General features: G+C 34.8%; 2 protein-coding genes across 2 annotated transcripts; one reads left to right on the forward strand and one right to left on the reverse strand.

Moving 5' to 3' along the window:
* Positions 1–5,325: 5,325 nt before the first annotated feature.
* LOC133297681 (uncharacterized) lies at positions 5,326–33,034 on the forward strand. The gene is made up of 16 exons (XM_061496849.1): positions 5,326–5,607; positions 5,712–5,852; positions 5,954–6,045; positions 8,918–9,014; positions 11,282–11,325; positions 12,434–12,522; positions 13,404–13,495; positions 13,584–13,730; positions 14,046–14,193; positions 14,350–14,426; positions 19,390–19,461; positions 31,662–31,709; positions 31,788–31,915; positions 32,004–32,163; positions 32,240–32,450; positions 32,723–33,034. Exons 1-16 carry the CDS (start codon positions 5,497–5,499, stop codon positions 32,770–32,772), a joined length of 1,707 nt encoding a protein of 568 aa, XP_061352833.1. The 5' UTR covers positions 5,326–5,496; the 3' UTR covers positions 32,773–33,034.
* A 5,286-nt stretch (positions 33,035–38,320) lies between these two features.
* On the reverse strand, positions 38,321–46,957 carry LOC133297676 (homeobox-leucine zipper protein PROTODERMAL FACTOR 2-like). Its single transcript, XM_061496844.1, has 6 exons — positions 46,481–46,957; positions 46,218–46,319; positions 43,917–44,117; positions 43,050–43,160; positions 38,736–38,831; positions 38,321–38,653 (listed from the first exon to the last, which is right to left on the reverse strand). The coding sequence occupies exons 1-6, from the start codon at positions 46,955–46,957 to the stop codon at positions 38,321–38,323; spliced, it is 1,320 nt and encodes a 439-aa protein (XP_061352828.1).
* Between the last annotated feature and the right edge of the window lie 25,132 nt (positions 46,958–72,089).

The raw sequence follows: 72,089 nt of genomic DNA on the forward strand, positions 1-72,089 counted from the left end.
TGAATATACGAAAATGTGCTGCGTGCAAACTGTATAATTAAAGTAAGATGAATTATACACTCCTGAAGTCACATATTCAAATGGGTATAATTTTGAATCTCCCTAGTGCAGATATATAATAATATTGTCATCGTATTTAGATTTTTGGAAAGAAAAATGTTTTTTGGTAGGAGATTATATTTATCTCTCTTTTTAATTATTTTTTACAATTAATTTTATTATCATTGGATCAAATTCAAATCAGTGACTCTCACTTGGTAATATTTGCAATTGTTAATAATTTGATTTTGATCCATGAATAAATATAATTTATCCCTCATTTTTTTCCACATCTTTTCTTAGATCAATACCTGTTCGAATAGAAAATATGTTTTGAAAAGTGCGTTTTCTTTTCTTTTTTTTCATTTAAAACAAAAGTAATATAAAAATAATATGAGTTCGCTTTTTCTACCGTCGATGTAGATAACTTATCTACATTGAGTCTAAAACGACGTCGTTTTGAAGCGAAAGTCAAGGTATTTTTGTAATTATAATTTATTTCAGGGTTATAATAGTCTTTTTCATTATAATTTTTTAATTTTTAACCTAAAACGACGTCGTTTTGGGAGCAAATGTAAATAACTTATCTACGATCACTTTTAGAAACATTAAAGCCAAATAATATATATATATAAGGGAAAACATCTATCATTTTAAAGGATATAAGTTTATATTCTTTTAGATCCTAACCGTTGATTTTCGTCCATCAACGGTTATAATCTATTGGGCTAAACTTAATGGGCCAAATTTATTATTAATTAATTAATAATTTTAATCCATAAATTATAAACGTTGATGGACGAAAATCAACGGTTAAGATCTAAAAGAATATAAGTTTATATCCTTTAAAAGGATAGATGTTATTCCCTATATATAAATAGTTGTTTTAAAATTTAAACTCAACATTTCCACACCAAACTACAAGTGAAGTCACATCTCCTTCGTTTGGCTTCTTTGAAAAATGAAATTAAATATGCTGGCATGCTAACTTAATATGCCATTTAACTAGTCGCATCTCCTTCGTTTGGCTTCTTTGAAAAATGAAATTAAATATGCTGGCATGCTAACTTAATATGCCATTTAACTAAATTTTAATTGTAGCTTGCATCATAAGTGTGAGCACCATTTTTATTTTTATTTGAGATATTTAATTTTATTACTGATTCATTCACTGAAAAATAAAAAAAATAAAAAAAGTTATAAAAAGAAGAAACCGTTCATTTTCTCTCCTACATGAATTTTAGAACATTATTGATGAAGGTATAGGCTACCATGTTGGGGCGGGAGAAATCATACATGTAGCATTAGCAGATTTGTCTTGGTTTTGTCCATGTCAAATATCTTCAGAATTTTGTCTTGAGTTTGTCCATGCTTCCTTATCTCGGCATATGCATTGGCAATCACAACAGTGGTATTCTTGTCTTCTTTTTTTTCGGAATGATCTAATACGGCTTCACAGTGTTGTTCTTCTCATCTTTCTGCAGAGTCATGCAGTCCGACTTCTTGTAACTGGGCTTCCCACAATAGATACACTTCAATTTGTATTCGATCTAGACCGGCCTCTAGACTTATCATGTTCATCACGACCCGGGCTTTTGCTACGATCTCGGGCGTCAGACCTTCCTCTGTTCTCAGCAACGTTGGCCTCGGACGTGCTAGTTACACCTCGTTCCCTTCTCCTGGATTCCTCGTTCAGGAGGCTGTCTGTCACGGCATCCATCTTCAATTTTTCATCAGGAGCCAAGTTACTTAAAGTAACTAGCAGCAAAGCCTACATCTTGTAACACCCCGTATATATCCGGCAATGTTATCATAATATCGTATTAAGCTGCGCTTAATTAAAAATGCGGAATTACTTTTTCTTTTCAATTATGATGCCATTAACATTACCAACTTACTTAATAATCAATTAATAAAACATCGCCTGTATGTAATTGCAATAAAATAGCTAACTGAAATACCTCATAACATATATAATATGAATGTGGCTCTAGTCACGGAACTACAACAACGTAGACCGGACCATCTAACATTTTATACAACTCCAATCTAAAAAGTACTAACGGAAAGTGTCATGGACAATCCCCATGCTCACTCAAATAAGGCAACATGCCCAACATCAGTCTCAACAACAACATATCATAAATAGCGGAAAAACATAAACAACATCCAATTCCAGTCATGCTAACATAAAGCAGTAAAACATAATCAGCTAAGCTCCGGCCTCCTGAGGCATCAGTACCCATACTACCTGATCCTGAAATAAGCATTCCCCAAACGTGGGGTAAGATCTCTAATCTAGAAATCTCAGTAAGTCAGTGAGTCCTCAAGGATCTTTCACCCTAAGCTCACTTACATGTGCAATATAAGTTCAAAAGCAGTTTATCATTTATCATTTCTAAAACAATGCAATGCAGCAGATAATCATGTCATGTGTGTCAATACTAATCTACTGGCCAGAGACAGTGCAGGTATACGTCTATCACCTACACACCGTGCAAGTACCACTTGCATTCACCCCGGTACACCGTCTTGTATGGCGCTACATACTCAGGCTTCCCGTCAAGATGAAACAACACATGCATATTAAAAGCCATTACATGTAAAGTTCAACCAACATATCAAATATCCAAAAGCATGTACACAGCATGCATAAACCATACCCCCATGGGACATGGTGGAACCACAACATGGCTAAACCGAGGACACGAAAGCTTACCTTGCAAGCTAACTCCAAAAGCCAAGAGTCCACAGCTCAAAGTCCAAACACAGTAGATTCACAATCTGTTATGGACCAATACTACATCAATAAAAATGCAACACAAGCATATAACTTAAAGACAACGCCTTTCCTTACGTTTTACGTCTTAAGGCTCCATACCAAGCCATAAGTCCTTAATCACTTGATTCTGACTTAGTTAATTAAAACAGAAGTTCAACTTCATCATTCTAGGGTCCACAAACCCCCAATAGCCTATTGTCCTCACAGCACAGCTACTGTTCTTCGGCCACCCCAAAACTACGTCGTTTTGTTTATTTATTTTCTTATATTAATTGATTCACCTTTGAATAGTTATGATTTCTTTTTTATCTCTCATCCTTTATCACCATTGATCTATCTTTGTACGATTATGATTTAGTAGCCGAAGATAAAATTATCTCAAGCAACTTAAGAAACGATAAGCATTATAATATATTACAAAATATTTTTTTTAAATATATCTTCAATATATATTACTTTTTATATTAGCCACGGTTTTTCAAAAAACTAGCAACAGTTTTAACGTGGCTAAAAACATTTTTTTAATGGTTTGGTCAAGTTTTGGTCAAACAAGTCCATATTAGTATATAATTTGAGAAAGTGGACAAAATGATAAGTTAATTTTAAAAAAGGAATAAAATGGTCAATCAGCCGAGAAAATTCACCACATGTCTCTTGAAGATTGAGTGTGGGCAAGGTTTTTCTATTCTTATTGCCTTTAATCTTCGTCTCGCTAGACTTCTTTCTAGTTAGGGATTAATAAAAACCAATTTGGGTTTCTTATTTGATCAAATCTTTTTGACATTTTTTTATGTTATATGTTAATTTTGTTTTTTCTTAGTGCTTTCTCTGGATTACAATTTTGGGGATTAAGTTGAGACTATGTACAACATTAGGGATTTAGTGTATAACTTATACCTAGATAATTAATCATGATTTAACTCAATCTAGGGATAGACAAGAAGAATCGTGTGACCTTAGAATTGTACAAACGTTAGAGCTCAAGACTAAGCTCCTTAGGAGGGGTTAAAGAATTAAAGTATTAAGGCATTGGTCTTGATTAATTTAGAATAATTGGTAAATAATAAGCATATCTTAACCTAATGTATTATTATTATTATTATTATTATTATTATTATTATTATTGGGATGCTTTATTTTAATATTTTTTTTTTCAAAACGACCTTTATTTATTATTCATTTTAACTTCTTATTGCATAGTTATGATTTATTTTACGGACTTTTTACCAATATTATTATGATTTAAATGAAATGTATAATTTATGTTATCCATCTCATATACTTTTATTATGTCATTCGATTTGTTTTCCGATAAATTAATTAAACCAATTAAATTATAAAATAAAAACCACAATTTTCTCAATAATTTTTTTATTAAAGTAAATTTTAATAAATTCAATGGTTGGAAGCCCTTAACCTTATAATATATCAAATAGTACATTCGAGATGATACTCGCATAGAGTTCACCATGACCATTAAAAATAACATAATTATTGTGAGATTCCAATATTACTCATAAGAGATTGTAAGGATTTTATTTGTTAAAATATCATTTCTTATTAGTAATTTTCATTCTCAATATAAAAATGGAAATTTTTATAAAAAGTATATTTAAGACATCACTAAAGAAACAAAAATAGAAAAAGTTAAATAAAAATGAAAAATAAAATGTTTATTATAAGGGGAGGTTATAGTTATTACCTATTTTTCTTATTACCTCTTACTATTAACTCTTAACCGTTGATTTTCATCAATTTAATAGTTGTAATTTATTGGGTTATACTTATTAATTAATTATCAATTTCCAATAAATTATAACCGTTAGATTGACGGAAATAAACGATTAAGATTGGGTAGTAAAATGTAGTAAGAAAAAAAGTAGTAAGTATAACCTTTTTCCTTTGTTATATTAAGATAAAAAAATTAAATACTTATTTGCTTAAGTAATAAAAAATATTTCTTTAACTTACAAAAAAAAATATTTCTTTAAAATGTTAAAATCTCATTAACCAATGCTGGTAAAGAATTCCCACAAAAATATAGGTCGAAGCCAAAAGGAAAAAAATAGGGGATTATTACTATCAAGTAACAGGGAAACCAATATCTTTTCCTGCACACTCATTGAAAAGCGGAACCCATTAGGAGAGAGACAAAAAAAAAAGAAAAAAAAAGAGTACAACTCACTTATCTATGCGAGGGTAGGAGACAGTTTAATTTTTATGTTACTTGACATAAATAAAACCCAAAAAAATAAATAAAAAATACGAGAAATACTACTTTCATTTTACATGAGATGAGATAGTTATCTCCTTTTTTTCACTTCGAAAATCGTGCCTTTTCTTTTTTTTTTTTCTTTTTTGCTTTTAATAGCAGGCTCTACTTGGATTCTCTCTGTAACGTAAGAGAACTACTCTCATGTTACATGAGAGTAATATTACCCAAAAAATATAGGTCGACACTTTCAACAATGACTGGGTGAGCTAAATGTCGTTGAAACAGAACGTATAAAAACGTCTCGTCGTTTGGTTCTAACATTTGCCTTGCTCCCACTAGCATATTCTTCCGTCAATGGATGATAGTTGAGAGTACGAGGAACTGAAGCTCGTAGTGTTACTGCTCCTTCGATCGCTATATTTCAATTCGATCGCGTTTCTAGCATTTTTTCGTTCTAAGAATGTCAGAACGAGACAGAGGTTGGGATTTTCACCTCCGAACGCTTTCTAATAGTGCCAGAGACTCCAACACCGCCAACGATCCCGCTTCTGATCCCTCTCTTCTTCAATCCGTAAGACTCTTTCTTTTCCCTCTATAAATTTTTATATTTTAGTCTCAATATATTTTCAATTTTTTTGAATATCTTATTTTATTATTATTTTTATTTTTGTTTAGGTGAAGAAGCTTCATGAATTATGCAAGGCTGAGAATTCCGAAGACTTGGTAGCTAGGGTTTATCCTCTGATTAACAAGATTTTCCAGCGCGCCGTGGCTTCCCTTTCTCAATCTCGAACCTCCAATGGCCTTCTTTTACTCGTATACTTTTTTTTTTTTTTTTTTTTTTTTTTAAATTTTTTTATGCTAATATTTGCTTTGTCTTCAATTCGATTCAATGTTTTCTTAAATTTGCTTCTCAGGCAATTCTTCAGTTTTACCTAGACTTTGGGGAGGTTGTTCTTCATGATGCTGATCCTAGTCTTAGGACATTTTTCCGTTCGTGCTTGAGCAGGTAATTATACATGGATGGTTAAGATTGTTTCTCACATGAGTGATTAAGATTGGTTTTGAGTAAAATATATCTTGAACATCCATGTAAGATTGATTGAATAATTAAGATTAGCTATTCTCACCTCTGATTTAGCATTGCTTGTTCTCTTTTTCCTCAATCCTTTGTAAAAAAAATGCTCCAAAGAATGGGGAGGAATGAGAGGAATATCGTGGGAAGGGGCCACCCTAAGGGTTTTAGGGAAACTAATGTTTGGTTTACACTCATGTTAACGGTCAAAATTTAAAGGAATAAATTTTCATGGAAAAAATGTTAATGCCTAATTTTTTTTTCACCCTATTTGGTAATGTCACATTCTAATCAGACCAAAAATCAGATTTTTATCCACTTTTGTCATTTTCTCTGCCTAAAACAAAATTACTAGCTTACATTTTCTCTCTCTCACCTTGTCTCTCTAAAATCACTATTTTTCAAGCTTGTATATTTTTCTGAATATGTGAAACACATGTTGATCTTGCTTGCAAAAACTCAACCCAAATGCTGATTAAATTTTAATTTTGATCGGAATTGCAGAACATGTCACAGAAATCCAAAACTTGAAAATACCTACAAAAAATAAAAATTGTCATACCAATTCTAGTGGATCGGAATTACTAGTCTCGATCAAACCTCGAGTGGTTGATAATAGAGAGCAGAGCAGAATGTCAATATTTTCATGGAAGAAATATGACACTTTACATAGGCGGAAGGCTAGGAAAGCCAAAGAAATAAATTTGAAACAACAAACATTTCTTCATCATTGTTGTTCCTCTGGTACCACCATAACTGAGAGGGGTGAGAAGAGCAGGAGAGACGTGAGACCTATGAAGCACCGATTCCGACATGGCGTTTTCAATACGTTCCCGATACGGGATGTCAATACGGCAATACGATACAATACGTTTCCGAGACGTTTATCCGATACACGTATCCGATACGTTGGGAATTTTTTTTTCCCTGAGTATCAATGCTTCATAGCGTGAGACTAAGGTCAGAGAGTCATGATGATATGTATGGATTTGTTGAGCTTGAGAAACTGGAAAATTTACCCTGCTCTCAGTCAGGGTGCTGTTTACCCCGAATATCGGGTGAAAGTTTATTCCAATAAAACTTATGTCATCTCTTTTCTGACCAATTAAACAGTAATTTAAAGTGGAAATTTTTAATTTTATCTCTGAAAACCTTACCTCGAATTTTACTCCCGTATGAAATTGAGAAAGCATACGATAGAGTTCTAAGGAAAGTTTTATGGTGGGTTCTGGAGAAGAAAAAGGTACCATCAAAGTATGTAAAGGCAATGAAGGATATGCATGATGGGGCTACTACATGTGTGAAAGGTTGTAACGGAACATCAAGTTATTTTCCTATCACGGTAGGTGTACACAAAGTATTGAGAAAGCATACGATAGGGTTCCAAGGAAAGTTTTATGGTGGGTTCTGGAGAAGAAAAAGGTACCATCAAAGTATGTAAAGGTAATCAAGGATATGTATGATGGGGCTATTACATGTGTGAAAGCTTGTAACGGAACATCAAGTTATTTTTCTATCATGGTAGGTCTACACCAAGGGTCGGCTCTAAGTCCTTATCTCTTTGCCTTAGTTATGGATGAACTAACAAAAGATATTCAAGAGGAAGTGCCATGGTGTATGCTTTTTGCAGACGATATTGTGCTTATTGATGAGAGCAAGGATAGTGTTAATAGAAAACTTGAATTGTGGAGAAGCACATTGGAATCTAAAGGATTCACATTAAGTCGAAGCAAGACTGAGTATCTGAAGTGTGAGTTTTCTCTGGTAAGAGATGTAGACCAAGATCCCGTGCATCTAAGTTGTCAAGAGGTACCCAAGAAAGACACTTTTAAATACTTGGGCTCCATTTTGCAAAAAGTTGGAGAGATTGATGAGGATGTAAATCATAGAATCAGAGCAGGGTGGATGAAATGGCGCAGTGCATCTGGGTTTTTGTGTGATCGGAAAATCTCCCTTAAGTTAAAAGGAAAATTCTATAAAACAGCAGTAAGACCTGCAATGCTATATGGAGCTAAATGCTGGCTAACACGTTGGCAACATGAGCATAAAATGGGAGTAGCAGAAATGAGGATGTTAAGGTGGATGTGTGGTTATACGAGGATGGATAAGATAAGAAATGAAGATATTCGACGAAAGATAGGAGTATTACCGGTGGCTGAGAAGATGAGAGAACATAGATTGAGGTGGTTTGGGCACGTAATGAGAAGGCCCCTGGATGCTCCCGTAAGAACATAAGTTTGTTACCAAGAGCTCAACACAATAAAAGGTAGAGGTAGACCGAAACTTACTTGGGGGAAGGTAGTAAAACAAGATTTAATAGAGTGAGATATAGATTGGCGGACGGTATGCCTTAGAACAGAATGGAGAAAAGCCATAAGCATGGTGGAGGGTTAGACCCGTGTTATTCCTATGTTTCAGATGGTCTCTTTTTAGTCCTTTTCCCCTTCATTTCTCCCTCTTCTTCTTTTCCCTTTCTTTCTTACTTTTATATATATATATATATATATATATATATATATATTATTACTATTCTATTTATTTATTTTTATTTTTACTTTTATGTTTTTTTTTTCCAACTTTTTTGTATCTTTCATTTGGGTTCATCAACCACCGACCCCAATTAATTTGGGATAAAGGTGTTGTTGATGTTGATGTTGATGAAATAGACCCTAAGAAAGGATATTTTTTGTTCCCTCCACCTACCCTTTATTTTAGATGGTTATCACTTTGTTCTGTTACCTCCAAAAATGAAATGTTACGAACATGGGGCTTACCGTTGTACAAATTTTTTTGTATCCTGTTGCAGGGAGTTTGCTGATCCTCTTGTTGCAGAAGCAATGCTTGAATTTCTCATTTCCAACAAGAAGAAGCTTCTAACATCCTTCCCTAACTTATTGCCTCAGGTATAACCTAAGCTCTGCTCTACCTTCCATTATTAAAAATGTAGCATGCAATAAAATTAAGAAGCTTGATAATCAGTATGAGAAAACATTCGCTTAATGAGTTTTTTATGTTCAGTCAGGTATTTTTAGGCATTAAAGTCTTCAAATAGATAGAAAAACAAAAAATGTCATTAATTAATAGAATTGTCTAGGCTCTGGGTTGGTTTCCCAGGATGTGTTTTTGTCCCTTTCTTGGGGTGGGTTTTTATAGATCTTAAGGACATCAACATAGCACTCCGAAGTTGTAGCTTGATCGCTCCTAATTGCTATCTCCTTGTTATCCTCTCCAACAAACTTTAGGGCTTGGTGGCAGATGGATACAATAACTCCGAGGGCGTTGATGGATGGGCATCATAGGATGGCATTGTTAGCTAAAGTAATGCCCACCACTAGGAGCTTGATTTTTATGGAAAGAGGGGTCCCTCTTTCCTTCTGGAGAACTCCACTAGCTCCCCATGGGAGATTACCTCATCCTAGGACAGATTTTATTGTTTGATTAGGTCCTAGAAAATAATGTTTGTTGTGCTACCTTGGGCCATGAGAATCCTTCCAACCTTGAGGTTTGCAAGGGTTACGGAGATGGCTAGGGGGTCACATGGTCTGGAGATGAACCTTTGAAGTCTTAATCTGATATAGATATTTTTGGGGTGGGGGGAGGGTAAGGCCCCCTGCTTGTTGTTTTGAAGTCTGGCTGCATAGAGGCGACCATTGCAACATTAAGATGCTCTTCCCCCAGTGCGGGGGAAAATCCACCAGATGTTATGAATAACAAAGTGACAGTTTCGAGAGAAAGAGCAATGGAGGATGTTAATATGGTCTCATTACTTCGGTGCTTAGTAGGGCGGGGTGACAGTTTCGAGAGAAAGAGCAATGGAGGATGTTAATATGGTCTCATTACTTCGGTGCTTAGTAGGGCGGGGTTAGGAGTTTGCTAGTTCGCACAAACGGTGCTAATTTTCTATCCAGTGGTTGGATAGGACCAAGTGTATCTCGTTCGAAAGTCAAATGGGTTATGGGAATCTTTTTGGTCTTTTGATTCGTGTGTTCAACACTCGTCATTTGTGTCTCCGCTTCGTGCCCCACCAGGCTATGAGTGGTGTGCACTTGCAAGAACTTCGATGCTCAAGTCGGCGAATGATATATTTTGAGTATGATAGAATGAAGCACATTGTGTACCTGGCTCAAGGTTGTCAAACTTGAGATCTTACCTAAGATCATAAAGGGGTGATAAGATCGTAAATTGTGGGATCGACACAAATAGTAAGATCTTACATTTCTAATTTTAATTATAAAAAATAATATTTATGGATATAAAATAACATTTAAATCACAACTTTGATAGTAATAGAACACAAATATAAAAGGCTACAAAATAGTTCAGATATAAAAGGCAACTCCAAATTATTTTCAAATTCAAATAATTCAAGATTTCAGTAATAATTCATTTATAACAAATGAATAAAACCATCTATCAAAGTGCGAGAGCCCTAGGCATGATTGAATGATATATTCATGCATGCTAACAACAATTTGGGTGATGATCTAGTGATTCTAAGCCTTAAAATCATGTTATGTGAAGTTTTTATAGAGAATCCTTAGGGGTAATATTTAACAGCCTAGAGCAACATGCTGCAATGAATGCGACAAGTTAACCATGATCATAATAATATAATATTCGATTTCATAGAAGAATGATGTTAGCAACTCTAGATTAACACATAGGGTATATTTAATAAATCTTTTGTAAAATTTTTTAAAGAAATTATTTTGCTGGCTTTTATTTATTTAAAAACTTTTTTTTTATCACCTCATCCTTATATTCAACTGACCCAAATGATTGGTCCAGGCCCCTCAAAGATTAACCCATCTATCTCACCAACTTTCCTTTCTTTCGTTGCCACACTAATGCAGCACCGCCTCCCCTTCCCTTTCTTTTCTTGCTTTCTGCACCATAAATGGCATGTCAATGACTCTCTTCCCTTGGGGCATGAAAGAAGAACCTGCTCCAAGATTCGATTTTTAAGTTGTTACAATGTCACCACCCCAATTTTCCACTTCTACGCGGCTTATGATTTTATATGAAAGGCCAAAAACTAAAAATGTAGTTATATAATAATAAAAATTGCCATGGGGAAATAGTAGTGAAAGAAATTATATATTATAAATATATAGATATATAGATGACAGTACATTTCTATCTGATGTTGCCTGTAATTTTCTTTTGGCAGTTTTTTCCTTTGTTGTTAAAGCTGATCGCTTGGAATGGTGAAAGGTATGTACCTTTTTTATTTCTGGGTCAGTTCGGGTTGTTTTGTTTGTGTGTGTGTGAGTGTGTGTTTTGAGGAGGGGTGGGGGTGGGGGTGGGGGTGGGGGGGGGGTGGGTTCTTCCATGTTCTGAATCAGTTAATACATTCTATAGCTGATTCTGTGCTTCCAAATCTTAAAATGCATAAGGCTTAGTAATCTTTCTTTTCTTTTTCAAACATTTTATTCTTTAAAGGGGCACAGAAATGATTTCAAGAGGGATAAGAAAACTTTAGACTACCCTCTTGTTACAAGGTTGGTAAATATTGAAAAGGAAATCTGTTTTGTTGCCTGCTGCAGGAAATTAAAAGATTGAATTATGTCCTTGATTTTTAAGTAGGAATATATTATCACTGCTGTGTGGAATCAAACATAATTGGTTCTTGATGTTAGAAAATTTTCCTCTTCTAGTTCACATTTTCTGTGGCTGTTTCTTAATGGAATTCTTTGTTTGGCATTTTTGGAATGTTAGATGTGTCCTAGGTCCTTGAACCAGTTTTTGATCACTAGTTTGTTGGTTTTGGTTGAAGTAAATAATCCAAATTTTGTGGCAATGTGCTTTTTATGTTTTACTCTGGTGCATATGGTTGGAACATAATTCTGTCTCCCTCCCTCCCTCCCTCCTTCCCTCTCTCTCTCTCTCTCTTGTGTGGCATCAATTTCTCATGTCTTTAAGGAGTGTTCTTTGGGATAATATAAGGCATCTGGCTTCTACTTGTCATGCTAACAGTCTTTTTAGAGGGGTTTCCTTACATATATGTTAAGCAACTGGGTAGCTTTGCTTCATTGTTGCTTTTTTTTTCCTCTTTTGTTTGTATTTTCATTTTCTTTTGGAGGATCTCTTGTCATCCTATCTCTCTGTGTTCATCTTCTTTTTATCTTAATGAAATTCTTTTTTTATCCAAAATAAATGGAAAAAAGTTTTGCTTGAAAGTCTTAAAGGAAAAAAGGGGCTTGAAAATGAAACGTTACATAGATATTCACATAACATGTATTTTGTTGAATTGTGGTGTTAGAGTGTGCCTGATATACAAGGTATATTGATTAACTATTTTGTTTTTTGTTTAATCTTGTAGATTAGAGAAACTATTTTTGAAAGTCCTTCCAGGATTGATGTCACCTGGGTCATTTATTCCATTATTTCCATCGTTAGTAGACTTGCCGAGTAAGTTCTAGTTATATGATAATTTATGTCTTGTTTTGCTTTTCATTTTTATAGAAAAGATTAATATATAGAATTACAACTGTTTATCTATTGCTTTTTTCACTCTTCTGGTTTTTCTTGTATATGAATTGAAACCCATGCTGGCCCCACTAAATAACTTGGGTCTACTCTCGATCAGTGGGACCAACATATAATTTTACCTCGTAATAGAGAGTGTTGAAAAGAAAGTGTCAAAGAATGTGTTGGTAGCATTCTTTAACATATAATCAAGATAGGGTAAAAAATCACACTAAACTTGTTTAGCTTTTCCAACTTTTTCCCCTTTTGGATACATTTGCCTTTGCAATATACATAATGAGCCTATCTAGTATTCTAGACCTTTCCCCATTGTCAAAAAGTGTAAAGAGCCAATTCAACCAAAAAGTTTAAGCTGATGAGTGAGGTTATACCAATGGTTTTTATATAACTCTAACACGCCCCTCACACTAAAGCCCACTGGGTTTGAAAGATGGACAATGCATAGACCCACCTCCCTGTACTAAGAAACTTTACAATACTTAATTAATTATTAATTAAATGGGGGCGGTGAGGATCGAACCCGTGACACCGAAGCTCTTATACCATGTAAAGAACCAATTCAACTTAAAAGTTTAAGCTGATAGATGAGGCTACATTAATGGTTTTTATGTAACTCTAACAAAAAGTAAAATGGAATAAGGAGTTCAGAAATGAATAAAACTCACTTGGGAAAAATAGATAGCTATTTTTTATGCTACTTGTAATAAGGTTGAGGATTTTAGGATATGCTGATAATCTGTTTCTTTGTATCTCCCTTAACAACAACTTTATAAATTCAACATTTTCCGGCCCATCTTTGCTAGTTTTGGTAGTGGCATTGGAAAAGGTGGAAAAAAGCTCAGGACCATTAATTGGAAGCAGCATAGCTTCCATTCAGAAAAATACTGCCCCTAAGGTTATCTTTGATGCTTTATATTTCAATAAATTCTAGCCACAGTTGCATAAGTGTACACTGTAAGTGAATTTGGTTATTTTCGATGTAGATGCTACTTGCCCTTATGGATGAAGCATACACTGGTTCAACTATAGAAGATGGTGGAGGAGATTCTGAATCTGAGGATAGCGGTGCGATTGATGTAGCTGATCCTTTGTTCCTTGAGCTTTTAAAGGATGAAAATGATGGTATCGCTGTATGGTTACCTCTCATTTGTTAGTTCAATTTGTTTTGTTTCTTGTTACTTTAAATGTCAAAATTCAAGTTGTTGAGCCATGTATTCTCGGCCATCATGTTTACCAAGTTATGTCATTAGTTACTTAGAACAAATGACTGATAAAAAGTTTGCTATCACTAGTAATGCTTTCTACTCTTTGAAAGGTTAATATTCAAGGTAAATTTATGCGTTCTTCTAAATCTGTTTGATCTTATAACTCCATTACAAATATAGGGTCTTTGTTTGATGTTGAGCTTCATTTTGGTTCTTAAAATAAATTTTATTGTATGTCAGGAACGTCCCTGGTCTTCTCCAGTGATGACCACAATATTGCAGGTTGCAGTCAATAGCCCTTACTCTGATAGGCTGAAAGCAGTACTAAGCATGGCACCTCGTCTACTTGATGTGTACTTCTCCATAGCATTGCACAATGTCAATGATTGTAAGTTTTGTCCTTACACTCCAATTTTTGTTTGACTTGGCATTAGTGGATAACATTGAGAACTTTGTTCTCAAAATCTGTGCTTGCAAGGAGATATATTCACGACCTGCCTACATTTACAGTTTTTTTTTCCTATTCTCTTAAATTCATTTTCAGCGTTGATCTGTGCATTGATTCCCCTGCTTCTGTCAAGATTTTCTACAATATTTCCAGACAAACTATTTTCTTATGAGGTATTGATTATATCTTCTCATATCATTATGCATTAGAATTGCTTTGAGAACTGGCATTTGAAAATGCATGAGGCTGTTATTAGTTTCTGCAAAGTTTGCTATTTCAAGCTTTCCATTTTTTGAAACACCATCTTTAGTAATCTAGCCCAAAGGAATGAAATTCAGTGGCATTTTTTTGTCTTCCGTCTGAGGTTTCAGCAAGTTCATTAAGTTTGGGCAGACTAAATCTTATGTATCTTAGATTCTTACAAATTTCTTCAAAAGCTGTGAAATGGCCTTTGCCCAATCATAAAAGAAAGTTGAAAGAAACCTTGTAAATATAATGCTTTTGTTGTTCAGTTAGCATTCGATGTAAACTTTGTTAATGAAGATTATTGCTGATTTTGGTGAAATCAACAAAAACTTCAACAACACCTTTATCCCAAACTAATTGGGGTTGGTAGTAGATGAATCCAAATAAAAGATACGAAGGGATAAAGATAAAAATAAAAATAAATAAATTATAATAATATATATATAAATATAAAAGAAAATAAAAGGGGTGTAAAAAAAATAAAAAAAATAAAAAAAATAAGGAAAAGAAGAAGGGGGGAGATGAAGAGGAAAAATACTAAAAAGAGATCATCTAGAACATAGGAATAACAATGGGTCTAACCTTCTACCATGCTAATAGCTTTTCTCCATTCATTTCTAAGGCACACCGTCCGTCAATCTATATCTCACTTCATTAAGTCTTGTTTTACTACTTTTTTCCAAGTAAGTTTCGATTTACCTGTACTTTTTTTTGTGTCGAGCTCTTGGTAATAAACTTTTGTTCTTAAGGGAGCATCCAGGGGCCTTCTCATTAAGTGCTCAAACCACCTCAATCTATGTTCTTTCATCTTTTTAGCCATCGGTAATACTCCTACTTTTCGTTGTGTTAGAATAGGAAATATTAGATATATCTGTAAATATTCTTTTCCTATTTAGTTTTTTGGATTAGGTCTGGGCTTTTCACTTAAGCCCATTAGGGTCTCTATATATTGTAACTCTTTGTATTAACTTAATACACAACATATTATTTTTATATTCAAGTCGTTGAATATCTTCATTTCTTATCTTATCCATCCTCGTATAACCACACATCCACCTTAATATCCTCATTTCTGTTACTCCCATTTTATGTTCATGTTACCTATGTGCTGGTCAACATTCAGCTCCATATAATATTGCAGGTCTTACTGCTGTTCTATATAATTTTCCTTTTAGCTGAAGCGGAATTTTGCAGTCACACAAAAACCCAGATGCACTACGCCATTTCATCCACCCTGCTCCGATTCTATGATTTACATCCTCATCAATCTTTCCACCTTTTTGCAAAATGGATTCCAGGTTTCTAAAAGCATCTTTCTTGGTACACGGGATCTTGGTCTACATCTCTTACCAGAGAAAACTCACACTTCATGTACTCAATCTTGCTCCGGTTTAACGTGAATCCTTTAGATTCCAATGTACTTCTCCACAATTCAAGTTTTCTATTAGCACCGTCTGTGGTCTCATCAATAAACATAATATCATCTGCAAAAAGCATACACTATGACACTTCCTCTTGGATATTTTTTGTTAGTTCATCCATAATTAAGGCAAAGAGATAAGGACTTAGATCCGAATCTTGGTGTGCACCTACTGTAATAGGAAAATAACTTGATGTTCCATTACAAGCTTTCACACATGATAGTTAAAAGTGCCACTTTTGTGGCACTATCCGCGCCGTTCGTAGGTTGCGATCGACCAACGCGAGTCACCGCACTGCTTCGCACCAGAAAGAGATTGCATTTGAAGTGGCCGAAAAAGCAGACAAAAACACGGTTGTATCGTTGGAAATCGCGGCTGGGAAGTGAAAGTGAAATACAATTGAAAGTGAAATGCTGTTTTCCAATTTTGCCAACATAAAACAAAAAAAGGCGAAGACATTTTAGTCCTTTTTCATATTTATTAGTAAAAGGCATTGGGTCTCTGTTTTAATATTTTAGTCTTCTCTTCTAAGTCCACCGACACTTCACCGAAGGAAGATTGGAGGATATTGGTCGCTCTATTTTAATATTATCTCAGTCGCGCCTCTGTTTCCTGGCTTGTTGACTCATCATTTCTGGTAAAGTTTTTTACTTTTTTGTTTTTTCTCTTACTTTTTTTTTCTGGATTTTTTTTGGGGTGGTTTTTTCCTGGGTTATTTTTTTTTCTGACTTTTTTTTTTCTCTTACTTTTTTTTCTTGATTTTTCTTGAATTCTTCCCTTGCTTTTTCTGGGTTATTTTTTTTTTCTGGATTTTTTTATAAAATGCACTTAAGGTTCATCTTTTTGGGAGTTGCTCAATTTTTAAAAGTATCCAATTTTTACTGCTTGCTTTTGTGTGAGCGTTATGTGTGAGCATAATTTTTAATGACTTATCATATTTTTTAACTTGAAAATTTCAGTACATTTGTCCGTATATTAATAAAAAATGAAAAGAAAATCCTAAAGTATAGACTCAACTGTGATTCACACACTGCTGGCTTTTGTGCCTGAGGTCGGGCGTTTAACAATTTTTAAGTGTTTTTGGATTAAATTTTTAATGGCTTTGTTTTTATTTTTAGCATACTTGAGTTCGGATGTTTAACAATTTTTAAGTGTTTTTGGATTAAACTTTTAATGGCTTTGTTTTTATTTTTAGCATATATATCTCTGTGTGTGAAGGGCCGACTTGGCTCAGCGGTAAGCTTGCTTGCCGTGGTGTGTCAGGTCGCGGGTTCGAATCAGCCTCTCTGCAAAAAGCAGGGGAAAGACTGCCTAGAGTATTCCCTTCCCCAGACACTCACGAAGTGGGTATTTGAACTGGGTCGGCCCTTTATATATATCTCTGTGTGTGTGGTTTCTATTAATCCATTCCGCTATTTCTGCAACCGGTGTGTGTGTGTGGGGGGGGATTAAATTTTTAATGGCTTTGTTTTTATTTTTAGCATATATACCTTTGTGTGTGTGTGGTTTCTATTAATCCATTCCGCTATTTCTGCAACCGGTGTGTGTGCATGCGTGCGTGCGTGCGTGTGGTTTCTATTAATCCATTCCGCTATTTTCTATTAATCCATTCCGCTATTTCTGCAACCGTGTGTGTGTGTGTGTGGTTTCTATTAATCCATTCCGCTATTTCTGCAATTGGTGTGTGTGTGTGTGTGGTTTCTATTAATCCATTCTGCTATTTTTGCAACCGCAACCCGCTATAGCATTTTTCAGGGCTGGCCACAATCCGCTTTTAACTACTACGCTTTCACACGTGTGTGTGTTTCTATTAATCCATTCCGCTATTTCTGCAACCGTGTGTGTGTGTGTTTCTATTAATCCATTCCGCTATTTCTGCAACCGCAACCCGCTATAGCGTTTTTCAGGGCTGACCACAATCCGCTTTTAACTACTACACTTTAACACATGTAGTAGCTCCATCATACATATCCTTAATTGCCTTTATATACTTTGATGGTATTTTTTTCTTCTCAAGAACTCACCATAAAACTTTTCTTGAGACCCTATCGTATGCTTTTTCAATATCTATGAACACCATATGTAATTGTGATTTATGAGGATTATTGCGGAGTTATTGTGATTTATGATACTGAAGATTATTGCCATTCTAGTCAAATGATCAGAACTAATCAGTATTTATTGTGATTTATTTTGATTTAAGAATTATTGTAATAGATAGTTTTAGGGTCCCATTCTTTCCTTTTTTAGCTTTGTAATTTGACATATCTTGGTCAGATTCTGTTCTGTTTGTTTAGGTACCAAATTTGGGTCTTAAAATAATGGGTATAGATCCCCAACTCTTGTGTATGTTGTAACTCCCTATGCATTGTAAATTAGAGAATCCCATCATTTGATTCTTTAGTTTAAGCCCCTTTGAATATCTGTGTTCTATATCAAGTTTTTGGATATCTTGTTTAAAAGATCGATGATCCATATGAACATATAATTTACATAATTCCTTAAATGTCTGCATTTATTTACTATTATTATTTTGTGTTTATTTAATTTTTTCCTCAATCTTTTATTTTATTTATTTATAATTTTTGGGTTCATCGCCGACCCCAATTGATTTGGGATAAAGGTATGGTTGATGTTGATTTGCTTAAATGTCAGCATTCTGCATAGAAGAATATTATGGTGTTCTCGTAACTAACAAATCGTTTATTATTATTATCATCGTACACAATAGCAAAACATTTTTTTTTATTTATGCTAAACATTTTTTGTATTTTGCTGTATACATACAACTCTGCAGTCTTAAACATTTTAACCTGTTTAGGGAAACATGAATAACAGATAAATTTCCTAACCAGAACATCCAAAAGAATGAAAAAAAGGGTAGCAGTTGTTTTTTAGTATAGTTAATGGCACCAAAAGGCCTGCCTAAGGCTTTGGAGCGAAACGCCAAAAAGGTTAAATGCCTCTTGGCACCATCGGAGTGCCTTTATGGTTCAGGCGAGGCAAAACTTTAGCATCTTATTAATAAGCATAAAAATATCTGAAAACCCGCCTCTAACTTGCTACTTTGGTGCTAAAGGGGATAATAGTCAGAATGTTAAAAGAACAGCTTTCTTAGGTCTTTGGGACTCTTAGCAGCAAGCAGCAAGCAGCTTAAGGTTTTGTAAATTGAACATCTTAATCTTGTAGTTTTACTATGGATTTTATGCTTGCATAGTTAATTTATATAAAAAATCAATGCAAAATAGTCATACATTTACCTTTTTGATTTCCCCCCCAATCTTCATGTCTTCCTTCAGTAAGGTGTGCACTTTTTAGCGCTACTTGCCTCAAGGCCTTAACCTTCAAAGACCTTTGGCTTTGACTAACTTGACATTATTATAAATTCCACCGTTGAATGTTTTTTGCTTTTGTTAAGTTATTGTTCCATACTAATTACTTTGTATTCTATGTTCTGTTATGCTTTTAGGTTCGGAAGCGGCTTTTAGAGTTTATGCTCTCTACATTTCAGCGCTCCCCAAACTTCATTGCCCTTTTAAAGGTATGTTTCTGACTTCATACATGCAGCTCACCTTCTAGTTAGCAATTAATGAACCCGAAAATTGGATCAACACAAATTGGGGAAACAGGACATGACATCCGAAAAAGAAAAATTACAGCCAAGGACTACCTAGCTCCTCATTCCCTCCCAGTACTCACAATGCAATGTACGCATACCCCTCTACCCATGTTTCTTTCTTACTTATACCCCAGAATGTTATTCCCATTCTGTTATGTTTGTTTCCATTCCCCACTATTGTTTTGCAACGTGTTCTTCTTGACTTCGACAGTTGAAGTCTCCTTCTTCTCTTCCCATACATCTAAAATTTTTAGTATTTTTTGCATCATTTCCTTGACCTATGACATGCTGGTTTTCTCCAACGCTCCAAAATGTACTTCCATGGTTTTCATTCTCTTAAGGATTTGAACCAGAAGCATCCTTTGATCGGAAGTGCTCTGTTACCAAATTGATGGTACCAGAAAATTAGATTAACACATTGGGGGAAACAACCCCTTATAGACAACAATTCACAAAGCAATAAAACTGATTGGGCTGAGCACATCCTTGTAACAACACATGACACCAGAAAAAAAAAAAAAAGATTACACCGGAGGACTACCCAATAGTTCCACCTTCACTCCTAATACTCAATGCAATTCACGCATACCCCCTTACCCATGATTCTTTCTTTCTTATACCCCTTAAATGTTATTCCCAGTATGTTGTCCCTTTTTCCGCCTCCCCACTCTTGTTTTGCCACATGTCCTCTTTGTTAACTGACTCCCTCCTTTTTCGTTTTGTTGTTCAATTTCCAGGTCTATTAACATGGTATTAGAGTCTTTATACAAAAATTGTTAAAAAATTTATTCTTGTACTCATTCTTGCAACAGAAATTGAATTTCAGCACAACTGGTTCTATGCATCATTAATGCTTCAAAGGCCAAATGACTCTTGTGTGAGGGATTATGTTAAATTTTAATCATTCATGAAACTTCGGCTGGCAGTTTAAGTTTTGGGAGCCATAGCTATCTAAAACAGAAAATGATCAAATACAATAAAATCAAAGCACACAAGACAAATGTGACAGAATTTCAAAAATAAAAAATTAATGCAACTTTATCAATTGACAGTATAATCCATAGCAGGGGGCACAAGCCCTGCCCTTCACCAAAAAAATTATGTTGTCACATAGCACAGTCTTCCAGTTTACAATCTTAATGATCTTACAATGTTGTGAGGAACGGTATATCAAGTAGATCCATCTAGATCACTGATGGTACCAGAATTTTCTATTGAACACACAAGATTGGAGACTAGCTCATACAAGATAGTTACATCCAAGAAACAACAAAGGATGAACAAAACGCAGAGTCACTGCAACAACAAAAAAAAAAATCACTCCCTGTTAAACCTGATTAGCGAACTACAAGAAAATTAATAGAACACTAATTAAATAATGACCTCCTCAAATAACCCTCCCAAACTCACTCTCAAGAACCTCACAACCTTGGTCCCAGAGTGATCCCCAAATCCCCAATTTTGAAGCTGAATTCATGCGTGAGAAAACCATACCCCAAACCAGCTAGTTCTTTTGGGCTCATTTGCATTGCTGGACTTGTGCCCACCTATTCTTCTTGTGCTTCTGCCATATACAAATTTTGGAGGCTCATCAATACTTCTCTAAGATTCACCTTGTCCTCAAGGTGAACGATCCTGCCACAGACTTTCACTAGTATCCCATTGATTGAAACATATTAACCTAATTATGCTTGAAATCGAAGAATAGCCATTGGATCATGTTGCACCAGTGAAAATTTGTGCCTTCGTTGTCCTCAAGTGCACTTTTATTGGGGCATTTATGGCCACAAAACAGTCTTTATTTTCAGCTTCATTAACCTTAACTTGATTGTGTCGTGGAAGGAGATGCTACACATGTTGTCTATCATTTTCTTGGTCTACTAATTCTTCCTCTTGCAGCTTGCCTTTCTCGTGGCCCATGTTTATTTTCAGCACCCATTTCATAGATTAGTCACTATAAATTTTGGGTCCTGGTTCAACATGATTGTTGAAGTGATTTGAATGGGTTGGGTAGAGCCCCTTCTTTTTCCTTCTCGTCACCATTTCTTTAGTGCCTGGCCCCAGGTCAAAATCCAAACCCATTTTAGAGAGTTCTATCAGAAATCAAGTGAGAGAGAGAGAGAGTCATTGATTTACTGAATGTTTAATATTCTTAATGAATTCTCGAATACAAAGAGGGAGCTCTATTTATAGAGCTAAGGAATGGTGAGTCAGCAGATAACAAACCCAAACAAACTAACTGAGCTTATAACAATAAGCCTAACAGTCTTACAGTAACAATAATGCAGCTAAATACAACTGCACAAACAGAAAGCTAAGCTATACTCTAATACCCGCCAGCAAACTCAAGGAGGCTTGGAAAGAGAGCTATCCAAGACCTTGAGTTTGGACCTCAATTCAGCAAAACGCGCAGAAGACAGAGGCTTGGTAAGAGTGTCAACAATCTGATCAGAAGAAGGAATGTGAGAGACCACTAATTCCTTATTGAGAACTCGTTCACGAACAAAGAAAATATCCAACTCCATATGCTTGGTGCGAGCATGAAGAACAGGGTTGCGAGTGAGAGCCACAATGCTCATATTATCACAAAGAACATGAGGGACTGAGAAAGTAATATGCAACTCTCGAAGAAGAGATTGGATCCATAGGATCTCAGCACATGTGAGAGCCAAGCTACGGTATTCAGCTTCAGTACTAGAACGAGCAACAAGTGTCTGTTTCTTGGACCACCAAGAGACAAGATTTGGACCAAGAAATATGTTGGAACCAGAAGTGGAACGCCTGTCATCAGGATCAGACCCCCAGTCAGCATCACAGTAAGCTGTCAATGGTAAGGCAGAAGCAGGACTTGCAGCCTGAAACTGCAACCCATGTGAAATAGTCCCCTTTAAGTAGCGTAAGATCCTTTTAACGGCTGCCCAATGATCAACTAAGGGTTGGGCCATGAATTGGCAGACTTTATTCACAACATAGCTGATGTCAGGTCGAGTTATTGTGGCATATTGGAGGGCACTAATAATGGACCTGTAATGATGAGGATCTAGGTAATAATTTGAGCCAATCCGAGACAATTTACAGCTGCTGATCATAGGAGAGGAGATGCCTTTAGCCTCTTGCATGGATACTCTAGCAAGTAAATCACAGATGTACTTTGATTGAGACAACATTAAAGTATGTGAGGAATCTCTTCTGACCTCAACACCAAGAAAGTATTCCAGATTACCCAAGTCTTTCAAAGCAAGTCGAGTATTAAGTTGTGAGATAAGATGAGTAATAAAAGGAAGGTCTGTCCCTGTTACTATGATGTCATCAACATAGATGAGCACATAAATGCACCTTGAGGCAGAGCACAATATGAATAATGAAGGATCACAACAGCTGGACTTGAAGCCAAAAGAGAGCGAAGAACTCTTAAGTTTGTCAAACCATGCACGTGGGGCCTGTTTGAGCCCATAGAGAGCTTTGTTAAGCTTGCAAACTAGAGTTTTATTTGAATCTTCAAAGCCTGGAGGCTGTACCATGTACACTTCCTCTTGGAGATCACCATTTAAAAAGGCATTATTGACATCAAATTGTCTAAGAGGCCAACCATAGGTGAGAGCTAATGTAAGCATAATCCAAATAGTGACTGGTTTCACAACTGGGCTGAAAGTTTCATTGTAATCAAATCCAGGTTGTTGATGGAACCCTTTTGCAACAAGCATTGCTTTATACTTGTTAATGGACCCATCAGTATCTTCTTTTAAGTTTGAACACCCATTTGCAACCAATAGCAGACCTGTTAGGAGGAAGAGAAACAAGACTCCAAGTATTGTTAGCCAATAATGCATCATATTCAACTTTCATTGCTGCATACCAAGGAGGACTAGAGATTGCTTGTTTGACAGAGGTAGGCTCAACATGAATGAGAAGTGCTTGAGCTCTAGCAAGAGTCTTAGATCTGGTCTGTATAGAGTGACCAAGAGAATTAAGATGAGCAATAGTAGAGGGTAAAAATTCAGAATGGGAAGACTCAGGAGAAGAAGATGTGGAAGGGGTAGATGAATTAATGAATTGAGACTGAACAGAAGACTCATGAACAGAAGAAGACACAGACATATGTGAAAAACTGTCTGGAGAAGGAGCATAAGGACTTGAAGTAAGAGGAAATCTGGTCTGAAGCTGAAGAGGTACTATCAGCATTATTCACAGTAGCAGTAGGACTATTTGGAGAAAAGGTGTTATGAACAAACAAGGGAATAGGATGAGAAACATTTGGAGTTACAGTGGCAGAATTTGAGGACCATGACTGAGCATATGGGAAACGGTATTCATTGAAAATAACATCTTTGGAAATAAAGGTTTTCCTATCTTTATTCTGACATATATATCCCCTATGGTTGGAAGAATAACCTAGGAAAACACACTCTTGGGATCTGAATTCAAGCTTGTGTTTGTTGTAAGGTCTTAAGAATGGAAAACATGCGCAGCCAAACACTTTAAGAAATTTATAGTCAGGCTCAGTTTGATAAAGTTTAACATAGGGTACCTCAAAATTTAAGGATGCAGTAGGAAGACGATTAATTAGATATGCTGCTGAACTAAAAGCATAATCCCAAAATTTTATAGGAAGAGAGGCATGAGAAAGAAGGGTCAAACCAGTTTCCACAATATGCCTATGCTTTCTTTCAACTACACCATTTTGGTGACTTGTATGTGGACAAGTGACTCTGTGTAAGATTCCATGGAGTTGTAAATATTGTGTAAAGGGTCGAAACTCCCCACCCCAATTTGTTTGTATTGCTTTAATTGAAGCTTGAAATTGGGTGTTCACCATTGAATGGAATTTTTTAAAGATAGTAATTGCATCAGATTTTTGTTGGATAGGATACAACCAAGAATATCTTGTATGAGAATCTACAAAAAAGATGTAATAGGAGTTTGCAAGAGTAGATTTTATTGGAGCTGGTTCCCAAAGATCACTGTAAATCAACTCAAATGAAAAATGATAAACAGTTTGAGAAGGAGAATGAAGTCTGTGAGCTTTACTAAGACAACAAGAGGAACAAAAATCCAACACATTTTTATTATTAAATGGAATCTTACAAGCAGTAAGTACATTCTTTAAAGCAATCTCATGAGGATGTCCAAGATGACAATGCCATAAGGAGTAGGCAGTGTTAGACACTGGACTAGGCTGATTACAAGAGTGAACAATATTTGAGACTAAACTAGGCTGATTACAAGTATAAAGCTGTGAACTATTACATTTTGAAAACAATGACATTGGAGTAAAAGTCTTGACAGATGTGGATGCTCTAGGCAGACATATACTTGGAACGGAATACAAGCCATCCTTGTTGACAGTCCCTTCTAGGAGAGTTTTACTGGACTCCTGCGATTTCACAAAGCACTTAGAAGGGTGAAACTCAAAATACACATTGTTATCCTTAGCAAATTGGCTAACACTTAACAAGTTCTTCACTATTGAAGGTACAAGCAGCAGATTTTTAAGATTTAATTCAGTTTGAGAATCTAATGGAGACAATTTTTGTTGAACCAATGGCAAGAATTGGCAAACCTTGTTCATTACCAATGACAATCTGATCTGTACCAGTGAGCTGTTGGCTTTGAAGAAGATTAGCTGGATTTGCAGTAACATGGTGGCTTGCACCAGAATCAGGATACCATTCGATGTTAGGTGCAGACGTTGGAAGAGGAAGTAATCCAGGTTGAGAAGCTATCATAGCATAAGGAGCCTGATTTGCTTGCTCACGGATATACTGATAGGAGCGCTGTTGAGGTGAAGCAAAATATTGCAGCTCATTGGTATTTGGAGGAGGAACATTAGGTACGAAATGTTCATCGAACCTATACCAACAGGAACGAACGTCATGCCCGAACTTATAACAGAGCTGACAATGCACATTTGAACGAGGTCCACGTCCTCTTCCTCTATTATTGCGACCTCTATTCCTTCCTCGTCCTCTTTATCCAGCATTAGAAGATCCAGAAATCTGAGAATCTTGAGTCTGGTTCATGCTCTGTTTTTCATTCAGTAAAACAGAGGTGAACAGAGGATTCTTCTCCGATTGATTTTGTGTCACTGCAACATTCACAGAGGCTGGATTGTTCAGTAGAGACTCGTTTTGCTTCAACAAAAGTTGTTCGAAAGCCATCAGCTCAACTGCAATGTCATCTACACCATACTCTCTTTCTCGTCTATAAACGCTGAGAACGAACGAATTATAGTCTGATGGCAAGCCTTCGAGTATATACTCGATCTGATCATCGGTTGAAACTGGACTATTTATTGCTTTCAACAACCTTTTTCAGCGTTCGAAGTTCAGATCTGAGATTTCTAGATCTTGACTTCATCATTCCTTGAAATAACTTGTGGATCTTATCCCATGCTTCATGAGAATGTTTAACTCCTAGGATTTCGTTCACTACAGACTCAGAAATTGTGGAAAGTAACCAAGTCAGTAGCATCTGATCTTGAGTGAGCCACGTTGTGTACTCTGGATTCACAGATTCTGCATCACGATCTTCTTCTGTGAGAAACTTTAGTGGAATTCTTGGATTAACTAAAATTTTTTGAAGCTGATGTGTGGTTATTATTGGCTGAACGATCTGAGTCCAGAACAAGAAATTGTCCTCAGTGAGTTTAACAAAGATTTGGTAGTTGAAAAGGTTCGGCACTTTCTCCATTGAAGAAGTGATGTTCGAGCTGTGATGTGTGTTGCCACTGCTGTGATTTGTAGGAGAGGTTGACGTTGCGGAAGCCATGAATGAAGCAAGAAATGGATCAGGCCCTCAGGATAAGAGCTCCGATACCATATCAGAAATCAAGTGAGAGAGAGAGAGTAATTGATTTACTGAATGTTTAATATTCTGAATGAATTCTCGAATACAAAGAGAGCGCTCTATTTATAGAGCTAAGGAATGATGAGTCAGCAGATAACAAACCCAAACAAACTAACTGAGCTTATAACAATAAGCCTAACAATCTTACAGTAACAATAATGCAGCTAAATACAACTGCACAAACAGAAAGCTAAGCTATACTCTAATAAGTTCCAATTCTACCCTTCTTTTTTCCCCCAACTGGCTTTTTCCATCATGTACGGGGACATAACAGTTGTACAATTAGGAATGACCCCACTATCATCCATACGTGGAAGTGGAGTGCACCTTTCCCTTCCTTTTGATATGAACTTCTTTTGCAACTCATCTTTCACCTCTATCTTTTGTACCCCTGTTCTTGGTCTCTAGCACCTCTTCGTTTTTTGCCGCAGTGATTTCTGGTTTTGAATCACAATCCTTATTGGAGCAAGCCTTGCAAATCTTTTCTGACCCATTAAGTGCCTGTTTGGGGAGTCTTTTTTTAACTTCTCTTCTTATAAGTAGAAGTTAGGCCAAACCGGTTTTTACAAAAGCTTTTTTAATAAAAAAAGCTTTCTTTTATAATGAAGAAAAAGCCAAAAGGTAAAAGCTCCTAGGAGGAGTTTTTTAAAGTTGTATAAGCTTTTTTTGAAATGTTTTTTTTCTTTTGAGATAAACAACTTTTAAGTTAAATTTTTTATATAATCTGTAGAATATTCTAGATAGTATTTATTGATGTAGTTGGTAGTTGTATATTTAGTTGGTAGTTGTATATTTATTGATGTAGTTGGTGGTTGTATATTTATTAAAGTAGTTGAGGTAGTTGGATGTACTCAATATAAAAAGGACCCATTGGGTCTCTTAATGAATCAAGAAAGTATTATTCAGATAAAACACTTCTTCCACTTCTTCTTTTCTTCATGGTATCAGAGCTGGTTATATTCCAGTCTCTTCCTCGTTCTGATTTAATTTTAAGTCATTTTCCTATTCCTTTTTTTTTTCGTTTTAGCCACTGCCCAAGCCAAAATCCTTACCTAGACACCTCCAACCACGAAACCAAGGCCACCATTAGGTTCAGAACAAGATTCTGAGCCAGCCCACATATTACTGTAGCAGTACTGTTCATTACTGTAGCAATTACTGTTTCACTGTAGCCAAGATTGCTCTCATTGTATTTGGAGGAACTTTTTTCTGGGTACCTGTTGTTAGAAAACCATGGACGTTGAAAATTTTGAAAAATCGTCTTTTCAGAAATTGATGTCTCAACCTGCTGAGGCAACTAGTCATGTTGCTCAAAAAGGTATGGCATTCCATGTTGAACGTAGTAATCGTTGGATCCTTGATTCAGGGGCCTCTGATCACATGGCAGGTAATGCAACCTTATTTTTCTCCTATACCCCTTACTATCACCCGTCACGAATAAGAACAGCTGATGGGAATTTCTCCACTATTGCGGGAAAGGGATCCATTAAACTTTCTGAGCATATTATTTTGAACTCAGTACTTCATGTTCCCTCTCTTACTTGTAATCTCATCTCTATTAGCAAACTTACTGCTGAGTTGCATTGTGTTGCTAAGTTCTCTGCAAATGCTTGTATCTTTCAAGAACAGGACTCGGGGATGATGATTGGCAGTGCTAGAGAGGAAGAAGGGCTATACTATTTTACAGATGTTCATTGTGAAAAGAGGATTTTCTCGAACCACTCTCTATGTTTATCAGATGACTGTAATGATGTTTTGTTATGGCATCGTAGGTTGGGACACCCAAATTTTGTTTATCTCCAGTAGTTATTGCCGAACTTATTTATCAATAAAAAGCCAAGTTCCCTTCTTTGTGATATTTGTCAGCTTGCAAAGCACTCTCGTGTCACTTATTCTCCTAAGAAATATCATGAATCTTCTCCCTTTACATTGATTCATAGTGATGTTTGGGGACCTGCTCGTGAAAAAAATGTCTCGGGTGCTCGTTGGTTTATTACATTCATTGATGATCATTCTAGGGTATGTTGGGTATATCTCTTAAAAGATAAGTCTGAGGCAGCATCCACTTTTAAAAACTTTCATGCTATGATTCAAACTCAATTTCAGACTTCTATCAAAATTCTGCGAACAGACAATGGTACTGAATATTTTAATTCAGTTCTTGGAGATTACCTAAACCAGCATGGAATTATTCATCAAAGTTCTTGTCCTAACACCCCTCAACAAAATGGGGTGGCTGAAAGGAAAAATAGACATCTAATTGAAGTTGCTCGAGCTCTTTTATTCACGATGCATGTCCCTAAATATCTGTGGGGGGAAGCCGTCTTGACAGCCTGTTATCTCATTAATCGGATGCCTTCTCGGGTACTAAATTTTCATTCTCCTTTATCCTGTCTTACTAAATCTTTTCCCTCTTTCAGTGCTCTTTCTTCTCTTCCTCCCAAAATATTTGGCTGTGTGGTTTTTGTGCATATTCCTCCACATCAAAGGTCCAAACTTGACCCTAAATCCATCAGATGTGTCTTCATAGGATATTCCCCTAATCAAAAAGGTTATAAGTGTTACTCACCTTCTCTCCGTAAGGTTTTTGTTTCCATGGATGTTACCTTTTATGAGACACAATCCTTTTTTTCCCCGACTAAGCCTGGGAAACCAAATGATGTTGCTGTCTTACCTTGGCCTTTGGAAACAAGTGGAGTTATTGGGAAGGAAACAGGGGGAGCAACTATACCTGAATCTAATGAAGATAAGCCTGGGAAACCAAATGATGTTGTTGTCTTACCTTGGCCTTTGGAAACAAGTGGAGTTATTGGGAAGGAAACAGGGGGAGCAACTATACCTGAATCTAATTATCCTCCTTGTGATCCTTCTGGTAAATGGGAAAAATTTTACAGCAGGCGCAAAACACATGAAGATACTCTAGACTGCCAGGATCCTGACTCGAGTCCTTGTTCCAGCAACCCACTTGAATGTACTAGTACAACCAATGTTGATATGCCTATTGCTCTTCGGATAGGTACTAGATCTTGCACTGCTCATCCTATTTCCCATTATATCTCATATGAAAAGTTGTCTCCAGGTTTTCGTGCTTTCAACACTATGTTAGATAGTACCAGGATACCCAAAAATATCCAAGAAGCACTTGATGACCCAAAATGGAGGAATGCAGTATTAGAAGAAATGGATGCACTTACAAAAAATGGAACATGGGAGTTTGTGACATTACCTAAAGGAAAGAAAACTGTTGGTTGCAAGTGGGTGTTCACAATAAAATTCAATGCAGACAATAGCATCAATAGGTATAAGGCCAGATTAGTTGCTAAGGGATTTACTCAGACTCATGGGATAGATTATCATGAGACATTTGCTCCTGTTGCCAAACTTATCACTATCCGCGTTCTGCTATCTCTTGCCGCCAACCTTGATTGGCCATTGCAACAGTTAGATGTTAAGAATGCCTTCTTGAATGGTGATCTCCATGAGGAAGTTTACATGGATCCACCTCCTGGTTTTGAAAAAGGGGATGGTTCTGTGTGCAAGTTGCAGAAGTCTCTCTATGGACTTAAACAATCTCCCAGAGAATGGTTTGGGAAATTTACTCAAGCTGTTAAGGGAAGAGGGTTCAACCAAGCTCAGACTGATCACACTTTATTTTTTAAACACTCCGACAAAGGAAGAATTGCTATTCTGATCGTTTATGTTGATGACATAATTGTCACTGGTAATGATAGCGAGGAGATAACCTCTTTAAAAAAATGTTTAGCTGACCAGTTTGAACTAAAAGATCTTGGATCTCTCAAATATTTCCTTGGCATGGAAATTGCTCGGAGTAAGGAAGGAATTTCTTTAACTCAGAAAAAATACATTCTAGACTTGTTGCAAGAAACAGGTATGCTTGGGTGCAAGCCAGCAGAGACTCCAATTGAAGCTAATATCAAGATGGGAGTTGAGGACGGGGAAGATGTTGATAGGGAGCAGTACCAGAGACTAGTGGAAAAATTAATCTATTTGTCTCACACTCGTCCTGATATTGCTTTTGCTGTGAGCATGGTTAGCCAATTCATGCATTCTCCTAAGGAAAAACACCTTAGTGCTGTTTATAGAATTCTCCAATACCTCAAAAATACCCCTGGACGAGGAATTTTCTTTAAAAAGGGGCACAAAAGGATGATTGAAATCTATACAGATGCAGACTGGGCTGGCTCTGCAATGGACCGAAGATCTACTTCAGGATATTGTACTTATGTCTGGGGAAACCTTGTGACCTGGAGAAGTTAGAAACAAACTGTTGTTGCAAGAAGCAGTGCAGAAGCGGAATTTCGGGCTCTAGCCCATGGTATTTGTGAAGGAATTTGGTTACGAAGGCTTCTGGAGGAGCTGAAGATCTCTTATTCCCTACCTATCAGATTATATTGTGATAATAAGGCTGCTGTCAGCATTGCTCAAAATCCTGTTCATCATGACAGAACAAAACATGTGGAAGTTGATCGTCACTTTATCAAAGAGAAATTAGAAGACAGTAGTGTATGCTTGTCATATATACCTACCAAGGAACAAACGGCGGATATCCTCACCAAAGGATTACTTAAGCCGACCTTTGAGAATTTGATCAGCAAGTTGGGAATGATCAATATATATCTCCCAACTTGAGGGGGAGTGTAGAATATGTAGAATATTCTAGATAGTATTTATTGATGTAGTTGGTAGTTGTATATTTAGTTGGTAGTTGTATATTTATTGTTGTAGTTGGTGGTTGTATATTTATTAAAGTAGTTGAGGTAGTTGGATGTACTCAATATAAAAAGGACCCATTGGGTCTCTCAATGAATCAAGAAAGTATTATTCAGATAAAACACTTCTTCTACTTCTTCTTTTCTTCATGAACAGAATAGTAATTAAACAAGGAACTACTCAAATGACCCTCCCAAGCTCACTCCCAAGATCCTCACAACCCTGGTCTCAGAGAGATCCCTGAATCCCTAATTCCGAAGTTGAATTCTTGCATGAGAAAACCACACCCGGAAGCACTATCTATATGTAACAGCCTCCCACCTAATTGCTGCTCCCCTCTCTCTTTCCTCTATCTAACTCATTCCTTCTCTCACTAATTCCTCTGGGTTCATTTGCATTGCTTGGCCTGGGCCCACCTATTCTTCCTTCTTCTGCCATATACAAATTTTGGAGGCTCAACACATGTCAAGAACCAGAAGCTTAAGTAGTTAGGTGAAGGTTAATGAATAATTTTATATCTAACAGCTCGTATGAATTTATTGCAGAAACCTATAATGGACAGACTTGGAGAAGCTTATGACAGCCCAAACAAGGTTAGTCGACTACTATTGTACTATTCATGGGAGAGAGATGCAACAGTCCTGGGTTAAAATTCATTGAATTTTCGCTAGACAGAATTGGCATTGCAATTATGTTGGGCCATTGGAGAGCACGGTGGAGGTGGTGATTCTCACAAAGATGAAGCCCGTGAGCTTTTTGAGAGTTTAGAACTACTACTGTATGAAAACCTTTCGTCAAGGTATGATGTAGCATATACCTTACTTCCAGTTCTAAGGGATATTTTTGATAATTGTTTGATGACTTTATCTACTTTGTTTACTTGGAAGTCGTGTGGGCATGACGCAGGAGGTATCCCTAAGTTCTGATAAGGATACCTACAGAAGGTCATCACAGTCCAGGCTTTTATGTTTTGTTGTAACAGCCATTGCAAAGCTTGCTACACACCACCGAGAATTACTACCAAGAGCACGTGTATCCTTGGGCAAGGTATTTTTTGTTGGCTTCAAATGGCAAAGCAAAGAGGTAATTGATGTAAGTATTTTTCTATGTATCTGCTTTTCAGGTAGCTCGGTCTAGAATTTCTGATGTACGAGTGTGGAGACGTGCATGTGATTTCCTAGGTTTGATGAATGACCCTGCTATATGTTTGTCCATATTGGGGCCTTCACCATCTTCACAAGGCACCGCACAAAAAGTTGGCAGCATAAACTGGAATGAAGGAGCAACAAAGATGATTGCACATATTCCATTTTACATTCTCGGGGAACAAGAAGGTGAAGGATACTTTACTCCCTCAATTGGTTATTCAATTATCTACATTACATGCACCTTTTCTATTTTAAAGTACAAATGGAAAAAAAGATAATTACATTTTATTTTCCCACTCCCTTGAGCCCTCGCACATGTGCACGTGCGCTGGTACATACATATCTCCTGCATGTGGTTTTGCTTCTACAAATCTGAATTTCAGTTCGAGATTAACTGGTCAATTGCTTTTCTCTTTTCTAGTGGAAATTCATTTCTTTAGGTTGCTTTCTTGTTACAGGACCACCATTTCATGATTTCTCATTCTCAGATATTCTCTCGAAAAGATGATGGAAGCAGCTAAAATTGGACAACTTATCTTTGTAAATAACTCAATTCTTGAAATATTTCAATCTGATTGATTATTTTCCCAATTTTTTTTTTTTAATTCTATCACTTTTATGGTAAACAAGCCCATCCACAGTGGATCTTGATTTCTTTTTAAAATTACTTTTGGAACGAAAAAATGGTACCAAACTGATCTTGGTATCAACCGGGTGATAAGTTCAACAGGATTAGAGATATTCTCATGGCGGATTTTTCCGTGATAAGATTGTGCGAAACTTTTGTCTGTTTCTTTCTATATATACATTCACAAAATTAAACAGGGTCTTACGTAACCTATTGTTTGAAAATTTTGCCTATATATTTCTTTATTACATTCACAAATTTTGACAGGTTCAATTTAATATTTATGAAGAGATAAAAAAATATAATTTCCTTAGTTCAACAATCTCCATCATGTGTCGTGGTGGGTTTGAGTCCATAGTTAGCCAATGATGTACCAGCTTGCTGACTAGAAACCTGGAGTTTAGGGTTTAACGTGTCTATTTTGATATAAAGTAGAAAATGAAGATCCATTACTAATAAGAGGTACACTTTACTGTATCCCAAAAAAAAAAAAAAGATACACTTTACTTTCAACATTTTCTGACAAATTCAAACCGGCTTTAATATCTCGCTAAGAGACCATTGTAAAAAATTAAAATAAAAATAAAAATTGGAGGACTGCATTTGAAACATATCACTTTTAAAACATGAAAAACAGACTTAGCAGAGGCCGCATCAAAATCAACTCATTCAATTCAAAGTGGAAGCAACAAATGCTTTAATAATATGAAATCCAGGCAATTGGAAGACTAATATAAAATTGATTCTAGTATTCTATACCATCTTCACAACAATGAATATTTTGACTTGGATATGAATGGATTGTGTGTTTGGTCTGATAGTAATAACCATCACACCAAAGGTGGAGGTTATGGTTCCATCCTCATCCATGGAAATTTCACATGTTTAAATAACTCTAGCTTCCCTTCGGAAAATTGCATTTGTCAAAATCTAGATGAGAGCTGATGATGTAAAGAGAAATTGTTTGAAAAAGGTAATAATAATGGCGAATGAGAACTCAATGGTCTGAAGCTAAGTGTTGAAGAAGGAACTGCATTTCATTTGGGGTTAAGCTTGCAAAGGACAAAGATAACGTTTGGGGTTTTTCTGTATGAACGAATAGATGAGTGAATAAATGAGGAAAACATTAATTATTATTTATTTATTTATCGAGATTAAACAAAAACAAAATAATTCTAAAGTAATTTTGCTACGTTTTTAAAATATTTAGTAAATTGTGGTATTATATTATTGTATTTTCACTATCATTCTAATACGTATGGTTAAACAAAAGTGATTACAGGCCGTGTTTTTTTTTCCTATTAATATAATAAGGGGTTATTGTTTCTTATATTACAGAGATATTTTCAAGTGGATCCCGCACTATAAAAAAAAGAAATTGATGGCACAAATTTCAAAGGGTCTATGCAATGTTGTGAAAATGGATCGGACTGGTCAGGTCGACCCGGAACCCGGTGAATCGGTCATCTGACTGGTCCGTTTATCATATTGGATTGGTCAAGTATCAGACTCGGTACGACCTGGTGGACCTGGCTAGTTTTGGTGAAAAATCGGTGACCCGGCCCCGGTTTTTCAAAATAAATATTTTCAAAAAAAAAAAGTTTTCCAAAAAAAAAATCATAATTAACATATTTGAGTGATTTGTTACTTATTGACTTACATAAGTTATGTGCCTACAATACTAATATTATCCCAGTTATGTACTATGCAGGAAATTTTGATTTGATAGTTAGAGATGTCGTTTACCGATCCTGAAACACCAATATAACAAGCATTATGTATTTGTTTGATCCTTTATTGGACAATAATGTATAATTTATTATTTTTTATATTAAAATATTTAGAATTTATATTATTTTTTTTCAGCTATTTGAATATATGTATAATTTTTTTAATATAAATTATAGATTTATATATAATCATCGGGTCATACAATTCAACCAGTGACCCGATACATTGACCGGGCCGATTTTAATAATATTAGTCTATGTCATGAGATAATCTTTCTCGAGTAGCATAAGAAAAGCATTACCCATATAATAAAATTTAATTTTAAACGGTTAGTATGTATAACCACCCTAAATTATGTTTTATTAAGAATAATAATAATTGGTAACCTTCATATTCTAATAAATAATTTCATTCAATACGATAAATTATTTTTTTATTTTTTTAAAAATGATTACTTCAGTATAATTTTTGAAAAGTACAATTAATTTTTTTATACATTACAATATGCTTGTTCATTAAATTATAATATAATTTATATAAAAATAAATATAAAGAATTTATTCTCTGTGATCGCGTCATAATTTTTTTTAATTCATTATTGGTAGTTTTGTGAATATCTAATTTTGTCCTTGTTTTTAGTTGATAGAAAAAAAAAATCATCAAAGAAAAGAATTGGATTAAGAAAAGATTCAAGTCCCACATGGATAGAAGATATACCCTTATTTTTTATGTCCTACATTGGAGTAGTCTTGTCTCCTCCTCCTCCTTCCTTCCCCTCTATATAAGGAACCCCTCCTTATGTGTTTTGTACCCAAAACTCTCCAAAAGAGTTGAAAAGGCACTTGAACTTAACTAAACTTGTGTCATAATAATTCTTTTAGAAGAATTGGGGTGATTATCCACAATTTGACTTCACACACCAAATATTGTCTCCTCTCACGTAACTTTACTTACCTTCTCTTTTTAATTAATAATTGTTTCCTTTCATGCATTTACTTTACTTACCTTCTCTTTTTAATTAATAATTATTTCCTTTCATGCATTTATGCTTTTTCTCCTTCCTTCATTTGTTTTATTTTATATATTGATAGATTGGCAATCTTTTATATTGTTGTATGTGTTTTATATCATTAATTTCATAGTTTTTGCATAGGGCTCCAAACTTATTTTAATTTATTATTTTGTATTAAATTTTAAAATTAATTAATTTTTAATATTAAAAGGATTTTATTTAATCGTATCGACTTGTTAATCTTATAGTTTTTACTTAGGATAATTTTAATGTGACATTTTCTGTTTTGCTTATGTATTTCAACAATATGGAAGGGATGTGCATTTTTGTCTATGTTCTTCGTTTTATTGGACATTATACCAAAAACCAGGACACTAGATAATTTCCAAGTGAATTCTTGGGTTCCCCCGTTCAGCTAGCTTAAAATGAAGCAGTTAAACATGCTATATACAGTTAAAATAAAAGAGATAACTAGACGGCTTTGGCGATGAGTTGGAGGCAGTGTTGTTAAACCCGGCCCGACCCGGCCGGGTCGACCCGGGTTCCGTTAATCCGGTTGGGTGATCGGTTTGGGTCATCTTTTGGATCGGATAAGTAATCAACCCCCATCGACCCGCACGACCCGTCGGGTTTTTAGCGGGTCCCGTTGACCCTCCGGGTTTTGTGAACCGATCCGGGTCGGAGTAAAAAAAAAAATTACAAAAATGAAAAATCACACAATAAGTGAAAAAAATAAAATTGTTTACGAAATCAGTCGCTAAAGTTGACAAAATCCCTAAAGCCTAAATGGCTAAACCGTGCGAAATTCCCAATCTTTTTCGTCGCCGCCGCGTTGCTCTAGGTGGTCTTCTTCGTCACCGCCGCGTCGCTCCAGGACCCAGGTTGTCTTCTTCGCCGCTAATGTTTGGACTATCTTCTTTTTCAATAGCTTCTCCTCATGTTTTTTACGTGTTCACCTACCCTTTCTTATTGGACTATCTTCCATTTGATCTATATTTTTTTCTCACTGGAACCTTTATCGTTCTGCATCTCACTTGACCAGACCACCTTAGACAAGTTTCCATCATCTCTCCTCATAGGTGCTACTCCAACTTTCTAACGGACAAATTATTCGTAATATAATATTTTTTAACATATCCGCTTATAGCTTCAACATTCTTATCTCATCTACAGTAGACTTATTATTTTGCTCTTGTTGGCACTTTATTACCCAACATTACAGCACCCGTGTTTCTTTAGTTGTCCAGATAATTTTCTGTTGTGTTTTATAGGAACTTTCGATGATAAAACTATATTGGTCCCCTGACATGCAGGTATTTGTCTTGAACTACTTTCTGATGATATTGATGGTATTAGCTTGGGTTATATGTTGCTACACTATCCAAACAAAAAAATCTTTACATATGCATACACTGACCAGGAAGAAGAGCTATTGTGTTCATTTTTCAAGATTTGGGATTTTTTCTGAAGTCTTTACATATGCATCCAGTGAGCACGAAAAATTAAAGTTTCTCAAGTTGCACCCAAATGCTGATTCTTCATATTTATATACATATATTTATATATATAAAATATATATCCAGGTCAACCGGTCCGACCAGTGATCCACCGGTCCGACCAGTGACCCAGTGCTCCGACCGGGTTGATGCTCGGTCCGGGTTTAACAACACTTTGGAGGTGTATATAATTAGGTGTATTAGTAGGTTAGAAGTATTTACTCATGCATATGATTAGTCAATGGAAGCATTAATTTGATATTTAGGGGTTAAGTTCATAATAAGTACATGTTGAGAAAAGGTATTATATATGTGTATTTATAAATGGTCTTGCATGTCATTTAAGTGAGGAGGAAGCCAAGATATCAAATCAAGTGAGTCTATATTAATATATGAACGATTCCTTTTCTAACATCTTCTCTAAAGCGGTATCAGATCTTAATAATTTTTTCTTAAGAAAATGTCTAATATACTATTTCGGTTCCGAACTCACAAAAGACAATGACGATAATTAATGGTATATTCATATGAATGCAATTATTGGCTCCTAAGAAGCATTAAAGGAGATAGTTGAGACTCGATACTTGCAACTCTAGAAATGGATAGAGGAGCTTTCAGTCAAGCCCAATTAAAGAAAAAAAAATGGTAAAAAAATATTTAAGCAACTCCAAATTTTGCTCGTAGCATTATTCATGCGGCCTTGGATGATACAATGTATCAAAAGGTAGCTTGTGCAACAAAGGCAAAAGAAGCTTGGGAGATTCTCAAAAATCTTTTCAAAGAAGTTGATAAGATGAAGATATCCCCTTAATTTAATGGTGGCTGCGATGTAAAAGGAGCACTCATCTAACCACTATCTATAAACATTCAACAACATGCATCTTTTCTAAAATAGAAGGAATGAACTACTCAAATTATGTTGTGACACAATAATTTTTTATAAGATAGTAATTCATTCACAAATATAAATACTGAAACTGCGAACATTCTTTAAAATCTAGCAACAAACCATGAAGTAAATTTTGAAAGTACACAAAGAATTTCATATTCAAATTGTTCTCACAACAAGGAAATATCATAGAAAACGAAGTAGAATAAAGTCTTCATTATGTTTCATCATGTCATTGAATAAGTCATTTCGAATCTGTGAAATTTAATTCCAATACCAAATAATCTATCAAAGATTATTTCAAAGAAGCGCATTCTTTATTCCAGTTTCAGTGTAAGCCATGATTTTGTTGAACTCAGCAACTGATTCAGGGGGTAAGAAGACTGGCACACTAGTTATACTTTGAAACATATTGAATGCAATAGTTAGAATACTTCCAGTGCCACCGTCACTCATCCCACCAGGAAGGATAGTAAACCCTGAAGGTGTGATAACCACGTTGTTTGGATCCCCTCCATTTAAAAGACTTGATAAAGCTAACTTCTCAACCATAGAATAAACTATGTAAGAGAAGCCTATTGAGTCTTCATAGCTCTCTTGAACAAAAAACTTACCTAACTGGTCGTCACCAGTCTACAAAATTGAACATGTTAGGTGAGTTTAAGGTTTGAATTTAATTCTGGAAAAGGAAATGGAAGAAAAAGAAGATGCTTACATTCATTTGAATGATGGAAACACGGTTTCTTGGATCATTGCCTTGAATAACATAAACGAGTTCTCGACCAGAATATTCCCGTAAAAGCATATACCACTATGATTAATCCACAGGAAGCAAAGAATTGAAATACGTAAGCAGATGCAATTAAAACTTTTAAACAAGGATGTGTTGTTAAGATTTTCTCCGGTCATTTCCTAAAATATTAGTATTATTATTTTATTTTTTTGTTATTCTATTGATATACTTTGATCCAGTTTTTTTTATTTTTATTTCATGTTTTAACATAGAAAAATGGTATAAGAAACTATCAAGTTTATTTTAATGAAACTATGCAAAATAAAAGTTGTTTAAAAATAGGGTTTTATTATTCTCCTTTTACATAAGATAGTTATCTTATGTTCTAGAGAGAAAATGAGTGGGTCCCACCATTACAAGAAAAAAAGAAAAAGGTGGGGTGCGAAAATCGAAGTGAAAGAGTAGAAAGAAGTTATCTTATGTAAAAAGAGAGTAATATTTCCCTTAAAAATATTAGAAGTAATTGTAATCTGGTGAGGGTTATATTTATAAATTTTTTGTTTATAAACTCTTACAAACTACATTATGTACTCCGGAGAGAACACTAGATTACACTATGTTCTCTCAGGAATACATAGTGTAATTTGCAAAAATTTATAAAAAAAGTTTGTAAACGGATCCTTCCCTTGTAATCTAATAAATCTAAAAAGAAAAGTTAAAAGTTGTATATAAAAAATTCTTATGTGAATAACAACATCCTTAAGCACGAAGAATCCTACAACATCTATAATGATTTTAATTTATTATGTATTCACTTTGCCCACCTCGAGGATTATTTGAACCCCAATTTACAAAAATATAATCTCCCGCCATTTGTAAGAAACAAACGAAAAGGAGTGCATGTAAAACGTTATATTAGCTTACCAAAAAAAAAAAAAAAACGTTATATTAACTATACCAATATTAGTAATATGTTGCATATATACCTTGGATCTAGAATTTGGGTCACGAAGGAAGTTGAATAACCGTTGTGGCGGAATTGGAAGCGAGACAGAAGTAGAGAAAATAATTATTGCACCTTTAGGTCTCCCACCAGAATCCTTTATAATATCCTTAACCATGATCCTCAAATCATAGGAACCTGAAAGTGAAGCAACTTGCGTCCATCGTTTTGTTGAGGAAGCACTGATATGGGCACAAAAGTTTCTCATCAGTCTTCCTGCCAAATTTAAGAGACCTGTCCGTCCCGGTTGAGCTAACAAAACTGTTTAATTATGTAAAAGAGAAGAAGAATTAAGCTACATAGAATTTTTCTTGGGTTCTATCATTCAGCTCGATCGCTTATAATTAAAGCAGTTAAACATGTTATGCACTGTTCAAATAGTAGAGAAAATTAGAAGGTTTCAGCGATGAGTTGGAGGTGCTCATGCAAACAAAAGCTTCAAATTTTAATCATATCAAAATATATTCCTACACAATCAATTATTTCCAAATAAAGTCTAAACGCAAGTGGGATTGACCATAAAAAGATGAAGCACAACTAATGAGATAACCGATGTACTATGTCTTTTAGTATTGCGGTGAGTACTAAAGATAATAAGATATTCTCCTTAATTATTCCACAAGAGTATTGGCAGTTGTGAATAAAATCAACTCATATGGTGAGAATCTTAAAGATGTTTATATAGTGGACATATTCATATTATTCATAGTTAATTGGTGCACTTAATATTTTAGGGTTAAATTAAATGTAAGTGTTGTCAACATGTATCATGTAGACTTATAAGTAGTTTTGTATTTTAATTTGTAATATAAGTCGCGAGAAGGTCAAGAAAATTCAAGAAAGCCAAGTCTCGTATCAATGATCACCTCTCTTCCATCTTCTTTAGCAAACCTACCTATAGAAGGTTCTAGGTACAAGTTATAGGCAGACTACGCTAAATGTTCTTGGTTTATTTTTTTTATGATACAAGAATTCCTGCAACAATTTTGTAACTATATATTTTTAGAAGTACATAATTATAATATTAAAATTATTATTTTTAACTATGTACTCTCCCTGGAGAGTACATAGTTAAAATATTGTTGCTGGTTTTCTTTTAATTATGTACTTCCGGGAGTACATAGTTAAAAAACTATTGCAGGAATTCTTGCAACATGAGAAACACTTCAATTATATATGCTTTATAGATTAAAAAAAGGGAAAAAGTGTGTATCATTTTAAAAAATGTAAAGTTGTGTCATTTTAAGTGAGAGAAAAAGATAGATAAATGATGAGAGAGTGGATAAAAAATATAAAGGTGTGGGTCCCACCTCTTTATGAGATAAATAAAAAAAATGAGACCAATACAAACTCAAAAGTAGGGATGTTCAAAATGTCCAAAAGAGCCAAACCGATCCATAACCAAACTGCTCCACATTTTAAAAATCGGTTATTTTTAAAAATCGGTTTCATATGAAACTGCATTTTATTTTATAAACTGGTTATTTACTAAACCATAAAAATAATTGGTTATCCATGGTTATCCATAACCAAATTATTTTACAATTAAAGAACAAATAAGTATTATTTTTTCTACTTGACATCAAAATGTGAAAATTACATAAATATGAATCATTTTTAAATGTGACATTATTAGAAAAGTCTCAAATACTAACAAAATTTATAGAAGAAAAATATTACGTCGAAAATTTTGACAAAAATCATATTACGTAGAAAATAGAGACGAAAAAAAATTTCGTCGAAACTAGAGACGGAACAAGATTTTGTCATAATCACTGACATAAATTTTTTAGGGACAAAATATTTCAGTCAAAATTCTTGATAGAATCTAAATTTCGTCGAAACTTTTGACAGAAACAATTATGTCAAACTTTTCAACGAAAAATAATTCAGTAAAAATTTTTGACGAAACACATTTTCATAAAAAAATTTGACAGAAAATAATTTCGTCAAATTTTTTTACGAAAAATATTTCCGTCCAAATTTTCTACGAAAAATATTTCCAACAAAACACATTTACAGCGAAAATTTTGACCAAAAATGTATACGTAAAAAATTTTGACCAAAAATATTTATGTAAAAAATTTTGACAAAAAATATTTCAGAAATTTTTTTTATGGAAAATATTTCTATAAAAAATCCCGACGGAAATTTTTTTTGTCAAATTTTTTTACAGAATCTAAATTCCCTCCAATCATTTCCCTCGAATTCTTTGACGAAAAATATTTTTATAAAACATTTTGACGAAAAACTTTTTTGTCAAAAAATTTATCGAAATATTGTTTGTCATAAAAATTTTACGAAATTTTTTCATAGAAATGTGTTCCATTGAAAATTTTGATAGAAATGTTTTTTTATCAAAAAACTTGACGGAAATATTTTTCCTCGAAAATTTTCGATGGAAATGTTTTTCGTTAAAAATTTCGACGGAAATTTTTTTGTCAAAAAGTTTAACGAAAATGTTTCCGTCGAGAACTTTCGATGGAATTTGAATTCTATAAAGAATTTTGATGAAATTTTTTTCCGTCAAAAGTTTTCGAAGGAAATGTGTTTCATGAAAATTTTTGATAGAAATATTTATTCGTCCAAAATTTCGATGAATATGTTTTTTTGTAAAATATTTTGAAGGAAATTTTTTGACGAAATTTATATTCTGTAAAAAAATTTGACAAAAAAAATTTGCGTCAATTTTTTTTACAGATATGTTTTTAATCACAAATTTTGATAGAAATATTTTCGTCAAAAATTTTTGCGGAAAATTTTGATGGAAATGTTTTCTGTAAAAATAACGTGAACAATTTCTATAAAAATTATTTCATCCTGAGAGTTCCAAAAAATGAAGATTCTTGAAAGAAATAATTGGTCAACTACCTATAACCGGGAGAAACAAACAACTACTTATAAAAATAGCACAATCTATCAAAAATCGATTTTAAATTTGATAACCGGTTTTGATTTAAAACCGGTTTTGAATTAAAATCAACCGGTTTTAATTCAAAACCAGTTATAAACCACAAACCGGTTTGGACAAATTAAAAATTGGTTTTTTTTTTTAAAAGTGGTTCGATTTAAAATTCAAACCGTTTAAAACTGGTTTTATTTGATTTTTGACAATAATCGAACCGAACCGAACTGCTCCATGCACGCCCCTACTCAAAAGTCCTAATTTTACTTAAATAAAAAAAAATTCAGTCTGTTTCGTAAATTTAAGAAAAAGGTAAAATAGACTTACTGCCGTAGTGTGTTGGAGTGGATTTTTCTTTTAGAGTTTCGAAGCATTCAATGCAACGAACCAAACCATTTAGCCAACGTGTAGCCCCAAAGGCCAAACCTGAGGAGAATAAGTCCCGAAACCGAGAGCTTAAATTCCTATAGTCTGTTACCACATGCTCCACCCATATAACCTAAAGATGTGAAAGAAATGAGAAGTATGATCTATTAGTCTCACATATATATATATATATATATATATATATATATATATATATATATATATATATATATATATATATATTTCTCAAGCTGTTTGAGATAATATTATCTCCGGCCACCTCAAAACTATGTCGTTTTGTTTATTTATTTCTGTATATTAATTGATTTACCTTTGAATGGTTATGATTTCCTTTTTGTCTCTCTTCCTTTATCACCGTTGATCCATCTTTGTATGGTTATGATTTAGTAGCCGGAGATAACATTATCTCAAGCATCTTGAGAAATGATAAGCCCTATATATATATGAGGTAGGATCCTTTGACACCAGTGTCAAATTTGAAATTTGACACCTCATCTAAGAGCCATTAGATAAAAAAAATCAACGACTCTGATTTGTAAGTATGTAACATCATTGATCTTTTTTGATCTAATGGCTAATGTGAGGTGTCAAATTTCAAATTTAACACTGATGTCAAAGGATCTACGAGAGAGAGAAATATTGTGTCCTACCTAATTTTTCTCTACTCTTGTCTATCCAATAAATAATGTCAAATAAGAGATAAGAAACAAAATTGAAGGAAAATATGAGATTTTTTTAGTTGATAATAGTTTATTGCGATTAGAGGATGATAACAGAGCGAGAAGATAGAAAATTTGATTTAACATAAAGGGAACTAATTGATTTTTTTACCCTATAAAAAGAAGAAGCATTAGGATAAGGAAATAACCTTAGAGTATCCATTTGGCATTTCTTTAATCAAACAGCCTGATGGTCTTCTTCGAAATGTATTTGTTGGGCAAGAAAAAGCCTTCTCCAACGAAATATCAACCACCACCCACTTATTATGAGACAACTTCTTACAATACCTTGCAAAACAACACTCTTGGGTCGCTACTAAAGGTGTAGGCAATTGAAATTCTGCAGTCATCTAAAAAATAAAGAGGACATACATTGAAATTAGAACACATACGTTTGCCTGAGAATTGAAAGTCCTAGAAACAGTAATCTCGGATGCATATAAAGCATAACTAATGTCATGCGAAAATATATACAAACCAGAATAACATTCAAAATTAGAATACTAGAAATCAATCATTAGAAATAAAACATAAAAAATATAGTTGCTTCTTTGACATATATACATTGCTCTTTCCTTTTTCTTAACTAATTATCTATTTTCTCTTATGGTATGGTTTGGAGTTGGGAGGAAATGGTGAGGAGAAAAATGATTTGAATGGAAAGCAAAAGATTTAGAGAATGAGAGATTGAGTAATAAGATTCTTTTCCTTAAGTGGATGTTAACTTAAAATCTTTCAAATTGGGATAATTATAGTCATTAATTAAAAAAAAACCTTTCCTTCTGCCATTGGAGCGGATCTAAACACAAAAATTTCCCCCGTGTTAAGTTTATATATTAAGCTGTTGTGCATTACGGTTGCTCAAAGAAGTAGTGGTATTGACAAAAGATCAATGACACTCACTGGAAGTGCTATCACAGGTATGACGGTGAAGAAGGGGATGAGTGTAGACTACGATAGCTCTAAAATCCAACAAAGTAACAACTTATAAGAATATTAGGTATCGAGTGTCTCCTTTGTTGGAGAAGAGGGATTTACATAAGAGAGAGAATATTCCCTAATAATAAAAGAGAAAAAAGAAGAGTCAAAAACCGTTAGGCAATGCACTTAGTATTGCATTGAGGCATCGCCTCACCATCATGAGTGTATGATAAAAGTTGTGCAAAGATAAAAAGGGATCCCCTGTAGTGAGGCCCACATATTCACCTATGCGGTGCCGGCAAATAATTCGGCCTTGAGATGATTGGCCCAATTCACTAGGTTGTGTAGGCCGGGCAAAATATATATAAAATGCAAACTATGTCACACATCATCCTGCTTTTCATTTCCTTTTCTCACATTGAACCAAAAGTATGTTTGGGAGTTGATCAGAATGACAAAAGAGAGAAAGGAATCAAAAGAAAATAATAGGGAAGATAACGTAGTTATAATAGATAAAAATATCTGCTTTGTGTTCTGTTTTTTTTTTTTAAACTATTTTGTAGAATAATTAATAAAATAGGTGTCTTTTGTATTTTGAATGTTAAAATTTAAAACAAAATAAAAACAACTCAGATATGTTATCTGAATCTGAGTTATAATTTTTAAAATTATTTTTACAAAACAAGTCTTATCAAATAGGTTTTTTTTTTTTTTAAGATAAAAAAACTGATTTTGGAAACAGAAATCAAACAGCCTCTAAGTTTCTCTTCATTGCTTTGGTAATAAAAATATTTTCACTTACAAGAACTTTAAGGCTATGCTTGGAAGTTGGAAGGGGAAGAAAATATAGGCTTACAAGAAAATCCCTAATATTCCTTCCTTCGTTTTAACATACCCTTATAACAAGGGGAAGGTTTACTTAAAATCTTCCATTTTCTACCTTCTCTATCCCATCTAAGCATACACCTAAAAGATAAAAATTTATGTACATTGACTTGAAATTTAAGTACCTAGATTTAAAAAAAAAAAAAAAATTTGATAGAAAGTGTACAATTATATTTTCAACATTGCTAACGTTTACAATGTAATTAACACATTATAGTGAACACATGACCTTCTCATAGACGGGTTTTATCTACAGGGACTAATTGGGTTCATGGTATTTTTCAATCATCATGTAATTAGCCAAGTCAAATGGATACAGAAAAGTGAATTTCAAGTTATATCATAGACTGTTAATTATGAATTAATTATGAAGCACGACAATTAAAAACTTTCGTGATATTAACGGATATTTCTAATGAAAAATTGAGTGCATACATGCTCATCTCAATCCTATATTGTTTTCTTTTTTTATGCATTGACTTAAACATATCTCAAAAATTTCTAATAACACGAAGGTTGAAAAGCTCGAGCCTATAAGTTCTCGAGCTTTTAGCAGCATTTGTTTTTTTCTCATAAATGATATATTGTGTGTCCATGAAAGCATTTAAAGCATTACTTATAATAAGAGATAATGGCTAACTTACCACTTGCAATCTCCCATCACAGCTTCCTTCGACTCCATTTACAATGACTCCAAGGAATGCTGCTCTTGAAACGATATTATAAAATGTTGTCGACCATTGATCCTAATTATTTACCAAAAAGAAGAAGAGAGAATCAAAGAAAAAGGGGGGGGGGGGGGGGGGGGGGGGGGGGGGAGAGAGATAATCGATATCATGGTTAGTTCAAATCACTATTATAGTCATCTATGAGTAACTGAGAGTCTGAGAGTTATGAAATAACCTACCACATTCATAAACATTTGGACAATGTTGAGTGCATTCGTTTTAACATATCGTATATCTCTTGAACCTTCAATTTTTAAAGGCTCTCTTAGAGTTGTATTTGGTGTTGGAGCATATCCAACATGTAATGAGTTGTAGCTTGGCAAAACTTGAGGCTCTCCAACTTTAGCCAGCTTAGTTATTTCATACATTGTTTCTTTAATCTCGCCATATTTTATCAGATATTCTATTTTATCCATGGTATCGAACTTCTGGCCTTTTCTTTGTTGCCATAAAGGTTTACCAGTAACAGCTATTTTCAATAACTCATCCATAGCTGAATATGCAAGTTCGCATATTTTCAATCTAGTTGGCTCGAATAATAGTGAAACCACAACGGCAAGGTCACTTGGTCGTTCAATGTAGAACCCATTACCCTTTGTGTTTGTGGAACTTGACTCTGATGGAGTAGGATTCAAGTTTTGTGGAGACGATTCCATAGTCTGAGAATGATAAAGGAAGCATAAAAATTTAGTATAAGTGATCCACGAAATTAGAAATGAACAAAGTTCATAAAATAAATAATAATGGGTGACGGTGGGAATTGTCATAAATAGTTGAAGAGATCAGGACAAGACTTTATATATATTATATGTCATGGTTTGGATCCTCATTTAATTAGTAATTCTACTTGGTGATCATGTGCTTTAATGGAGATCTTTTGCTTCTTAGGTTAGATAAGTAGATTTCCTCTATCCCAAAAAAAAAAAAAGTAGATTTCCTAAAAATCTTAAATATGCCATTGATATGCTGATGGGTAAAATTAGATTAACTTATTTTTTCTCTCATTTGTAGTAAGGGGAAAAAAAAAACAGTATTTCGCTGTAGTTTAAAATTAATCATCTTAATTTGTCTCGTATTTAATAATTAACATAGACCAAAATCTATCAATTTGGGTAGGGTTCATGGGAACCCAAAAAAAAAATAAAACATAAAAAAATTGATTTTACAACTTTGGCATTTGGGAAGTATATATATCACTCGGGCAAGTCTATAAAAATACCTTAAATTATAAAATACTTTAAGAATAATCACCAAACTACAACAATTATATTTCAATATATATTTCTAGGGAGTATTATTTCTGCAGCTGCCGCAAAAATAATACTTCTTGTCACAAACACAAAAAATTCTCTTTCATCAAAATATTCTCTCTCATATTCTACCAAAGTATTCTCCTCATTTTTTATTGTGTTTGTGGTAGGAAATATTATTTCTGCCACAGAGAAATAATACTCCCATCTTTCTATCACTAAATAAAAGGACTGATGATGCATAATTCTTAGTCTATGTCCCTTCAGAATCCTAAGCTTTTGTCCATTTACAACAGCAATCGTAAACTATAATTTTTTTTATTTTTTTTTTGAAGATTGTAAACTATAAAATCTTTTAGTTACTAAACTATTACAACTATTGCAATAGGTTCACCCATATGCTCTTCATTTAGTTGTTAACTTATGTGTAACATGACTTGGTTTAATCACTTATCAAACGAAAAATGACTAAGTTTACCATACTAAATATTTTGATAACTGAAATTAAGGACTAAACTAAAAATACATTAAAGGGGATGGGATCATTTCACAACAGGTTTTAATAAAGGCTAACTAACCGATAAATTTTATTATTTAATAGATAGTTTTTACCATTGAATTTTCCATAGATGATTGTAAGAGTGGCACGAAAGATTAGCAGGGGAAAAAGATGAATCGTCACTTCAAATGACTTGAGGCTTATGAGTGAACCAACCTCAAACACACGGAATTCCAACAATCCACAAACTAGATAGATCGGATTTGGGCCTCTAACCACCAAGAAGAGACAACGGGGCACCAACAAGTAGATCAAAACCGGTATTGTTATGAGCAAATGCTACAAAGGTAACGAGGAGTTGATGTACCAATAGATCAGAGGTGCGTGACAAGGTCACCAGAGATTGCTTTTGAAGAGGTGGCTAATTAACAATTATTGAGTAGATCTGAGATAGCTATGATGAAATGGATACCAGTCTTGGACGATATTCAGAGATCAACTATTGGCAATGCTTAGGGTTTAGAGTTCCATATGACAAGCCAAAATCAAGTACTTAGGGATTATATAGTGACATTCTTTTCTCTAAGGAATATTCGAATATTTGATCTCTATCAAATTTCGGTTCAATGAACACTAGCAAATATGGTATTTAAAGCTGTCTTTGTGTCTTTATGAGTTTTCTTAATATCTCCACCTTTTTATAATTTTATATCTTTTTATATGAGCCTTGGCCCAATTCATTACAAAATATTTCCTTTTCAAATTATTCTTCTTTTGTCATTTCCATTTAAGTTTTCCCCTAATTTGCATTAGGTCTTTTTCTTTCTTTCTTTTTAAGGATAATATTTTATTGATTTCTAAAAAAAAATTATTTCAACAAGTTAGAAGAAAAATTCAAACGTTTCCATCAAAAAGTGCATCACGTTTTCATTTTTGAATTATCCGGCTAAAGTGTTTGTTTGGTGAACATTAAATTATTCAAATTTTTTAAACTTTAACACCAAGTGTATCTTTTAATGCACTATTTTCTATAACGCATTTATGCCATTTTGTGAGTAACCTTAATATTTTCACTTCTTTTCAATTTTGGGTACTTTTATGTGAGTCTTGGCCCAACCTATTATAAATAATTATTTTTTCGATTATTTTTTTGTTATTTAGATTCAAAAATTTCCCTTTATTGTATTGAGAATTTTTTTTGTTTTTGTTTAGATCAAAACTAGTAGTGTTATGGGCAAATTCTATAAAGGTAACGAGGAGTTGATGTACCAATAGATCTGAAGTGCGTGACAAGGTCACAGAGATGGCTCTTGAAGAGGTGGCACTACAAGAAAAAAGTTTACTTGTGACAAAAAATTTCGTCACAAATGACAATTTTTGACACAAATGATCAAATTTCGTCACAAATAAATTTGCAACTCAGGAATTTATGACGAAATTTCATATGTAGTGACGAAATTTGCAACACTAATAAGAATTTTTCTTGTAGTGTGGCTAATTAACAATTATTGAATAGATCCGAGACAGCTATGATGAAATGGATACCAGTCTTGGACGATATTTAAAGATCAACTCCTGACAATGCTTAGGGTTTAGAGTTTCATGTGACAAGCCAAAATCGAGTACTTAGGGATTATATAGTGACATTCTTTTCTCTAAGGAATATTCGAATATTTGATCTCTATCAAATTTCGGTTCAATGAACACTAGCAAATATGGCATTTAAAGCTCTCTTTGTGTCTTTATGAGTTTTCTTAATATCTCCACCTTTTTATAATTTTAAATCTTTTTATATGAGCCTTGGCCCAATTCATTACAAAATATTTCCTTTTCAAATTATTCTTCTTTTGTCATTTCCATTTAAGTTTTCCCCTAATTTGCATTAGGTCTTTTTCTTTCTTTCTTTTTAAGGATAATATTTTATTGATTTCTAAAAAAAAATTATTTCAACAAGTCAGAAGAAAAATTCAAACGTTTCCATCAAAAAGTGCATCACGTTTTCATTTTTGAATTATCCGGCTAAAGTGTTTGTTCGGTGAACATTAAACTATTCAAAAAAAAATTCACGAAAAAAAAAAATTATTCAAATTTTTTAAACTTTAACACCAAGTGTATCTTTTAATGCACTATTTTCTATAACGCATTTATGCCGTTTTGAGAGTAACCTTAATATTTTCACTTCTTTTCAATTTTGGGTACTTTTATGTGAGTCTTGGCCCAACCTATTATAAATAATTATTTTTTCGATTATTTTTTTGTTATTTAGATTCAAAAATTTCCCTTTATTGTATTGAGAATTTTTTTTGTTTTTGTTTAGATCAAAACTAGTAGTGTTATGGGCAAATTCTATAAAGGTAACGAGGAGTTGATGTACCAATAGATCTGAAGTGCGTGACAAGGTCACAGAGATGGCTCTTGAAGAGGTGGCACTACAAGAAAAAAGTTTACTTGTGACAAAAAATTCGTCACAAATGACAATTTTTGACACAAATGATCAAATTTCGTCACAAATAAATTTGCAACTCAGGAATTTATGACGAAATTTCATATGTAGTGACGAAATTTGCAACACTAATAAGAATTTTTCTTGTAGTGTGGCTAATTAACAATTATTGAATAGATCCGAGACAACTATGATGAAATGGATACCAGTCTTGGACGATATTTAAAGATCAACTCCTAACAATGCTTAGGGTTTAGAGTTTCATGTGACAAGCCAAAATCGAGTACTTAGGGATTATATAGTGACATTCTTTTCTCTAAGGAATATTCGAATATTTGATCTCTATCAAATTTCGGTTCAATGAACACTAGCAAATATGGCATTTAAAGCTCTCTTTGTGTCTTTATGAGTTTTCTTAATATCTCCACCTTTTTATAATTTTAAATCTTTTTATATGAGCCTTGGCCCAATTCATTACAAAATATTTCCTTTTCAAATTATTCTTCTTTTGTCATTTCCATTTAAGTTTTCCCCTAATTTGCATTAGGTCTTTTTCTTTCTTTCTTTTTAAGGATAATATTTTATTGATTTCTAAAAAAAAATTATTTCAACAAGTCAGAAGAAAAATTCAAACGTTTCCATCAAAAAGTGCATCACGTTTTCATTTTTGAATTATCCGGCTAAAGTGTTTGTTCGGTGAACATTAAACTATTCAAAAAAAAATTCACGAAAAAAAAAAATTATTCAAATTTTTTAAACTTTAACACCAAGTGTATCTTTTAATGCACTATTTTCTATAACGCATTTATGCCGTTTTGTGAGTAACCTTAATATTTTCACTTCTTTTCAATTTTGGGTACTTTTATGTGAGTCTTGGCCCAACCTATTATAAATAATTATTTTTTCGATTATTTTTTTGTTATTTAGATTCAAAAATTTCCCTTTATTGTATTGAGAATTTTTTTTGTTTTTGTTTAGATCAAAACTAGTAGTGTTATGGGCAAATTCTATAAAGGTAACGAGGAGTTGATGTACCAATAGATCTGAAGTGCGTGACAAGGTCACAGAGATGCTCTTGAAGAGGTGGCACTACAAGAAAAAAGTTTACTTGTGACAAAAAATTTCGTCACAAATGACAATTTTTGACACAAATGATCAAATTTCGTCACAAATAAATTTGCAACTCAGGAATTTATGACGAAATTTCATATGTAGTGACGAAATTTGCAACACTAATAAGAATTTTTCTTGTAGTGTGGCTAATTAACAATTATTGAATAGATCCGAGACAGCTATGATGAAATGGATACCAGTCTTGGACGATATTTAAAGATCAACTCCTGACAATGCTTAGGGTTTAGAGTTTCATGTGACAAGCCAAAATCGAGTACTTAGGGATTATATAGTGACATTCTTTTCTCTAAGGAATATTCGAATATTTGATCTCTATCAAATTTCGGTTCAATGAACACTAGCAAATATGGCATTTAAAGCTCTCTTTGTGTCTTTATGAGTTTTTATAATTTTAAATCTTTTTATATGAGCCTTGGCCCAATTCATTACAAAATATTTCCTTTTCAAATTATTCTTCTTTTGTCATTTCCATTTAAGTTTTCCCCTAATTTGCATTAGGTCTTTTTCTTTCTTTCTTTTTAAGGATAATATTTTATTGATTTCTAAAAAAAAATTATTTCAACAAGTCAGAAGAAAAATTCAAACGTTTCCATCAAAAAGTGCATCACGTTTTCATTTTTGAATTATCCGGCTAAAGTGTTTGTTCGGTGAACATTAAAATATTCAAAAAAAAATTCACCAAAAAAAAAAATTATTCAAATTTTTTAAACTTTAACACCAAGTGTATCTTTTAATGCACTATTTTCTATAACGCATTTATGCCATTTTGTGAGTAACCTTAATATTTTCACTTCTTTTCAATTTTGGGTACTTTTATGTGAGTCTTGGCCCAACCTATTATAAATAATTATTTTTTCGATTATTTTTTTGTTATTTAGATTCAAAAATTTCCCTTTATTGTATTGAGAATTTTTTTTGTTTTTGTTTAGATCAAAACTAGTAGTGTTATGGGCAAATTCTATAAAGGTAACGAGGAGTTGATGTACCAATAGATCTGAAGTGCGTGACAAGGTCACAGAGAAGTGCTCTTGAAGAGGTGGCACTACAAGAAAAAAGTTTACTTGTGACAAAAAATTTCGTCACAAATGACAATTTTTGACACAAATGATCAAATTTCGTCACAAATAAATTTGCAACTCAGGAATTTATGACGAAATTTCATATGTAGTGACGAAATTTGCAACACTAATAAGAATTTTTCTTGTAGTGTGGCTAATTAACAATTATTGAATAGATCCGAGACAGCTATGATGAAATGGATACCAGTCTTGGACGATATTTAAAGATCAACTCCTGACAATGCTTAGGGTTTAGAGTTTCATGTGACAAGCCAAAATCGAGTACTTAGGGATTATATAGTGACATTCTTTTCTCTAAGGAATATTCGAATATTTGATCTCTATCAAATTTCGGTTCAATGAACACTAGCAAATATGGCATTTAAAGCTCTCTTTGTGTCTTTATGAGTTTTCTTAATATCTCCACCTTTTTATAATTTTAAATCTTTTTATATGAGCCTTGGCCCAATTCATTACAAAATATTTCCTTTTCAAATTATTCTTCTTTTGTCATTTCCATTTAAGTTTTCCCCTAATTTGCATTAGGTCTTTTTCTTTCTTTCTTTTTAAGGATAATATTTTATTGATTTCTAAAAAAAAATTATTTCAACAAGTCAGAAGAAAAATTCAAACGTTTCCATCAAAAAGTGCATCACGTTTTCATTTTTGAATTATCCGGCTAAAGTGTTTGTTCGGTGAACATTAAAATATTCAAAAAAAAATTCACCAAAAAAAAAAATTATTCAAATTTTTTAAACTTTAACACCAAGTGTATCTTTTAATGCACTATTTTCTATAACGCATTTATGCCATTTTGTGAGTAACCTTAATATTTTCACTTCTTTTCAATTTTGGGTACTTTTATGTGAGTCTTGGCCCAACCTATTATAAATAATTATTTTTTCGATTATTTTTTTGTTATTTAGATTCAAAAATTTCCCTTTATTGTATTGAGAATTTTTTTTGTTTTTGTTTAGATCAAAACTAGTAGTGTTATGGGCAAATTCTATAAAGGTAACGAGGAGTTGATGTACCAATAGATCTGAAGTGCGTGACAAGGTCACAGAGAAGTGCTCTTGAAGAGGTGGCACTACAAGAAAAAAGTTTACTTGTGACAAAACATTTCGTCACAAATGACAATTTTTGACACAAATGATCAAATTTCGTCACAAATAAATTTGCAACTCAGGAATTTATGACGAAATTTCATATGTAGTGACGAAATTTGCAACACTAATAAGAATTTTTCTTGTAGTGTGGCTAATTAACAATTATTGAATAGATCCGAGACAGCTATGATGAAATGGATACCAGTCTTGGACGATATTTAAAGATCAACTCCTGACAATGCTTAGGGTTTAGAGTTTCATGTGACAAGCCAAAATCGAGTACTTAGGGATTATATAGTGACATTCTTTTCTCTAAGGAATATTCGAATATTTGATCTCTATCAAATTTCGGTTCAATGAACACTAGCAAATATGGCATTTAAAGCTCTCTTTGTGTCTTTATGAGTTTTCTTAATATCTCCACCTTTTTATAATTTTAAATCTTTTTATATGAGCCTTGGCCCAATTCATTACAAAATATTTCCTTTTCAAATTATTCTTCTTTTGTCATTTCCATTTAAGTTTTCCCCTAATTTGCATTAGGTCTTTTTCTTTCTTTCTTTTTAAGGATAATATTTTATTGATTTCTAAAAAAAAATTATTTCAACAAGTCAGAAGAAAAATTCAAACGTTTCCATCAAAAAGTGCATCACGTTTTCATTTTTGAATTATCCGGCTAAAGTGTTTGTTCGGTGAACATTAAAATATTCAAAAAAAAATTCACCAAAAAAAAAAAAAATTATTCAAATTTTTTAAACTTTAACACCAAGTGTATCTTTTAATGCACTATTTTCTATAACGCATTTATGCCATTTTGTGAGTAACCTTAATATTTTCACTTCTTTTCAATTTTGGGTACTTTTATGTGAGTCTTGGCCCAACCTATTATAAATAATTATTTTTTCGATTATTTTTTTGTTATTTAGATTCAAAAATTTCCCTTTATTGTATTGAGAATTTTTTTTGTTTTTGTTTAGATCAAAACTAGTAGTGTTATGGGCAAATTCTATAAAGGTAACGAGGAGTTGATGTACCAATAGATCTGAAGTGCGTGACAAGGTCACAGAGATGGCTCTTGAAGAGGTGGCACTACAAGAAAAAAGTTTAATTGTGACAAAAAATTTCGTCACAAATGACAATTTTTGACACAAATGATCAAATTTCGTCACAAATAAATTTGCAACTCAGGAATTTATGACGAAATTTCATATGTAGTGACGAAATTTGGAACACTAATAAGAATTTTTCTTGTAGTGTGGCTAATTAACAATTATTGAATAGATCCGAGACAGCTATGATGAAATGGATACCAGTCTTGGACGATATTTAAAGATCAACTCCTGACAATGCTTAGGGTTTAGAGTTTCATGTGACAAGCCAAAATCGAGTACTTAGGGATTATATAGTGACATTCTTTTCTCTAAGGAATATTCGAATATTTGATCTCTATCAAATTTCGGTTCAATGAACACTAGCAAATATGGCATTTAAAGCTCTCTTTGTGTCTTTATGAGTTTTCTTAATATCTCCACCTTTTTATAATTTTAAATCTTTTTATATGAGCCTTGGCCAAATTCATTACAAAATATTTCCTTTTCAAATTATTCTTCTTTTGTCATTTCCATTTAAGTTTTCCCCTAATTTGCATTAGGTCTTTTTCTTTCTTTCTTTTTAAGGATAATATTTTATTGATTTCTAAAAAAAAATTATTTCAACAAGTCAGAAGAAAAATTCAAATGTTTCCATAAAAAAGTGCATCACGTTTTCATTTTTGAATTATCCGGCTAAAGTGTTTGTTCGGTGAACATTAAAATATTCAAAAAAAAATTCACCAAAAAAAAAAATTATTCAAATTTTTTAAACTTTAACACCAAGTGTATCTTTTAATGCACTATTTTCTATAACGCATTTATGCCATTTTGTGAGTAACCTTAATATTTTCACTTCTTTTCAATTTTGGGTACTTTTATGTGAGTCTTGGCCCAACCTATTATAAATAATTATTTTTTCGATTATTTTTTTGTTATTTAGATTCAAAAATTTCCCTTTATTGTATTGAGAATTTTTTTTGTTTTTGTTTAGATCAAAACTAGTAGTGTTATGGGCAAATTCTATAAAGGTAACGAGGAGTTGATGTACCAATAGATCTGAAGTGCGTGACAAGGTCACAGAGATGGCTCTTGAAGAGGTGGCACTACAAGAAAAAAGTTTACTTGTGACAAAAAATTTCGTCACAAATGACAATTTTTAACACAAATGATCAAATTTCGTCACAAATAAATTTGCAACTCAAGAATTTATGACGAAATTTCATATGTAGTGACGAAATTTGCAACACTAATAAGAATTTTTCTTGTAGTGTGGCTAATTAACAATTATTGAATAGATCCGAGACAGCTATGATGAAATGGATACCAGTCTTGGACGATATTTAAAGATCAACTCCTGACAATGCCTAGGGTTTAGAGTTTCATGTGACAAGCCAAAATCGAGTACTTAGGGATTATATAGTGACATTCTTTTCGCTAAGGAATATTCGAATATTTGATCTCTATCAAATTTCGGTTCAATGAACACTAGCAAATATGGCATTTAAAGATCTCTTAGTGTCTTTATGAGTTTTCTTAATATCTCCACCTTTTTATAATTTTAAATCTTTTTATTGAGCCTTGGCCCAATTCATTACAAAATATTTCATTTTCAAATTATTCTTCTTTTGTCATTTCCATTTAAGTTTTTCCCCTAATTTGCATTAGGTCTTTTTTTTTCTTTCTATCTAGGGATAATATTCTATTGATTTATAAAAAAAATTTATTTCAACAAGGCAAAAGAAAAATTCAAACGTTTTCAGCAAAGAAAACATCATATTTTCATTTTTGAATTACGTGATAAAGAGTTTGTTTGGTGAACTTTAAATTATTCAAAAAATTTAAACTTTAACACCAAGTGTATCTTTTAATGCACAATTTTATATAACGCATTTATGCCATTTTTTGAGTTCCCTTAATATTTTCACTTCTTTTCAATTTTGGGTACTTTTATGTGAGTCTTGGCCCAACCTATTATAAATCGTTATTTTTTCTATAATTTTTTGTTATTTTACTTCAAAATTTTCCCTTTATTGTATTGGGTAATTTTTTGTTTTTGTTTAGATCAAAATCGGTAGTGATGTGAGCAAATGTTATAAAAATAACGAGGAGTTGACGTACCAATAGATCAGAGGTGCGTGACAAGGTCACCAGAGATGACTCTTGAAGAGGTGGCTAATTAACAATTATTGAGTAGATCCGAGACAGCTATGATGAAATGGATACCAGTCTTGGACGATATTTAAAGATCAACTCCTAACAATGCTTAGGGTTTAGAGTTTCATATGACAAGCAAAATCGAGTACTTAGGGATTATATAGTGACATTATTTTCTCTAAGGAATATTCGAATATTTGATCTCTATCAAATTTCAGTTCAATGAACTCTAGCAAATATGGCATTCATGTGTTCGAATCTCCCGAGTACCACCTTTTGAAGGAGTTTAAAGCCTTAATCTTAGACCCGCCTCGAATCGGATTCGTTGCGATGCAATGAACCGATTGAAATATTTTCAAAAAAAAAGAAAGAAAGCTCTCTTTGTGTCTTTATGAGTTTTCTTAATATCTCCACCTTTTTCTAATTTTAAATCTTTTTATATGAGCCTTGGCACAATTCATTACAAAATATTTCCTTTTCAAATTATTCTTCTTTTGTCATTTCCATTTAAGTGTTTCCCCTAATTTGCATTAGGTCTTTTTTTCCTTCTATCTAAAGGTAATATTTTATTGATTTCTAAAAAAAAATTATTTCAACAAGTCAAAAGAAAAATTCAAACGTTTCCAGCAAAGAATGCATCACGTTTTCATTTTTGAATTACGTGGCTAAAGTGTTTGTTTGGTGAACTTTAAATTATTCAAAAAAATTCAACTTGCCATTTTTTGAGTTACCTTAATATTTTCACATCTTTTCAATTTTCGGTACTTTTATGTGAGTCTTTGCTCAACCTATTATAAATCATTATTTTTTCTATAATCTTTTTTTATTTTAATTCAAAATTTTCCCTTTATTGTATTAGGTAATTTTTTGTTTTTGTTTAGATCAAAACTGGTAGTGACGTGAGCAAATGTTATAAAGGTAACGAGGAGTTGATGTACCAATAGATCAGAGGTGTGTGACAAGGTCACCAAAGATGGCTCTTGAAGAGGTGGCTAATTAACAATTACTGAGTAGATCCGAGACAGCTATGATGAAATGGATACAAGTTGTAAGAACCCGCATCGTTAATTTAGGAATTTAATTATTTAAAGGTTAATCTAAGAAATAATTTCATAATTGACCCTAATAATTATGAGAAGGCTTAAATAATTATAGTAAGTGATTAATAATGTTAAAAGACGTTTTTCTGACGAAAAGTGCAGATACCGGTTCTGCCTCACAGTATAAGTGCGAACCGATGAAGTATCTCGAAAAATTATGAAAAGTATGTATATATCACTAGAATAATATCTAGGACTAGTATAATAAGTTTGGTGTCGAAATAATGAGAACTGGTGCCAGAACTGATACCGCCTACGTAAAAGCGCGTACCGACAAAGTGCTTCGAAAAATAAAATAAAAATATGATAAATTTTAGAAAAATGACTAGGTTGAGAATCCTAAGTTTGAGATTAAAATGCTAAGCATAGCTATTAGTGCTAATACAATGTGATTAATTTTAAACTGCCTATAAATAGAGGGTTGCACACAACCTTAGGCTGATCTTCAGCCTCCTACGTGACTTGGTTCAGCAGCTGAGTGTCTTACCTTGCCACCACCTTCCATCTTCCTCTTGTGAGCAAAGTGGTCACCTTTCTTCTTGCGATCTTCACCAAAATATCTTGGCCTTATGTGAACTAGCATTGTGAGGGGGAAAGAGTCACCATTTCTGAGTTTGTGACCTCTGTGTGTGTGGAGGAAGGTCTGAGTTCATTGTTTGGGTGGAGTGAGAGCATTTTCTTGGGTTATGTTGTTTCAAGAAGCTACATATGTTGGTAAAGGGCTAATTTTGGTAGCTATTTTCGTAACCCTTGAAGTCAGAACCATTGGAGCTGACTTGAGAGCTCCAAGAGCACCATTTACTTCTGTTTTGGAGCTTGGGTTATGTTCTTGAACCTTTGATCATGAGTTTCCTTGTTAAAAATAAAGCCTTGGCATGTAATATGATAAAATGAAGTAACCAACATGATCCCTTACCTATATGTGGTTAAAGATGCACGCTTTAACATTTAAAAGTGTTAAAAAATGGAACCTTGGGAGTGATATCTCGCAAAATGCAAAAACTACATTCTGTCGTGAAATATCTGGATATGGATATCCGGATATGATATCCGGATATGGATATCCGGATATGATATCCGGATATGCCCCCGACAAATATCCGGATATTCTGAGAATTTCGAGATAGTCACTGTTATGTTCATACAGAAATGTATTTGGGGTTTATGGACGCTAGATCGATTAGTTGAACCTCTGTAATAAATAATCTAAGTCAGAATCAATTGGATTAAGGGCTTGTGGCTTTTTGAGAAGTCTAATGGCATAAAACGTAAAAGAAAAACGTTGCCGTTATGTCATGAACTCTTTGATTATAAATATTGATATGATTGCTGGTCTAAACAGATTGTGATTGTGCTATTTGTGGACCTTGAGCTAGTGTGGACCTTGGCTTGGATTGATTGCCTAAGAGGTAAGCTTTCATGTCCTCGATTTTGCCATTGTTGGTTCCACCATACCTCATGGAGGGATGGTTTATATGTATGATGTGTTTTCATGTATTGATATTTAAGATGCTATTGAGCTGTTAAGTGAAAGTGCCTTATGATATGTATGTGTTGTTCCACGTAGACAGTAAGCTTGAGTATGTAGCATCATACAAGATGGTGATACTGTGGGTGGGTGCAAGTAGCGTCTTGCACTGATTGTAGGTTATAGACGTATGTAATTCCTGCATGTTCTCTGGCCAGTAGATTCTTGACACACATGACATGATTATATGCTGCATTGCACTGATTTTGAAACTTATATCATTATGCTGCATTTGAACTTATATTGCACATGTTAGTGAGCTTGGGGTGGAGAGATCCTTGAGGACCCCTTGTCTTACTGAGATTTCTTTTTAGAGATCTCACCCCACGTTTGGGACACATTTTCAGGTTCAGGTACCTCGGGGGTTGATACCTCGGGCGGCAGGAGGCCGGAGCTTAGTTGACTGATGCATGCTGATTATACTGTTATGATTGGATGCTGCTTTATGTTATATTGTCATTATCTGATTATTGATCTGAGACTTTATTGGGCTTGTTGCCTTATTTGGTGAGCATGAGGATTGTCCATGCCACATTGATTATGTCTTGTTTAGTTAGACTTGAGTTGTATAATCTATCAGGATATTGTCCAGTCTACATGTTGTAGTTCCGTGACTAGAAACACATTTATATATGAGGTATTTCAGTTAGTCGTTTATTTGCAATTTACATACATGCAATGTTTTGAAAAAGGATTAATTAATCAACTTGGTTAATCATAATGACATCATAATTGAAAAGAAAAAGTGAGTTTTGCATTTTAATTAAGCAGCGCTTAATACGATGATATGATAACAAACTGGGTATACACAGGGTGTTACTTTTTTTGGAATCAGAGCACATTCTAGGGAAAAGCTTGTATGTATTGCAACGACTTAGGATTTCTGCTGTGTGTTTGACTATTGTGTTCTTTCAGGTTTTACTATGATGATGCATGTGTGACCATATTGCGTGGGCCTGATCAAATCATTCTTTGTGTAACTTGTGAAAAGCCATGGTACTACCTCAGAGGGACCGAGAGACACGAGAGGGTCAACCCGACCCGGTCCTGGCTGCATTGGTTGAGATGCAGGCGGCTCGACAAGCCGACCAGGAGGCCATGAGAATGGCAAACCAGGCTATGCTAGACGCCGTCAGAGAGACGAACAGGAAAGCCACTGAGGATGTGCTGGAGGCAAACAGCCTGGCGAACATGACCATGATGAGGGTCATGTTGGAGGAGATGAGGACTGGTTCTGCTGGTGGCCAGCATCCTCTGCCACCACCACCACCGCCTCCACCCAATCGTCAGGACAATAGTCAAAGTCATGTAGAGGGTGCTAGTCATCTTACTGGGATGATGCAATCCTATTTTGAGCCTGTTGAGGATAGAGATACGATCGACCGCCGGCTAAATGCTTTCCGCAAGCATGAGCCAACTTCTTTTGACGGACCCTATAATCCTATTGCTGCTGCTAGATGGCTTCAGGCCTTGGACAAGATCTTTAGAGTTATGGAGTGTATTGATCCACAGAAGTTGATGTTTGCGACTTATATGCTGGAGGGAGATGCTCATCGTGGTGGACGAACACCTCTCACGTCTATGAGATGCAGGGTCATGTGATTACATGGCCATTCTTTGAGGAGCTGTTTCTTAGGAGATTCTTCCCATATGATGTGCAAGAGATGAAACAGGGAGAGTTTGACCGTCTGGTGCAGGGCTCGTTGACTGTGGACGAGTATTTGGCTAAGTTCAATGAATTGGTCAAGTTTGCATATTTCCGCATTGCTATGCCTACACCGACATTCCTGGCTTCTAAGTTTCGTAGGGGACTTAATAAGGAGATCACAGATCGGATTGCTGGAGCTGCATCTAGATATTTTGGTACTTTGGTACAACAGTGTCATGACATCGAGGATGTCTGTATTATGAGCAAGGCGAAGAAGGCCAAGTTAGCTGATGTTAAAGGAACTGGTAGTTTCACTTCCTGGAAGGACAAGAAGTTTGTTGGAAAAGGTAAAGGGAAGCAGTTGGCAGCTAGGCAGGCACCTAGCCAGTTCAAGAGGACTTCGGCTCAAGGGAGTGCGACTAGACCTCCTACTCCCAGATGTACGGGATGTGGGAAATTCCATGTAGGGCCGTGTGCTATCGGCCAGTTGATTTGTTTCCATTGTGGAAAGGAGGGCCACTACTCCAGAGATTATTCGTCGTCGACCGCGAGAGCCCCAGCGGTTCAGGCAGTTCCATTACAGATGGTTCTTCTTCCACCTACAGCGGCACTTGTTGTGCCACCCACCACTGGCAGTGTTTACACTTTGGATAGGCAGCAGTCGGACAGAGCTCCGAACCTTGTGAAAGGTACCGTTTCTATTGGTGGTTCTGTTGTTGACATTTTGTTTGATTCTAGGGCTACGCATTCTTTCATTGCAAGCCCGATTGTTGTGGGGCTTGAGTTGCCCAGTTCTGTGCTTTCTCCACCGTTGCGGGTGACTACCGCCACCAGAGAAAAGTGTGATACCTCTGTTGTACATCGAGATGTCGTGTTCCAGTGGGATGGCCGTGATTACTCGGTGGATCTGATAGGATTACCGATGGCTAATTTGGAAATCATCCTTGGCATGGATTGGTTTTTCAAGAATTGTGTGATGATTGACTGTTGTTCAAAGCGCGTGGTGATGTCTCCGTGTGATTCCATAGCTAGTTTCTCACCTTATATTTCAGTGTTGCAGGCTAGGAGAGCCTTGAGAGCAGGGGCATTTGGATATGTCATGTTAGGAGGTTTGGTGAGTGGGACACAAAAGGATATCACTAGCATTCCTGTGGTGAGGGGATTCCTTGAGGTGTTTCCTGAGGAGATTCCTAAGTTTCCGCCACAGAGAGAGATAGAGTTCTCCATTGATTTGTTTCCTGGTGTGGGGCCTATTTTATTAGCTCCATATCGGATGTCTCCACCAGAGTTGGCTGAGGTGAAGAAGCATATTGAGGATCTTTCGGCGAAAGACTTCATCCGACCGAGTGTGTCTCCATGGGGAGTACCGGTTATTTTTGTAAAGAAGAAAGATGGGACTATGCGATTGTGCACCGACTACAGACAGTGAATAAGGTGACAATCAAGAACAAGTATCCCCTTCCTCGTATTGATGATCTGTTGGATCAACTTAGGTGTGATTGCGTGTACTCGAAGATTGATCTCCGGTCCAGATACCATCAGTTTCGGGTCAAGCCGGAGGATGTCCCTAAGACCGCGTTTCGTTCGAGATACAGTCATTATGAGTATTCGGTGATACCGTTTGGACTCACCAATGCACCCGCAGTGTTCAAGTCAGTGAAGTTCCTTGGGCATGTTATTTCTGCAGAAGGAGTTGCAGTGGATCCCAACAACGTGTTGGATTGGGAGAGGCCCAAGACAGTTACAGAAGTGAAGAGTTTTTTGGGTTTGGCTGGGTACTACAGGATGTTCATTGAGGGATTCTCCAGTATGGTTTTACCATTTACTCGCCTTACCCGGAAGGAGACTCAGTTTGTGCGGACTCACGAGTGTGAGGAATGCTTTCAGGAGTTGAAGGAGAGACTGACGACGACACTTGTGTTTGTCCTTCCTGATCCTGCTGAGCAGATTGAGTTATATTGCGACGCCTCTGAAAAGGGGCTGGGCTATAGTTGGGCAGAGTGATTGCTTAGCTTCGAGACAGTTGAAGCCTCATGAGGAGAACTACCCGACTCATGATTTGGAGTTAGCAGCGATTGTTTTTGCTTTCAAGATTTAGAGGCATTATCTCTATGGCATGAAGTTTTTCGTATTCAGTGACCACAAGAGCTTGAAGTATCTGTTTGACTAGAAGGGGCTAAACATGAGACAAAGGAGATGGATGAAGTTTCTGAAGGACTATGACTTCGAGTTGAAGTACCATCCTGGCAAGGCCAATGTGGTAGTGGATGCTTTGAGTCGAAAATCCGTGAGTCTATCCAGTTTGATGATAGGTGACTTTGATGTCATTGAGAAGTTTCGAGATCTGACAGTGACCTCTTTGTTTGGGGGTGCACTTCTCGAGATGGAGACTTTGAGAGTCGAAAATGAGCTAATTGAAAGGATTAAAGAGGCGCAGGTACAGAGGGAGTGCCTTGATTATGTGAAGAACCAAGACGGTGTGTCTTGGAATGAGGATGGTTTGTTGACATTCCAGAAGAGGATTGTGATTCCTCGAGGTCGTCTGACTGAGTAGGTGATGACAAAGGCTCATAAGGGCCAGTTTATTGTCCACCCTGGTGCTACAAAGATGTACCAAGACTTGAAAAGAAACTTCTGGTGGCCAGGCATGAAGAAAGACATAGATGTGTATGTGTCCAAATGTTTGATATGCCAGAAGGTGAAAATAGAACACCAGAAGCCGTCTGGTAAGCTTCAACCTCTTGAGATTCCGCAATGGAAGTGGGATAGCATTTCCATGGACTTCGTGGTGAGATTGCCTAAGACTCAGGCTGGTTGTGACTCTATATGGGTCATTGTGGACAGATTGACTAAGTCTGCCCATTTTCTTCTTGTAAAGGTGAGCTTCACTACTGAGCAATTGGCCAGACTGTATGTTCACGAGATCGTGAGGCTTCACGGGGTGCCCGAGTGTATCATCAGTGATAGGGATCCAAAGTTCACATCTCGGTTCAGGGAGGTGCTGCAGGGAGCTTTTGGGACTCAGTTGAGATTGAGTACAGCCTATCACCCTCAAACTGATGGACGGACTGAGCGGAACATCCTAACCTTGGAGGACATGTTGAGGAGTTGCACGTTGGAGCAGAGCTCAGCATGTGATAGGTGTCTGCCATTGGTTGAGTTTTCGTACAACAACAGTTTCCATGCTAGCCAGGGCATGGCACCCTACGAGACGTTGTATGGTAGGAGGTGTCAGATTCCTACCTATTGGTATGAGGTTGGCGATCGCGAGTTGTTTTGCTTGGATTTCGTCCAAGATACCACCCAGCAGATCCAGATGATCAGGGAGAAGCTGAAGCAGGCGCAGAATCGTCAGAAGAGCTACTAAGATGTTAAGCATCGTCCACTGGAGTTCAGTGAGGGTGAGCACGTGTTAGTGATACTTTCACCTGTCACCGGCGTTGGTCGAGCCCTCGGAGTGAGGAAGCTTAGCTCGAGATTCATTGGGCCATACCGGATCCTTGGTAGGGTAGGGCCTGCTACCTACCGGCTTGCCTTGCCTTGCCTCTGAACTTGGCCAACATACACGACGTGTTTAATGTGTCTCAGCTTCAGAAATATATAGCGGATCCATCACACGTGGTGCAACATGATGATGTGGAGGTTCGGGAGAACCTAAAGACTCCCATCAGACCACTCAAGATTCTCGATCGTGGCGAGAAGAAGTTTAGGAGCAAGATCATTCCGATGGTCAAAGTGCAATGGACAGGAAGAACTTCTGAGGAGTGTACTTAGGAGCGAGAGGAAGAGCTTCTCCGACAACACCCTGAGTTTCGGGACATGTATGTTTCTGATTTTGCGGTCAAAATCCAAAAAGGTTGGGTTAATGTAAGAACATGCACTGTTAATTTAGGAATTTAATTAATTAAAGGTGAATCCAGGAAACAATTCCATAATTGACCCTAATAATTATGAGAAGGCTTAAATAATTATAGTAAGTGATTAATAATGTTGAAAGTCGATTTTTTAACGAAAAGTGCAGATACCGGTTCTGCCTCACGGTATAAGTGCGTACCGATGAAGTATACCGGAAAATTATGAAAGTATGTATATATCACTAGAATAATATCTAGGACTAGTATAACAAATTTGCTGTCGAAATAATGAGAACTGGCGTTAGAACTGATACCGGCTACGTAAAAGTGCGAACCGACAAAGTGCTGCAAAAAATAAAATAAAAATATGATAAATCTTAAAAAAATGACTAGGTTCAGAATCCTAAGTTTGAGATTAAAATCATAAGCGTAGCTATTAGTGCTAATACAGTGTGATTAAATTTAAACCGCCTATAAATATAGGGTTGCACACAACCCTAGGCTGATCTTCAGCCTCCTACGTGACTTGGTTCAACAACTGAGTGTCTTCCCTTGCCACCACCCTTCCATCTTCCTCTTGTGAGCCAAGTGGTCACCTTTTTTCTTGCAATCTTCACCAAAATATCTTGGCCTTGTGTGAACTAGCATTGTGAGGGGAAAGAGTCAACATTTCTGAGTTTGTGACTTCTGTGTGTGGAGGAAGGTCTGAGTTCATTGTTTGGGTGGAGTGAGGGCATTTTCTTGGGTTGTGTTGTTTCAAGAAGCTACATTTGTTGGTAAAGGGCCAAGCTTGGTATCTATTTTCGTAACCCTTGAAGTCAGAACCATTGAAGCTGACTTGAGAGCTCCAAGAGCACCATTTACTTCTGTTTTGGAGCTTGGGGTATGTTCTTAAACCTTTGATCATGAGTTTCCTTGTTAAAAATCAAGACTTGGCATGTAATATGATAAAATGAAGTAACCAACATGATCCCTGACCTATATGTGCTTAAAGATGCATGCTTTAACATTTAAAAGTGTTAAAAAACGGAACCTTGGGAGTGATATCTCGCGAAATGCAGAAACTGCATTCTATCGCGAAATATCCGGATATGATATCCGGATATGGATATCCAGATATGCCCCCGACAAATATTCGGATATTCTAAGAATTTCGAGATAGTCACTGTTATGTTCATACAGAACTATATTTGGAGTTTATGGACCTTAGATCGATTAGTTGAACCTCTGTAATAAATAATCTAAGTCAGAATCAATTGGATTAAGGGCTTGTGGCTTAGTGAGAAGCCTAATGGCATGAAACGTAAAAGGAAAACGTTGTCGTTATGTCATGAACTCTTAGATTATAAATATTGATATGATTGCTGGTCTAAACAGATTGTGATTGTGCTGTTTGTGGACCTTGGCTTGGATTGATTGCTTAAGAGGTAAGATTTCGTGTCCTCGGTTTTACCATTGTTGGTTCCACCATACCTCATCGAGGGATGATTTATATGCATTATGTATTTTCATGTATTGATATTATTGCGACTCGGCAAGTGCACCGGTCGTAAAGTAATAAAGTGTACCAGAGTACGAGATCGTTCCCACGAGGATCAAAATTTCAAGCGCTAGTTCGCTAATTGTGTTTTAGGTGGACAATCAAGAATTGGATTTGAGAGAATCGTAACCGAAGAACTTAAAAATTAAAGACAAGCAATAACATAAAAATTTAGAGTTAAAAAGAATAATTGAAAAAGATGATGATTGATTAAAGAATTTAAAACAAACGTAGTTAGGGTTTCGACTTTCCCCAATCTCCTCAATATGTTATGAATTAAAGAGTCAAGAATCTTTTCTTAATATATTGTCAATCAATTCTATCTAAGTTAATTAGGGCTCAATTTCTTGTTACCCTAAATCTATGTGATCTTGAAAGAACTCTAGTTCCCCGATTATTCCCCAAGAAAACATGCATTAAGATCAAGAATTTCAAGATTACACAATTACCCTATGTCTATCCCTAGATCACAAGGATTGTGATAAATTTATCAAGTCAGGGTTCATGCACCAACATCCTTATTGTCATACAATTTCCCAAAATCATTCTATAAGAAGTAAACTCATAGAAAGCATTAAAGACAAATAAATTTATTCAATTATAAAAAGAAAAGAATTCAGAGACAATTTAATTCATAAACATAAAGATTCAATTGGGTTTCATCTACCCCTAACTACATAAAAATCTAACCTAGCATACTGAATTCAAAAGCAATAACAAAGAAAATAGAACCTTAAGCCTCCATTGGTGTGATGTTGACTTGGTTCCTCAGTGTTCCAGCGCTCCACAACAGGATTCCTCCTTCAGTCTCTATGTATTTCTCTGGACTTGTGAATTGGTGTGTTGGTGTGACCCTCAGCTCCCTATTTATAATCTTCAAAGCCACATCCTTCATTGCATCTCCAACCATATCCGTATCAGATTTGTAATTGATTTTATAATTGTTTCCTTTTGCGTCTAAGATCTTGTAGATTGGGGACAAATTTTTGACTTTGAATCTTGTTATAATCCTGCTTCAATCTTCGATGAATCTGTTTAAATTAGGTTCGATATGTTTCCATTTTAATTCCGAATATCAAAATTCGATGAATCTCATAGTAAATCTTTGTTGTCTGGAACAGGCTTGGGCGCTCAAGCGCGCTGTTTGGCCGCTTGAGCGTGCTGCTGTGGTTCAATTTTTTATTTCTGCTTGCCTGAGCGTGCTCGAGCGTGATCCTGGGCGCTCGAGCGTGCTCCTCGAGGCTGAATTCTTGTCTTCTTGTGTGCTTGAGTGTGCATCTGTGCGCTTGAGCGTCCTGACTTGCTCAGTTTGACTGTTTTTCCTTTTTTCAAGTGCTCGAGCGTCCTCTTTTGCGCTTGAGCATGCTCTTCTGGCTCTTAAATTGTAAGATTATGACTTCCTTTGATCCTTATTAAGCCGCTACTTCTTTGTCATGATTTCTTTAGCACTTATTAGCACCACTCTTTGTGGTTTTACCTTCAAAATGAAAATAACATCAAAACGTCAACTCAATTTCCTATCTTATGACTTATATGTTATAAACCTTGAATTTCATGCATTCTATTACATAATTCTTGTATAATTCAGCCTTAAAACATGATAAACCAAAGGTTTATCAAACATTCCCAGATTTGTATATTGTTGTCCTCAGCAATCAATCAAAATAAAACTAAGGGAATAGGGAGTAGGAATTCTTAATTGCATGGAATTTGACAGAAAGGAATTTACAGAGACATGATAACAGAGCATTCAGACTCTAAAAATTAATGCATCAATCAAATAAATTCACAATTCAGCAGAAAAGAAATTCTCAAGATTAAGAACAAGGGAGATTTCCTTTAGCACCCCCTCACTGGGATTTCAATTCACTCACGCTCAACTGTTAGAGGGTTGGTGTTTCACTCATATTCTACTGAATCAGACTACCATAGGCTTGCTCATATTCTAGCTTTCCAGAGTAATAGTAAAGTATTCAACAGATCAAGGGGTCTTTATTCCGGTTGTAACTTGGCCTGGCTGAAGGGGAAGGAAAATTTGAAAAAAGGCTCCGAGATTAAAATCCAGATTTTTGAAGAGGAATGGATGTAATTGTTTCCAGTTGGCTCGCAACTTTCTTTTTCTTGTCATTCATTCTTCTTCACTTCTTCCTTCTTTTGGACTTTTTCTCTTATTTCCTTTTCTTTTCTCATACTACTCTTCTTTCATTTTCTTTCACTCTTTTCCTTTCCGCTTTCTTTTTGAGTAGTTTTCTTTCTCTTTGTTTTTTTTTTCTTCTTCCTTCCAACCTTCCTTGGCTTTTTCCTTTCTTTTGGCGTACTTCTATATATCACAATTCATATATTCAACAATGAACACCTGTTCCTCGATTCAAATCTGAAATTCAATCTCAATTAAGGTGAGGATAGTATATGGAAAGTGGCTTATTTATCTTTATAGGTTTTCGAAGAATAAAAAGGCCTAGGCTCAAAAGGGTTTAACTAAGGAATAACAGTAATGGTTGGCTATTTGGCCATCTAGTTTAAAGAAAAACATGCCTCAATCATATCCATAGAATAAATCACATACCAATTCAGGTCATAAACAAAGCAAGTTCTAGAGTATTTCATACAGTGAAATGCACACTCAATAAAAAATTTATGTATAGGCTCAAAACCTCACGGCTATGAATGCACTGTCATTCCCCTAGTCCTTTATCTCAAAAAAATTCAATTCTAAAGAAGGTATTCAATCAACATCGATGCTTATTATAAAAAATTCAAGTGAGTCATCATCATGCTCTGAATCAATTACTGATATAAAATCCCTGCCATTTTTCCATTAAATGCACTGAGAAAACTTAAAAAAAATTCAAAATTTTCACAAAACAGTGGCTTGGGGTTTTTATTCATTATAAACTCTAAAAAATTAAATTTAAATTCAATTTACTCAAAAAAAAATTAAAAAATATTATATTAAATTCAAGTTGCATAAAAGAAAAAAGAAAAAGGTTGAGATGATTCCCTGTACTAGCCGGGTGTTCTGTGTATACTCATGACGTCTCTCCAGTCAATTAGCACTCCGGCTGATGAACTACGCGGTTACCATTCCCAAATTTAAATGTTGTTGTCCTCAGCAACTAAGTTAAATCTAAAAAAATCGCGTGGATAGTATAAAACTAGTCGATTCCTCGTGAAACAACATCAATAAACTATCGGTCAATGATAACACATATTTTGTTACACTTATTTATTACTCTTGGGTGGTATTTTTATGATTTATTTGAATTAAATAAAGGTCTTTTGGGTCAAATAAGAATTCTAGATTTTAATTGGGTTTAATTGATTTTCGTCATAATTTTCCAGATTTACACTACTTTCGTATTTTGACCATATCTCAATTTACAGATGTCAGATTGACTACGTTCTTTTTTTTTTTTGCAGCTAATAAATAGGGCTACAATCGCTATTTCATCTACTAAAGCCTAATTCGGACGGGAAGATGGTCGAAACCTGAGCCCAAGATGGACGTGTTTTGCTGAAAATGTATTTTGACGTTTGGACTTAAGTTATAATTTTGAACCCAATGTACATGAGGCCGAGAGCCATTATTTCTGTTTTGTTTCCTTTTATTTTAGGTTGGATTTGTAGAGCCCGAAGCCCAACTTGATTAGGGGTTAAAAGGGCGAGAGTAGGGACCTTGTGGAGAATCTTTCGTTTGAATTTGAATTTTACAGTTTTGAAATTAATAGAATTTTCGTCTTTTCTCTTTCCTCTTTTCTTTAATCAACCCAAGGGTTGAGGATTCCATGGTTGAATCCTGAGGACCTGCGCCTCATTTTGAACCAAATCAGTTTCTCTTTCCAACTCGGTTTGACATTGCGCGATTGTGGGTGTTCAATTTGAGATACGCGATTGCGTTCTTAGGAAAGTGATTAACCATTAGATTTAATGGTTAGGTTGATTAACCCAAAGTTCTCAAGTCGAACGGGTTAATACTCCGCTATTGCGCGAGTAGACGCGCCGTATTCCACCAAAAACTAGGAAATCTTCTAGAGAGGGGTTCCTACGCGAATGTAGGGATTCCAATTCGATTAGGGTCAACCACGATTTGGTAATTATTTGTCCAATGATGGATATCCTTGGAATCCTAATTCTTGGGTTGGTTGCTTTTAATTTGATTTTTCTTTTTATTTTATTTTATTTTTCATTTTCGTTTAAATTTACAATCATATTAAAACCCCCCATTTTAGTTTCCGTTTTTCTTTAATTTCTGTTTCTCCTTATTTTCTCTTTTTATTTAGTTACCATTTTTATTTTGTTTCTGTTTTTATTTGATTCCCATTTTCAGATATTTCGCGAAGATATCACTCAAAGGTTCAACTTATTACCATTAACATACGTTCAAGACTCTATTTTTAGGCACATACAGGTTCTTGTACGTGTTGGTTACTTGTTTATCTTATTAAACATGCCAAGACTCCACTTTTACCCATAAAATGCATTATCAAAGGTTCAAGAACATACCCAAGGTTAAAACAGAGCAACAATGACTCTTGGAGCACTCACAACAGCTCCTCTAGTTCTGACTTGTGGCACACCAAAGGTTGGTTTTTTCCACCCAAAGATGGCTCTTTGAAGCTCAAAGTGTCATCACCAAAGGCTCTCACAACCCCACTACAAAGTCAGCACCTAGACTTCACCAAACAGTGGCCACAACCCAGAAACAAGGTCAACACTCACCCCCCAATGGTAATCCTCACTCACACCAAGTGTTTAGGAGAATATTTCATGAAGGAAAGCGCCTCTAAGCTCAAGAAATGGAGAAGGGAAGGCAATGGAACAGTAGGAGAATGCTGGTCAGCCTCCACTCCACGTAGAACAAAAGGTTTCCTAGGATTTAGTGCTAAAATGAGCATATATATAGGCAGTTTAAGTTTAAACGCACAGTATTAGCGCTAATAGCTACGCTTAGTATTTTAATCCCAAACTTAGGATTCTGAACCTACTCATTTTTCTAAGATTTTTCATTTTTTATTTTATTTTTCGCAGCACCTTTTCGATACGCGTTTTTCCATAGCCAGTATCAGTTATGACACCTGTTCTCATTATTTTAACTTAAAACTTGTTTTACAAGTCCTATATATTATTCTAGGAATATTCTCACACTTATTATAATTTTTCCGGATACTTCATTGGTACGCATTTATACCGAGTAGCAGAACCGGTATCTGCACTTTTCGTCAGAAAAGCGACTTTCAGCATTATTTCACACTTACTATAATTATTTAAGCCTTCTCATAATTATTAGGGTCAATTATGGAATTATTTCCTAATTCTCATATTTATTTAATTATCTTCCTTAATTAACGGTGCGGGTTCTTACATTCACCCCACCTTTTTA

This window comes from Gastrolobium bilobum, unplaced genomic scaffold (genome assembly GCF_033153095.1).
Source record: "Gastrolobium bilobum isolate Gb01-03AN ecotype WA unplaced genomic scaffold, APGP_CSIRO_Gbil_v1 utg512, whole genome shotgun sequence".
Lineage (NCBI taxonomy): Eukaryota > Viridiplantae > Streptophyta > Magnoliopsida > Fabales > Fabaceae > Gastrolobium > Gastrolobium bilobum.

Bases quoted from the DNA above. Each gene is read 5' to 3' on its own strand.
- LOC133297676 (XM_061496844.1), bottom strand. From the start codon at position 46,957: ATGGAATCGTCTCCACAAAACTTGAATCCTACTCCATCAGAGTCAAGT. The intron at 46,320-46,480 runs GTAGGTTATTTC...GTAAATAATTAG, and splicing joins TCCAAATGTTTATGAATGTG to GATCAATGGTCGACAACATT. The intron at 38,832-43,049 runs GTTCGTTGCATT...GATTAATCATAG, and splicing joins CACGTTGGCTAAATGGTTTG to TGGTATATGCTTTTACGGGA.
- LOC133297681 (XM_061496849.1), top strand. From the start codon at position 5,497: ATGTCAGAACGAGACAGAGGTTGGGATTTTCACCTCCGAACGCTTTCT. The intron at 9,015-11,281 runs GTATAACCTAAG...TTCTTTTGGCAG, and splicing joins TCCCTAACTTATTGCCTCAG to TTTTTTCCTTTGTTGTTAAA. The intron at 13,496-13,583 runs GTTATCTTTGAT...TTTTCGATGTAG, and splicing joins AGAAAAATACTGCCCCTAAG to ATGCTACTTGCCCTTATGGA.